Source organism: Vigna unguiculata, chromosome 5, assembly GCF_004118075.2.
Source record: "Vigna unguiculata cultivar IT97K-499-35 chromosome 5, ASM411807v1, whole genome shotgun sequence".
NCBI classification, from domain to species: Eukaryota; Viridiplantae; Streptophyta; class Magnoliopsida; order Fabales; family Fabaceae; genus Vigna; species Vigna unguiculata.
This window is the reverse complement of record NC_040283.1, coordinates 33,388,285-33,460,373: the sequence shown is the minus strand read 5'-3', so window position 1 is coordinate 33,460,373 and position 72,089 is coordinate 33,388,285. Positions and strand designations below refer to the sequence as shown.

The window sequence follows — 72,089 nt, the reverse complement described above, 5'->3', positions numbered from 1 at the left end:
AAAGAGTAAACTTCCGAGAAAAAGAGGTGTGTCTCAATGGACAACTCAAATACCTTATCATTCCTTAGCCAGAATGTTCCCGAACTAGTTTCATAAATTTTCTAACAAAATTCCTCAAACAAAAATTATGATAAAAAGAAATTACCAAATTAAAATAACTAAATAAAATAAATTAAACTAAAATAAATGTTTGAAAAAAATTAAGAAAAATAATATGATAGCGATAAAATAAAATAAAATAAAAATAATAGAATTAAAATAAGAACCAAAATGATAAAAATCATAGTTGTGTTTGTAACACCCTAGGCGGATATTACTTGGTAAAGCAAATATAATTAAAATAAAAGTCAACACCTAATATCATTCCCAAAACGCAGGAAAATTAAAAACATTAACCGTAGATAAAATAATGATACTTCATAAATACTTTATTACAATCCAAAATCCAAAGCCAACTCAAAAGGAAATTACAAAATAGCCAAAATAAATTTCTTAAATAAAATCCCAACAGCTAGCTCTCACTCCATATCTATGCCTCGCAATTATCACCTGGATTATCATTTTCTCCCGTGTGACAAGTCACACGATGATCGCCAAACACAGAGAAATGGTGAGCTCAAACAGTTTAAACATGCATAAATAATAACATAAACACCTCACCCAAAGGAATGTAACTTAATAAGGTTCCCATTCTTCAAGACTTTTACACCACAAAGTACATATACAACCATAGTCTCATAACCTATATGAGATTAGCACATCCAATCATATCATCCACATACTCGACCATGACCTTAGGGATATCATATGCTTCCACGGATCTGCCCGCTCGTGGTCTAACCTCCATGAACCTCCCCGCTCGTAGTCCAACCTCTACGAACCTCCTCGATTGTAGTCCAACACGTGTGAACACATCCAATTACGAACTTCCCCACTCGTAACACCCTCAAGTGTGAGCATGGAACATACAAATCTCCTCGATCGTATCCCTACACAAGAGTACATCCAATACGAACTTCCCCGTTTGTATTAATCACGTTCTAACTCAATTACGAACCTCCCCACTTGTAATACATACAAGCATATCCCAGACCAAAGATTATCACAACTAGGCATGCAAAACACTACAAATGCAAACTTCCACTGCACTATGGCTCGACGCAGCCTAAGCGCCGCCAGGCAAAGGTGCAGCACATACCACATGGCGGTTACAACATATTGTCGGGTTCCACTATCACAAGAGCCCCCTATTTGTAGCTATCGCCTGGCAGTCCAATCTGCACTGCTAGGCACTACACCAATAACGTGCATTTTACTTGTTTAGGCACTGCAGAATAGATTCTATCACACCAATCATCACAAACACACATCCAAAATACCAAATGCACGTTCATATCATTCAACATGACTCAAAATTACACTATCATACTTCATATGCATTAATCCCATATAGGGCTGGGCAAAAATAACTGTACTGTACTGAACTACCAAAAACTGCATTGAACTAAAAAATAGTTCGTATGAACTGCACTGAACTGAAAAACAGTTCAAACAAACTGAACTGAACTGTTTTTCTGAAAAATAAACTGTATTGAACTGCACTGTACTGAACTGCACTGCACTATAATATGAATTGTACTGAACTGTTATAAATTGAACTATTTTATGAACTGCATTATATCAGAACTGAACTGCACTATTTTTTAACTGAACTGCACTATTTTTTACTGAACTGCACTATTCTTGAATTGAACTGCACTAATTTTTAACTTAACTACACTATTTTTAAACCGTTTTTGAATCGAATTGCACTGATTTTGAATAAACTTCATTATTTTTGAACCGAATTGTACTATTTTTGAACCGAATTGCATTGATTTTGAACTGAATTGCATTGTTTTTGAACTGAATTGCACTGTTTTTGAACTGAATTACAATATTTTGAACTGAATTACACTAATTACATATGATTATAATACGCAATAATAATATAAAGTTTATAATTTGAAAGTGCTTAGGAAATAATACTTGAAATAAGCCTCATACTTCAATACACCAAAATCAAAATATTTATACATCTTAATACATAGGTTCTCCAGTAGGTTCTCCCATAAACAACATCAAAATGTTAATACATCTTAATACATCTTCAATCATCTAAATTAATTGCACTTAAAGGTCCCACTTCGTCTTAAGAAGTTATATCTAAAAAAAAAATTATTTTAGGCTTTCATATAAAGTATCAACTAAAAAGTATATAAAGTTTTCATAAAAACTCACCTTGCTCAAATTCATCAAGCTCTTTAGGATCCTCATTAAAAAGTATAGAGAAAGGAGTTCCTCTTAATCAATCTTGTGTGCAAACAAGTACTTCCACTATTTTAGGCGTTAGGCAACTACGATAAGGATTAACCACCCTTCCTCCTGTACTGAATGCACACTCTGATGCTACGATAGAGATGCGAATGGCTAACACCTCTCGAGCCATGTTTGCAAGGATAGGAAATCTAGTTGAGTTGACCTTCCACCAATGTAAAACATCAAACTCAACCGACTTTGTATAAGGTTCAGGATCCTCTCTCAAATATTTATCAAGCTCTAATATATAATCAAATCTATGTCCTGTAGCTCTTAGGTAGAAGTTCATGCCATGAGGATCATCATCTTCATCATCTAGTTGGGATTCTTGTTGACTACTTTGAGAACCCTCCTCAACCCCTTGATATTGATCATAAAGTGTTTTTAAAGATGACAATAATTTTGATTTCAATCCACTGGCCATGCTAGATTCAAATATATAGTCAATGAAGTAATTAACAAAATCCAACTTACTCCTAGGGTCAAGCACAACAGCAATCAATAATAAGGTATTAATTCCATTAGGATTTCCCCAATATTTATCATACTTACCCTTCATCCTCATTACCATCGATCTTATACTCACATCACTACTCTCAGAATATTGTCGAATCTTTTTACCAATTCCAAATACTTCCTTCATATACATATGACTAGTGACGTAAGAAGAACCAGAAATGCGCATGGTAGAGTCATAAAACATCTTTAAGAATGGTAGAACAGACCTCGCATATTCCCAATCCTCTTCTAGTGGCACACCACTACTTTTGGCCATTTCAGCACCAAATTTCTTATCTTGCATATCTAGCAAGACAAAGGCATCTTTGTACTTCAAGCTTGCCTCTAACATTAGATAAGTTGAGTTCCATCTAGTTTCAACATCAAGGCAAACAAGACCTTTATAAGAAATTCCCTCATGTTCAACACAAGCCTTGAATCTAGCAAATCAAGCTGGAGAAGATTTCACATATTTAACTGCACTCCGAATTTTTGAAATTGAATCTCTTATCTCTTTTAACCCATCCTTCACAATCAAACTTAATATATGTGCGCAACAACGCATATGAACATATTCTCCCTTTAAGACAAGACAATTCCATGATAACATCCTTCTTTTGAGGTATTGGACCCCAACATCATTTGATGTAGCATTATCCACAGTGACACTAAGGACTCGCTTCAACTCCCAATTATTCAAACAAGCCTCAACATGTTTAGCAATGAGATTTGATGTAGCATTATCCACAGTGACACTAAGGACTCGCTTCAACTCCCAATTATTCAAACAAGCCTCAACATGTTTAGCAATGAGCTCCCCTGAATGACCTGTTGTTTGAGAAAAATTCAAAATTTTCTTATGCAGCTTCCAATCTTCATCAATAAAGTGAGCTGTTAAACTCATGTAGTTTAGGTTTTGGATTGAAGTCCATGTGTCTGTAGTTAAGCAAACCCTCCCATACTGCTTTGATAGAAAAAATTCCAACTTTGCTTTTTCCTCTTCATAGAGTTCCCACATTTCACGCCTCAATGTAGTGCGGGATGGGACCTCAAACCGTGGCTGCAAGGATCGTACAAAGTCACGAAAGTCTTCATCTTCCACAAATCGAAAAGGAAGCTCGAACTTCACAAACATCTTCACCAACTTCATTCGAGATGCATTTTGATCAAACTTAGAAATAGTTGGTGAAGGGCCAACACTAGCCCCTTCTGTAGTTGATGATGATAATTTTTTCCTTTTGAATGCTTCTCTATTAGGATTTTCCTTGCATCTTATCAAATGATTCCTCATCCCACTTGTTCCAGCCAAATATTTAATCAAATCACCACAGTAATTGCACTTAGCCTTCTTCTTAGAATAAGGATTTTGTTTGGTAAAATGCCCCCACACATCTGACCGACCTTTACTATGTTCAGTTGACGATGTAGCCATACAAGGAGGTAAAGGATCAATCCCAGAAGTAGTTGGTGTGAGAGTTTTGACGGTTTCTGGCAATGTAAAATCCATTTGTTCCTCTTCTTCTTTGTTTCTATACTGTGGGAAAAAAACAGAGCTGAAAGGCTAAACCTGCATGCATTGTTAAAATATGGATCAGACAAAAACCATATCACCCAGTTGAATCATGATGATGATTTGTATCAAGCAAATCACTTACCATAACAAGGTTATAATTTGTTGTCTGGGTGGACCACTGAACTCATCATTGATCCTGTGTTCCAAAATCCATATAACTATCCCAATGAAAAGAAAGAAACATGCAGTCACAATTAAGAGGAGTAAACGACTGCAGGAAAGCCCAACCACCAGAATGTTGGCCCAGGCCCTGTTTTGCAAATACCTAAGTAGAAAAAAAATAATCCAACTTCTCACAAGACTTTTCAAGGTGAAAGCAAGTAGAAAAAAATATATGTAGAACGTTATCCAACATGCCAAGGAAAATTCAGCATGAGTGTTGGAGATTTGAAAAGACAAAGACATAAGCAAAAAAAGATAAGGATAATTTCATTTTTAATTAGTTTAGGAGGTCCCCAAATCCCTGAGATTATTTAAGTAGCATACAGAGGCCCAAAACACATAATATAAAGATTCTCTTCTTCTTTTTTGACGTGGTCCTTTTACTTGAATTATGAATGGCATGTTGACCTTTTCCTTCAGTTTTGGTTAACAGGATTATATTCTATATTGGTAAATTTCACAATAAAGATCCATCAGCACAAAGAAAATTTGGAATATATTAATTTTATGTATTTCAGCAGGGAGAAACAAAATGAATTTTAAAGGAGTTTAAAGTTACTGAGGAAAATTTCTTTCAGTGATTTCTAAGAATTTCATCACCATCATACATGCTTTCTATGTTAAATGATTAGATACTTTGAACACTACTTCATCAATCTGGAACAGAGAAAAGGATGCCAATTAAATATGTTAGTACAATGAATACCTATTTTAAGTTTGGAAAAACATGCCACAAGAAAGGAATTGAAAGGATCTGTGATGAGAAGCTATATACTGGATCTGTAACAACAGTAAGCACACGCTCCAATGATGATCCTTTTTCACTATAAATACAATTTTCAGCATTATCCTGCAGTAGATCATTTAGGTAGTTTATGGGTTCAAGTAAAGCATAGTATAACATAAATATCATACAAAATAACAAAACCAGAAGCAGTCTGATTAGAATTATGACATGGATGGAATATAAGATTCAACTGGTACATTTGATCCACAAGCTAAGAATTTCTCAAATTAATAACACACAAAGGACAATAACGCAAACATATGCAATACACAGCATGGAAGTTTCTTCATACAGATTAATAACTTCCACTAATAATATAAAACAAGCTTTGATCTGAATACAAGAGCACTATGAATTTGATGATCCAATGAAGGACATTATTGCCTCTACAGCACAAGGAAACTTTTTTGTAACAATAATGAAGTTAATCCATAAATAAACTACACTATTGCCCTTGCTAAGTCCCAGCCATTAGAAAATAAAATGTTATCCGCCGTTCAGCTTCTATAAGCTTACTCAATAAGTATCTACTCTGTAAAATCCTAATTGGGAAACAGTAAAATCTCCCAAATTTCCCAGATTTCCCAGTAAAATATGCTCAAACCAGATTTCCCAACTGGTTTCAAGTTGTTGATGAAGAAAACCCTAACATGTTCATCCCAAATAAAAGATTAGAATGATTGAATCGGAGAAAAAAGAAAAAGCGAAATGAAAACCTAAAAATATAAAGAGATAACCTTCGACGGCGACAACCTTCAACGGCGGCGCGACCTTCGTCGGCGGCGCGACCTTCGACGGTGGCACAACCTTCGACAGCGGCGGCGAGGTGACGAAGATAGGGAACTTCGATCTGTCTTGGATGTGTCTTTGTGTGTAATTGCTTGTGGACCGAACACTGCTTGTGCACCGAACGAGAGTCAAGAGAAAGAAAAAATTTACAGTTCAGTGCACTGGGTATCAACAGTTAACTGTTTCCAGTACAGTTTTCCGAACTTTAACCAAAAAATAGTACAATTTAAATTTACTATTAATAATTCAGTTATTTTTGGTTCAAAATAGTACAGTTAACTTAAGTATAGTACAGTTCAGTTATTTTTGTGCAGCCCTAATCCCATATATATTCACATGTATTCACCAACTTAAACCATGCCACACTTAGATTCAACCAAGAATAAGCCATGCTTAGAGAAATTGTAAAACAATAACCAATTCATGCATATATTCGTACAAAGTTCAACACTTCTCTCAAGCAGTAATTACAAAAGCTCCTTTCAACTCATCCCTCATATCACCCAACTTTAACAACCACAATTAGTCATATTTTCACACCTTAGTTTCACAATAATTTCATGAGATCCATTTAATATCAAAGCTTACGCATTACAAAAGATAAATTCCATAAACCAGAACCCACATTATGCATACTACTCATGCCACATTGGACTTACCTCCAAAACAGTTTCTACAACACTCCACTTATTCAAATGCATCATACCAAACCCATAAATTCATCCCTACATGATCATGCACTCCTACATTAACTCTCATTAATAGCAAGTTTTCCATTACACATCAATAACATATGTAGGAAAAAATTTAACCTCTAATAGAACCAAACTCGCTACCAAAACAGCTAACCACAAAGTGTTGCTAAGCATTGGGCTATCGCCTGGCGGCAACTATCTACCACTAGGCAGTGCATCAAATTCTGGGCAGAACCCTCATTTTCTTCCACCTACGAGAAGCCCTAAAACCCCTAAAAACATGATCTAGTCATCCATTTGCACAACAACCACATTAAATCACATTTTCAACATGCATACATATGGAATTAAGCTATACAATTGCAAAATCACCATAATTGAAATATGCACATCATAATTCATATTCATCTATAAACCCTTATTGAACCCTCATGTTGGTGCAATCATCAAATCACCCTGATAACATCAAACAATATCAATTATCAACAATTTATAATAGTAATCACTCCATAAGAACGAACACAATACATTTAGAAGATCATAGTGTTACAGAAATCCACAAAAAAACCCAAAAAATGAACACCGATATTTGCCTCGCTTGGCGGCCACGATTTCCACCAAACGATTTTTGGGCTAAACCCAAAAAGCAGGTTCACACTGTATGAGTCGCTTGGCGGACCAAGAACACCGCTAGGTGGTTTTCGGCAGAAACCCATAAACATGATTTTTTTAGTAAAAACGAAAGAGAAATGGTCATCCAAGCTTTAATACACCACAAAACACATAATACATGAAATGAACACATAGGTACAACTCCCCTTACGTGGAATTCCCGCTCCCAACACAATTCTAGTGATCTTCTTTGCCCTCAAAAGCCTTAACCCTTGACTCTGACTCCAAGAACTCTTGTCAGCCCTCAATCCTCTCTTTAGGTCACGAATTTAATGATATCTTAGGACCCTCTCTACTACCACATGACCAAAACAATTTAAATAAATAAAATTAAAATTAAAATGTTAATGGCCATTTAAGTGCCATTACTTTAGTTCCTACACCATAACTTCCCAACCTCTAACTCTCTGGCTTCTCTGAAAATTACTTGGGTTTCTAGGCTCTCCACAACTTAGCAAAAATAATAAAACGTAAAAAGGAACCATTTAATGCTAGGTAAGGTTCAAACTCTCATCCACCCGATTACCAAGCATATGCATCACCATCAAGCCATCACATGTTTCATGACATTTTATGCAAGCATATGATTATAAAATCACATCACATAATCATGCATACATGAAAAAGTAAAATAAATCATTAACACATAACACTAATGGCACACACAAGATTCAAAACCAAGACCTTTCTAAACCTCCCAACAAACTCAACCACTTAAGCTTCCATTGCTCCTTATCTTAACATAACAAACCAATAGATTTACATTTACTTCCAATCCACAATTATGGTTAATTAAATATTTATTCTTTATTCCCGGGTCTTACAATGTTCCCTGGCAACTCCATCAAATTTGACAGCATTGTCGTTGACGCGATCAAACTAATACCACTAAACCATAGCAACTTCAGTGAAAAATATTAGTATGTGTAAGATAACTCAAATTCATCTACCAATAAACAAGAAATTGATTCTTGACAAATTAGTTCTTATAAAATCTAAACACCAAAAGGTTTATTCAAATACAATAAAAATAAGACAATAAGATAAAGAAAAAATAGAAAGTTTAAATAATAAAAGAAAGAAAGACAAAAAAATTGTGAAAAGATAAAAGAGATAAAAACACTAATAAAGAAAATAGGTTGAATCCACTACTTTTTCAAAGTAAGATTCATCATTGGTTATCTAAATATTATTTTTCATTGTGTTTACACAAATTATTAGAAAAGCAATATCAACTTGAATAAACAGTGGAGTAGCAATAAATGTTAGAATATTTACTTCCATAATCTTTATTATGTTTTATTTCTGTTAAATTTGTAAAAGAAAAAATTTAGGATTTAATCCCATAGAAATGTTCAATCTTTCAAAAATGTTATAAATTGGATTTCGATGATATGGCTTGAATGGTACGATCACGTCATCACCCAAAATGAAAGGAGCGATCTCGTAGTTTTTGGTCTATGAAAATATGTTGTTAGGTGCTTCGTTTTTTCCATTTAGGCCAAACTTAATTATTATCTTATATTTTCAAATTAATCAATGTAAAGTCTCAATTAATTTCTTGGCGTTCTCATTGTCAACCAAAGTACAATCTCAATTAAAAGTGATAACTTTTTATATTATTCAAAGTAAATTCAACCAAAGTACAATCTCAAGTAAATTCTAATATGTTTAATCATGTCTATTCTTTTTCCTCCTTACCAAGTAAAAAGCTAATTAACCAAAGTAAAGTCTTGATTAATTTTAGTTCAAGTAAAGTCTCAATTATTGGTAAAAATTCATTGAATCACATGAAAGTTTCTAAACTAAATAAAAGTATAGTCTCAATTAAATTTAAAAACTCTTAAGCTCATATGATCAGTATGCATATAAATTAAAACACCTCGCTAATTAGCTACAATGTAAAAGACATTCTTTTTTTACTTGATTTGGAAACAAAAGACATAGATAAACGAAAACCACAATAATATTAAAAAGAACAAAGAAATTATTTCATTATAACCTTAGAATGTAGTTAAGAAATTACAATAGAATCATTTCAATGAGCTTAGCACTCCAATGAATGTAAAAATAACATAAAAGTATAAGAGAGTGGAGGGGAGGACATGAGAGATGGTGGATAGGAAGAAATTTAGGTCCCCCAAACAGTTCCTAAGCTCCTTGTATTTTCTTGACAAGAATTTACTATATTTGACCTTATTTTGTAGTTGGGAACAATTTATTTTCACACTTTGAATGAATCAAAATTTAACTTTAGTCACATCAACAAACATTAGAGTATCCAAAAATATTTTATGCCACTAAAAACTAGTTTGTAATTCATTTTTATTTCAAAAGATTTAAAAGCCTAATTGTTGTAAATCCTATTTAAATTAATCTTTTAAGCCTAAAATTCAATTAAAAATCTAAGATTAAAGATTAAATGAGGGCATAAATCCAACTCATCAAACTTCTATCCATTGTTATGCGTATAAACCAACACTTCTTCTTTTTGTTAGAGCTAAGAAGCAGCCCAACAAGTAGAGCAATATGTGAACTCAACCCTACCTCTAAACCACAACATAAACAATTAATCACATGGATTTGATTGATTACATCTCGATTCAAAATATTTAAATGGGATCCTAGATCCCAATTTAATGCAGGGATAGGGAGAGATGGAGTTTGAAAGAAACAAAAGTGAATGTTTTGGGGCCAAGTGTTGGGTAAGAGTGGTTGCAACTTCACATACAATGTTTTGAGGCCAAACAAGTTCTCATATGTTCATTGTCAACATAGATATTCTATGTTACTAACAAGTTAAAAGTCATAACACTTCAAGAAATGAATATCTCATTGAGTACTTCACAATGGTTTAGAATCTAATATGTTATAAGATATTCTTTTGGAAGATGAATATCTTCCTAGACTTTAGAATGAGATCACTATCGTAAGAGTTAGAAGATGTCTTCTAAAAAGGCTTAACAATATATATATATATATATATATATATATATATATATATATATATATATATATATATATATATTCTCAAGAAATATAAATTTCATTCACTCAAGTAATAAAATTGTAGATTCTCGTTGAAGTAGGATTGAAATACATATAAGACATCAATGAAATAAATAAGTCAAGTACATATTTCAAGTCATCATTATATACTAAAGAATCTTGTCTCATAAAAGATCTAGAGTAATGAATATTTTCTAACTAGGTTTATTTATAAGAACAAAAAATAAACCAATTAAAATAATTTAGTTGCACAACCATACAAATGGCATTATATGTAATTGAAAAAAAAAAACATGAAATTACAAAAAAATGAAGTTCACAAAACCTACATTTTTGGCTTTTGTTTGGCTTATTTACTTTTCTCTGTTCTCTACCATTTAAGACTACAAAACAATGAAAAATATAACTTCAATCTCCTTTCTATCTCTCTACCCATGGGATCCCTAAAAAATTCTGACCCAAACCCTAAACAACTCTACTCAAAGAAATTGGAAGAATAAGTAATTTAATAAAGAGGAATTAAAAGCAACCCTATTAAGAAGAAAGTGTGTGCACTACCACAAAGGTTAACTGACTTTGGTTGTGGAAGGTAGGGCCAACGATGATTTTCCACAAGAATCTAAGTTGCCAACAACCAACCCGCCCCAATCTTTTGGCCTCATGCAAGAATAATGGCGTTAGAAACCCTAAACTAAAAGTTTTATTGCAAATTTGGAGAAAATCTTTGACGCCTTCATCACCAATTTAGAGAAGTTAGAGTCACCAATCACAAAAAGAAACAATTAGGCATGAGAAAAGGAGAAAAGGAAAGGTGAATTCAAAAAACCAAATAGGGTAACACAAAGAAATACAACTGGGAAGCTCTTGTGGCAGCGATGACGACAGCAACCCTAGGGAACGACGACGACGCTAATAACACAACCGATGACGACTTCGTAGACCAAGAACATCAAATAGAATAGTTGTATAGAAGAAAATTGTGTGGAAATAAAGAGTACTGCGTTGGGGTGCAAAGGGAGGTAAAGAAAAATTAAACATACTATACATATTACAAGGTCCAGTTGGTATAGTATCTATTTTTGAAATTAAAAAAAAGAAATAAATTTCTATATCGATTCTACATCTAACCGGTATGGAAAGTCTTACAATATTTATAGTTATGCCACTTCACCACATTCTATACCGGTTCTGGGTCCAATTAATATAGAAAATCTCACATTATTTAAAACATTGCCTTTGCGCCACTTTTTATATGTCATGGATTTGAACCATTATAATATGTCGCTATAAAAGGTGCTTTTTGCAGCGTCTGGAACTTGAACCAGATGTGTTAAGTTTGCATGAGCAGTTATGTGCCGAGTAGGATCTTAGAGTTGTACAAGAGGTGCAAGATGAGAAGTGGCGACTTGAAATGGATGATAAGTTAGGTATGAAGAAGGCGTGAGAATTGTCTGATCTTTAAAGAGAGCTCGGCCTATTCAAAGGAACCCGGTTAATGACAAGTCAGCCATAGAGACAATAAAGAACCTAGCAAAGGGTAAGTCAGCCAAGGTTAAGAAGAAATCAGACAAAGAGAAGATCAACTCGTTCAAAGAGAAAAGCAAGTTGGCTATGGAGATAGTGAAGAACTCAACCAACCTTGGAAAGAGTAAGCACATTGACGTTCATTTTCATTTCATCAGGGAAAGAGTGAAGGAAGGAAGTGTAGATCTCGAGCACGTAGGAGGCAAAGAACATATAGATGATATATTCACAAAACCACTACTTACAACATAGTTTCAAGATTCAGAAAATTGTTTTGGATGAGAGAAGGAAAACTTTAAAGCTTATGGGGGAGTTTTGTTAGATAATCTTTAATTAATATTAGGTGGTTTTTATTTGCAATATAATAGGGTAGTTAATTTAATTGTTAGTTGTAGTTATTATCAAACAGATTTAAGTTAGTTTTTGTTTTAGTTAGTTGCAGTTAAGATTTAGTTTGGTTCATTAATATTTGGTCGGAGTGATTATTTGGGTGCACCGTGAGTGGTTATTTCAACGCCTCACGAGTTGAATAAAAATTACGCACGAAAGTTAAAGTTTATATTGTGTGGTGTGTGTCTCATTCTCATCTTCTCGTTCTCATGTGCATGATTTTATTTCAATAGTATAATCACCTTTTTTTCTACCTTCATCTTTTCTTATGATTCAGACCACCTTTCCTTTCACAAATTTTCTTTTTCCAACAACCATTTTAGCTTTTTTCATCGATAAACTAATTATGTCTTTCTTTTCTTCTTTTTTTTTGAATCACATTCTACACCTACACACTTTAAATTAACTAGGCACCATGACCTTCTCATACTCACAAGTTAGGGAATTCGTGGTTTTTTAGGTCTTCTTTAACCTGTAATGTTGGAAAAATAAGAACAGTTGAGATTCAAAGGTTTTGAGGATGAAAATTGCAAGGAACCACAAAGCAAATATTGGAACATTATTGGAAGAATATTTAATTATTGTTTAAAGCCTCTTGTAATAAGTTCTTATTGTATTTAATAGTTTAAGTAAGCTTAGAAACTTCATGAAATTGCATCTACCACTTAGTCTTTCTAGAAACATTTTTATTTCTGCAAAATGCACTGTGATAATCGATTATCACTTATGATAATTGATTATCCTAAGTTTATTCAGTTTTCCAAAAAGCCACTTGAATTATTGAATATCTCAGTGGATAATTGGCTATCAATGAAAAATATTGTTTTCAGAAACTGTTATGGAATAATCGATTATCATAAGTGATAATCAATTATCTTTGGCTATTGGAACTTGTCTTTCTAGTTTCTTGACCACTCTCGGAAACACCTTTCTGAGCATTAGAAATTGAGTGTTGTGATTGCTAAAGAACTATCTAAGTACTTTTAAGAAAGGACCTTTGAAAAACCTAATGTGGATAGAGCGATAATTTTCACCAAATGGGTTCTTGGGGGATTGAGTGTTGTTGTTGTTGCTAGGAAAGTTGGTCATTCTCCGTTTGTTATAGACAAAGTGTTTTTATCTCTTGTGTCTCCAAGAGAGGTGTTATCTAAACCTTTACTCTCTAATCTAATTGTACTGTGTTTATTTTAGTGATTTAGTTAATCTCCTTGTGTAAGAGATTAACATTTGGAGGTAGGGTCTTTTGATCTAATCCAGTATAGATACTTATGTTCATCTTCTCCCTACTCTCTTTATTAAACTACACTTGCTTTAAAAGAACTTAATCTTTCATTTAAACGATAAATTTTCGGAAAATTTTTCAAGTCTTAATTTTTATTAATAAACCAGTTTCCCCTCTTCTTGGTTTTTTTCCAAACACGAATCATTTTGTGCACGATTTCTAACATGTACATGTTTAAATCAACAATAAAGGTCAAATTAGCCGAAAAATTTAGGTGCAATGGCAAAATATTTGGATGAGTCACATTTGGTTAAATGGTTGGAACAAACAAGGCTTAGACCATTTTTAGAGTGTATCCAAGATCAATCAACACCAAAAAGAGTCGATGCAAATTCTGAAATGCAATTATACATCAAGGTTGAAATACTACTTCTCTACCATGCAAAAACTACTTAAATCAATTGGACTAAAATGCCAAAACTACTAACACTCATAACCTCAAATTCAGAATGTAATGATACACTAGAAATTAAAAACTAAAATTAACACAACAATCCTCATGCACATATGTGAAAAGTTAGTAACAAGTAAAATAAAACTACCCAGAAAACTTTTAAAAGACATAAGGACTCAAAATCTACTTACTTCCTCAAACTGAACTCTAAACCAAAATTTCACTCTACAAACCTACTTTTTACCAGTAAATCTAATTAAAAGCAACTCTAATCAAATAAGCAAATAAACTTCTATGAATAATCCTAAGAACTCTTATCTATCAAAATGAAACTACTAAAACAAAGAATAAGCAAAGTAACAAACAAAGCAAAATATCATATCACTATTTATTCCTGCTTAACGAAAACTATTGCAGAATTTTAAAGAATAAGCCTTACTCTATTGTTGAAAGAACAAGAGAAATCTAAGAAAACTAACTACACTACTTAAAATGTCAAAGAAAAACTAAAACTAGTACTAATTACTGAAAACTAGGAAGAAAACGAAAATGCATATGTAATTTAGAAAATTAACTAATAGTAGCAAAAACCTACACATATATAATTGTGAAGACTAACTCTACATTAATTTCTACTTTTATGGCATGTAAAATGCAAGGTATATAGTTGAGCAAATCTAAAATCGTAAAGAAAGATCAAATTCTAAAAATAGTACTTAACTAAGATTTTCACTACTCAAACCTATGATATCTTACTAGAAAAAGCCTAAACCTGATATTGACTCAACATAAGAAAAGGTAAAGAAATTTTATGAACAAGTTTAAAATGGTAAAACGAAAAAAACAACTCAAATGGTAAAAGGAAATTTAAACACTATTTAACAATAACTAGTTCTACTACTATACTACAATGAATCAAAATAGATGCATAAGCTATCTAAATAGAGTAACCATTATCTATGCAAGTTTTCAATGATAAAACAACACTAAAAAACTAGGGTAACTACTACAAATAAGAACAACTGCAAAAAGTCACTACGAAAACCAAACAAACATACTAAACTAAGCTAAAAACTAAAATTGGGTTAACCCATACAAGTTTTAAATGGTAAAAGAAAGCTAAGAATCAACTTAATAGCTACATTTCTGTAAAAAATCAACACCTCACTATTAAGAACCTAGAAATACATTATTTGACATCAAAATATAATATAGTAGCAAGCTAATCCTAGAATAACAGCTAAAAGCTATCCAAACTAGTTTCTATAAATTTAAAATAGTAAAATAAGACTAAAATTAAAGATAAATACTAAAAACTACATAAAATTTGAAATAGCCTACTTGAAACAAACTACCAAAGCAACTATCCTACTCTATATGACTATGCAAAACTAAAATAGCACACCAAACTAAAAAATGTAAAAGAAATAATATATTCAAGTATGAAACAGTGCAACTGAATGCAAAAGAAGTATTATAGTAAAAATAACCTCTAACCTAAAATTTGACTATACAAACCTAGAATTTAATAATATTCTGCAAAATCTTTAAGAAATCCAACCAAATATGAATTCTTATGCTACATCTATCAAAATTATAAGACAACTATGCAAACAAGTCAAAATTCATCAAGACATATTATTGACGCTACTATCAAATTTAAAAAACTAAAAATGCAGAATTTAACAATGCACCTAATTCACTACTATAGTAAAAAAAATAGGTTAACCTATTAAAAACAAAATTATACATCTTAATGAATCTAATTTATCTAAACAAACATAAAAAAACAAGATAAAACTACAATTCAAACAAACTAGCTATTTTCAAGGAAAAATCAAAATAGAACAATTGAAACTAACTACATCTACCTAACACAAAATTTAAAAAGTAGAACAAAAAAAACATGTGTAGAATGGAATTATTTAAAGCAAACCAAAGTGGAACCAAAATGATAGACAATATTCAAGATAATGTGACTAGAAACAACAATTACAGTACTTGGAACACTTAAATTTAGAACAAACTATAACTAGAAAATCAAATTGTTAGTAGTGTTAGCTGAAAATATTCAAAAAATTCCAAAACCACCCCTGACACTTAAATTGCACATTGTCATGTATGTGGCCAGGGAGTCAAACTCAAAATAGAAAAAAAGAAGAGAAAATGACCTAATTACTCCTATACAAATTAAAAAATAAAGAAAACTAACCTACTCTTAAAACTACAAACAAATTAGTTTGGTTCAAATTGACCATGAATCAAAATTTAATTTTTTAATTTTAATAAAAAACAATTTGTATTCTATCATTCTATTATCGGACTAATTGTGATTATATACATACTAGCAAGATTCTGCTAATGTTATTATCCAAAATTTGAATGTATAAACTTAAACACAAAATTCCTCTGATCAACTTTGTCAAATGTGGCATTTCCTTCCATTTCAGAACCAAATTGTTTTTCCATGGAATTTTTATGCAGCTACTACAATAAAGCTGCATCCAAAATCATTCGTCCCTTTAGACGTGCAACAACTTTTTCAAGATAAGCTTTAGGGAAAAAAATCAACTTTAATAAGTGAATTAGCTGCTTTGAGACTAATTAACAAAACTATGAAAACATTAGTTTTAAACTCAAAATTAGAATTTGAAATTTTATCATTAACTTTAGCACCAACTGACTTTTCATTCATTTCATCATGATTAAAAACAGTAATATCCAATTCAACAATTAATTCCTCATCATAAATAGTTTATACATCAAAATTTGTTGTAATAACTAAATCATTCTTTTCAGAATCAGTAGAATTGAAAGTAGAAGGATACGTGTGACTCTTAGAAATATTATCAACTAGTTAAATCAGCATCTAGTGCAGTTGTATAAAACTCATCAAACCAGACTTGGATAGTTTTATAAGGTCCTGTATCACTGATGACTCATGATGATAGGAGTTGGGGCCCACCATCCATAGATGATTCCAACTCTTATTGAGTGTGCTTGGCAATGGCTAGGGAGTATGCCATCATGTATCAATATCCAGAGTAGTTGCACAATCAAAATTAGTTGAATTTGTGTTAGATTTGACATCATCGTGCAAAAAGCAGCTTGTGTTTCACTTTTGGACAACTTTGTTCCTACAAAACAATCACAAATAATTGTCAATGCAAGGTGAATCTCAAAACAAATATAACAAGTATCACCAATGCAAGTACATTCTAAGCTTTTCTCATCATTTAACTTTAAAGGCTCTAGAAATTTACCAAATTCATTTTCAATTTCTAAGTCTAAATTTGTACAAGCATTCTCTTCATTTATTCCTTGCAAATCAACCATATTAAATTTTGAATCATCAAACAATACATGGTTGTTATTTTCAAAATTAGAATCCAATTCCCCATCAAAATTTACTTCAAATCCTGAATAAACATCAACCATGCCATTTGCTACTAAAATATGCAAATGCATAATGGTACATGGTGACACAATGATATTAGAAACAAAGCTAAAGGCAAAAACATTAGTCTCTATAAGTTCAAATTGCACATGCTTAAAAGCATCAAAACTTAGAATCACATAAATTAGTATCAAACTCCATCAAAAAATAGTGCAACACTAAAACATCATTTTTAGCTTTATTAAGCTTGTATTAATGCTCTTTAGAGGTTCTAAATCGGTTTTAGCTTTATAGCTTGAAGAGTATTTTCTAAAACATTAGTAATAGTCCATGACTAAAAGGAAGGCAAACTAAGAAAACAACATTAAAATCAAAACCAAAACAATAATATAGTTGAGACTAATTTTAAAACTATTATATACAAGACACAAATTTGTTCAGATACACATCATCTAAATTTTCCATTTACCTAGCAACGATGTCATTTCATGTACTAAAATTTGTCGTATTATGTTCTTTCATAACCTATTTTCCCCCTAAAATATAATATAAAGGCAATAATCGAATTTGACATCAAACATGAACTAACTATTTCTAACTACAAGCATCAGATAACTCTTCTTTTAATTTCTAATTGTCTAAACTATCTTTATTTACTAACTATAACTCTAATTAATTAACACTAATAACTAACTAAAATGTCATGTAATAAACTAATGTTATGCTACTAAACTAATAGAGAAGCCTAACTAAACTAGAACTTATGCATCTAACACTAGATTACCTGCCCTATTGATGTAGGATTATCTTGTTCCTTTTAGAATATTATTGAGTATGGTGATAATTGATTAAGAAAACCAAGGAAATCCCCACTAGACATTAAGATAGCAAGTTATCTAGATGTGAAGGTTCTTTTCCAGGGTTTTAGAGAAGAGAAGAATGGATTGATTCAAAACAAATAAGAGTGGACAACTCATAAAAAGAGTAAAACCCAAGTCACACATACAAAGGAAGAAGAAAGCATAAAATGGAAAGGAAAGGAATGATAAAAATGTGAAAAGCACGCCACTACAAGGCTAGGCTAGAAGAAGCCATGGCAACCTTGAAGATGAGTGGATGTGTGCCGCCACTTGAATCAAGATTCAAGATAAGGCTTAAAAGAACTCCACTCCTTAAGGAGGAAGACTCTCACAATGGTTGATACAAAGGTGTTTAATTTCTCCAAAATGTTCAACCCTTGTACAAGTGGTAGAGGTCCCCTTAAATAGAAGTGTTTAGGGGCCTCTTAGCAAAAAACAAATAAGCTAAAAAGGATTACAATGCAAATAACAAAACCTAGACTCTAGAAAGTAGGTCAACAAAGGAGCACATGGACACATTCTAGAAGTCTTCTTGGCCAAGGCAAGGTGGATGCTCCTTCTAGATGTTTCTAGACTTCTTAGAGGCTAAGGCATGTGGTCATCCTTTCTAGATGTTTCTAGAAAGCTCTGTTCCTTCTCTTTCCTCCATATGTGCTCTCCAAAAGCCATCTAAATGGCCACTTGTCCTTCCTTGTCCCACCTCTTAATGAACCTACAAAACAAGTTAATTTTGGAATTAGCATGTTGGCTTTAGGTTAAGCTAATCCTTTGAGTCAATAAGTCAACCCAAAGTCAAGGTCAACAAGTCAACTTTAAAATAGTCAACCAAACCAACTTAATGGAATTTTAAACTAAAGAAAATAAAAGCACAGGAAGGGATCAAGGAACTCCCTTTCTTCTAAGCATGTGCCATGGGTCATCATCCTTGGTAAGGATCAATCCTTTATTACCTATCAAAAATTTAAGTACAAAATCCAATTATTGCAAAACTAAACTGCTAAAACTAAAGACAACTTATACAATCCTAAAAGAGAATTTAGCAAACTAGAAGAATCTAGTCTAAAAGAAACTAATTAACTAAAATAAATGCAAAGAAGACACTATTAACTAGTAAAAAAAACAAAAATATATATGTACTTAAAAAGGATTCCTTGAGCCAAAGCCTATTGTGTGATCATTGGCTTCAAAAGAACCTCTAAAGTTGGAAAATGAAACAAATAAAACTAAAAAATGAAAATGTTGGTTCGTTCTCCCCATGTTGCCTTTTTTACGCTTTACTACCTAATTACCTAATAACTACAAATAACAATCTAAAAAAGTCATTCTACTGCCGAGTACAAGTCATGCTTAGTTGCAATCTTGTTTCAGCCAACGCACCCTTGACTAGCTATTACAAGTGGCATTCCAACTAGCTCATGTTACATATATAATTTCAACTCCAATGATACATTCCAACTGTGCATGCATGGCAGCAGCTCCAACAATTCTAGCTTTGAGAGCAACGTGTCATTCAGATTTGGGCTACCTTTAACATGACAATTTATTTTATTTTACATTATTGCATCATTAGTGTGGTTCAGGTCAAACTCTTAGCCAACACCTACATATGCTTGGACAAACCATATTTTCCATTGCATAATCCAATATTACCATAAAATTAGAACAAATAACTTGGATATTAAATATGAAACAACAAAGTCTACAAAGATGTAATCCAAAGAACAAGTTAAAACTACCTTAAGCAAAATTTAAAAATCCTATGATGAAATTAGTGACTAACTATATTAGTAATATGTGAACCAAACTTAAAATGAAGATCAAAGCAATCTAGGATACTACTTAGCTAATCTAATAAAATATAACAATTTAAGAAACTACCCTAAAAATGGTCTAAAAAAAACAATTAACACAAATTAAGAGAAACTAAGAATTTGACACTCTAAACTAAATCTACTCTAAAAGCTAGGATTTAATAGTAAAACTAACCTAGACATAAATTGGAGCTTTTATAGTGGATAATGGTATTGGGATTTGAGCTTATATTCTTTTTGGGTTACCTTGATCAAATTGGGTGCACAACTTTAACTAGATTACAAGTGCAATACTTTTCCTTTAGTTTTAAGAATTGGTACAAGTTATGTATGGAAGAGAAATTGGTATAAGTGTTTTGCGAGTGTTAACGGTTTCGGAGATCAAGTAAAGTGTTAGTTGGGAGGTTAGTAATTTGTCTTATGTATTTTGGAGTACTTGGATGTTTGAAAAAGATCTTTTGTGCATGAAAATCATTTTATCATATTTTTGCATAACGTGGGATGTTGAGCACTAACTCTCTAGCATTAAGTGATAGGTTTACGAAGGTTTGGACGCTGACCACTAGTTCTGCCGGTAAGTAGTGGAGTTACGAGAGGTTTGGTGCTAAGCGCTACCTTTCTACCGTTAGGCGATAGGTTTTAGAAGACGAATGATGGACCGCTAGCATTGAGCGTCAGGATGCTTGTTTTGTTTGTTTCTGTTTATTTTGAATGGAATTGCATGACTTGAAGTGATAATTCAGGTATGGTATGGTATGGTTGTTGTGATATTTTATGATGAATATGTATGATAGGATGATGTATGGTTGATAATATGATGATGAGTCATGATATGCACGTATGTATGTATGTGATGGTGTATGGATTTTCTTGTAACCATAAAGCCAGATTGGTTCGTTTACCCAAAGGGCTTTAGTGAGTCAGGTAAAAGAGTTTCTTTCAGCCATAAGGCTTTGTCATGAGCTTAGCAAAAGTCTATTTACCTAAGGCTTTAGTAAGTAGGTAGAGTTGTTGCTTCTAAGTTTTATGAAAAGCAAGGGAAAGGCCTTGTTAGCACTCAAATTTTCACAATAAAATCATATTATCAAATCTTCAAATTACCAAGAATTTCTAACACGCCAAAAGGTAAACAATTATATTCCATACAACCGTTCACCTCTACTTTTCTAACACTAATTTCAGCCCATCAAATACTTAAAAAAACCAATCAACTTACATCCAAACGCCCTACACTTCACAAAATATTTCCATGGCCAAATTCAAGAACTCATTGTCAAATGATGCTTATTTCCAAGTCATAATTAACATTCCGAAAAAAAAAATCATTCACACCCATTGCTCTACTCAGAAATAAAAACACATGATAACTAGACAAAGTTCAATTATCCCCAACTACACCAATGATTCATCCATTAAAAAAGAATTATTGAGTTCAACACCTTAACCCACCATCTTCAACGAATTCTCCATCCATAATAAGAACATAAAAAGAAACTTTGCCCCCCTTACAATTCCATGTTTGCAAAAGTACACAATCTCCAACATAACTACAAAACCAAATAAGAACACCACAAAATTCTGCTTATTCTCCTACCAAACTCACGTTTTCACATCTTATCCAAACTCTGTTCTATATCCCACTAAACTCAAATTTCATGATCAATCTACCTCAACTTTTCACCTTCCTAAGGGCACCACAAAATTACCAAAAAGAAAACTAATATTTCTCTGTCTTTTCACTCTAGCCAAGGTTTAAACTCACCACCTCCACTATCAAAACCAACACTCCAAACCACATCAACTATCCCATTTTTCTTGTCAATCACACATACAAAACAAACAATAACATCCACACATTTAATGCATTCAAGAGAAAAAATAATAAACATGCCAATTATATTATGAATAATAAAAAAATATAATTCCCATCCAAGGCACACTCAAACACCTCCAAAACAATTATAAAAAAATATTTAAATATAAATACTCCAAATGCACACATCAAGAATCAAACCCTTAACCATTGATGAGTCATTAATTTCCCTTATTCCATTGCCTTTTTTGATGTGTCATTATTTTCCCTTATTCCACTGTCAAATCATGTAACTTCTCACTTGATCAAGCTAGGGAGGAAAGTAAGCTACAATTGAACGAGTTAGATGAAATTCGTTTGGAAGCATATCAGAACTCTATGTTCTACAAAGAGAAGACCAAGAGATTCCATGATAGCTCCATAGCTAGAAAGGAGTTTGTGGTCAGTCAGCAAGTGTTATTGTACAACTCCACACTTGGTCTCATGGGTGGTAAGTTGCGGTCAAAGTGGATTGGTCCTTTTGTGGTGACTAATGTTTATCCTTATGGTGTAGTTGAGATCAAGAGAAAATCCACCGATAAGAGCTTCAAAGTGAATGGGCATCATCTGAAGCCATTCCTCAGCAACCCTGCCTTGATGGATACTATTGTACAAGATACTTCCCTGCTTGACCCCACTTCTGTTTGACCATGATTCAGGGAGTTTTCTTTCTCCTTCCTTACTTTTATTGCACTTGTATAGGCCCATCTTTTGATGTTTGATTGTTTGATATTGTGCTTGAGTCAGATTGAGACAATATGTAGTTTAAGTGTGGGGGAGTCAGTTATTTGTTTCATTTTTTGTTAATTTGTGTTATGTTTTTGTTTCTTGTTTGGGACACTCACTTCACTTTTGGAGGATGATTTGTTGGTTGTTATGTGGACTGATATCCTTGCTTTCTCTTTGCATGTCAAGTTTATTTTGAATTATTTTACCCTATGTGAGAATTTGAGCCACTCTTTGTTCTTTCTTGTGTGATATATGCCTCCTTAATGCTTGCACAATGGTCTTGGCTTCACTCTTTCTTATGCTTTTCTGATTCACATGCATATTTGGACATGATTTAGCCAATTTTTTTCTGATGATCCTACAACCAGATGAGCCTACCTTGGACTATTTTTGTTGATAGCCCTTTTTGAGCCTACATACCCTTTCATTGTTCTACAGATCATTACAAGCCCTTAACCTGAAAACCATGATTCATCTTGCCTTAGGAAATTTGGAGATTTGGAATTGTTTTGGGAATATGTGTCTGGTTATGCACAATAAGTGTGGTTGTGCACACACATGTTTTGTTCACGGATTTCTCATTTGCACATTTTATGTCGGACTTGAAAACTGTTGTTTCTCTACTCAAAAATGAAAAGAAATGAGAAGAGAAAAAAAATTGAAAAGAAAAAAAAAGAGAAAGAAAAGAGATTAGGGTTTGACCATTGTGTGAGAATTGAATTTGGAAGTGTTGGAGTTTGGAATTGCTTTAATGCTTGATTTTGACGTATTTCCTCATTGCTCCTCTATTTACTTTGGTTCTTTTTAGCCACTTATTCATATATTCCACACATTGTCCTCAACCCCATTACAACCTTGAAAAGTCCTTCTGGTCTTGATTTGCATGTGTTTTAGTTTGGTTGTTGGTTCTAGAGGCATTCCAAGTTTGTTTGATGTTCGTTTATCAGGGGTGCTTTGAGAGTAAACAGTAGCCTAGAGATTTGGGTGATATAGTGCATATTTTGTGAGGTTATGTAGCTTTCAATTCTCTCTTTGAGTTGAATTGAGTACTTGACATGTTTTGAATTGCTAGGATGATATCCATAGATTTCTTGCAACTTTGACTCCTTTTGAGTTAGGTGTGTTTCCATTTTTTCCATTTCGTGTTTGTTTTTCTGTGTCGCATCTCTTCATCTCTCTCTCTCTCTCTCTCTTTCTCTTTATTTTTTCTGTGTTGTCCTTTCTTTGCTTCGCTATGCCTTTTTGTTTTTGCCCAAGAGTGCAAAAGGGTAAGTATGAGTGATTTTTATGAGTCATTATTTTCCCTTATTCCATTGCCTTTTTTGTGCCATTCTTGAGGGTTGTTTAGTGCTTAATGTCTTATGTTAGTGCATTTTCCTCAATTGGATTTCATTGGGCCATTATTCTGAATTTTGAGTAATTTGGCATTAATGGTCTAATTATTGTTTGTAATTGTTTTTAGCTATTATGTGAAGCAAATTTTGAAGCTTGGACATTTATCTTAAGGTCAAGAGAGAGTTTCCATGTAATTTCCACATCATTGCCACGTTTGTGCCATGTCAGTTAGCTTGTCCACATCATTGGGCCAGCATTTTCAGCCCATAGTGGCATTTTTTGTAATTCTGAGTGGCAGAATAGCATTTTTGTAAATATGCGGGTCTGTAGTGATGTGACCACGAGATTTTTAGGTCTTCTTGTGTGGCAGCCGACCTTCATCTTCTCAATTCTCCATTTTCACGTTTTGAAGCTTTGGTGGGTGACCATGGAGGTGCCTTCTTTCGTTTGTCACACTTTAGCACTTGTTTTTACCGTTTTTATGCACATTTGACAGCACTGAATGTGGGTTTTACGTTTTGAACTCATTTGCTAGCTTGGGCATCTCATTTTGTGAATTGTATTGACTTGGAACAACATCCATGTTTGGGGTTTTCGGTTTTTATATCACAATAGTGATTTTCGTTCCATTAAAGCTTCAAAATTCTCTTTTGCTCTTGAATTTGAGTTTGAATAATACCCAAGTTAAGGTTTGATGTTCTGTTTTTGTGAATTCTGTTTTGAAGTGTTTAATTGCCCTATTTCCATGTCTAGCTAAATTAGGGTATTGACTCCTTGATGAAAAAATGCAATAAAGCTTTGAGGTTGTGCTTGTTTTGTGAAATATGCCATGTATTTGTCCTGAATTTGGGGAATTCATGTGGTTCATCTGTTTATGCTTAATTTACAGATTAATTTCATATGTTTGGGTTAGGTTATCTTCATGCTTAATGTATGTAGCATGGCTGTCATGAATTCATGGATGTGTGCATTGTTTAATTGCATAATGAAGTTGGATTGTAACTTTCGCTTAGTGGGTTATTATCTAGTGGATTGAGAGAAGGCAGAGGTCTTAATTTAGTGGCCTATGATAAATGAAATTGTGTTTGAATCAGAATGTCAATATGTTTTTAATCACTGTTGCATTTAATTTAATTTGTTGATTAGCATTGTGAATCTGCCACCCCCCTTTTTGTGTTGAACTACAATCTGGAACCTTTGAGTGAAAACAATGGTCACTGGGAGACGACGTTGGGTTAATTCCTAAGTATTGCATTTAAATGTTTTATTTGGTCGGGTACGACCTTGATCAACCACCAACCCATGACAAGGCTATAACCAATTGTGCTACTTTTCACTTTGACAAAATTATTTATTTATTTAAATTATACCTCACACCCCAAAAACCTCCTTTGAATAAATAATTTTTTTTCATGTGCCTTATAGTTCCTCACTCCACTACTATGGGAAAACATTTGTTGATGTAAGGTGGCTCTAGAAGAGGGACATGAATAGAGCCTGTAAAGAAATTCAATAACTATATGCGCAAGTATACAATTATAAACAAATAAAATAAAAATATTAAGAGTGTAGGGATAAAGAAAATGCACACAATAGACTTATGCGGTTCACCTCCATCAGAGGCTATGTCTAGTCTCTTAAGCAATCTACTTAAGTAGCCATGCGAAATTGGTGAGACTTCCATGGAGAATGATGAAGGTGTGAATGCAAGAAGATATGGTGCAGAGAAGGTATGGAAATGGTGTTTGGAGGGAGCTCTCAAGTGAGGTTAGGCTAACATTCAATGAAGGAGGCTAGAGGAACCCACTAAGGGGAATTCTAGCCTTTGTTGATTCATAAAAGGAGAGGTGTCTAGAGTCATCTCAATAGAGTTACTCTATTATGCATAAACCCACAATGTACACGTATTGCAAAATTTTAAAAAATAATCTTTTCAATATGTCCGATAAGACAATTCAAGATTTAATACAAACAACTAAAGTTTAAATCTGAAACAGGAACTAAGGTTCACTCAATGTCGCACTACATCTAAAATTACAATAAATTCCCAAATAATAATTTATAAATTAATAAAGCATTTAATAAATATAAATAAAATTATATAAACATTCAACATCTAATAAATATAAAATTAATTAAATATTTATTCATAAACTAAAAATTCAATTTAATCAAACATGTAATAAATCTTGAAATAAAATAAAAAATATTTATTATCTAAATATTCACATATAATAAAATGAACAAAAAAAAACCAATTTTAATATACACTACAAATATTGTAAAAATTTAAACAAAACACAAAATGCCAAAAAAGCAACTAAAACAAGTTTCTTAAACAATCTTCTACTAAATCCTTCCTCAACGTTACAAAACTATTGGAAATGACAAAATTATGCAAATGCAAAGTGCAATCAACAAGAGAAAGGGGATTTTGAAGCAATGGCAACTAAAACTAACCTTAATGTAAAAAATAATCCCAGAGAACAAACCCTTTAGAGAAAACACACAATAGGAGTGGAGATACCAACATTTTGGAACCAAAATGGAGCCACACCACTGTTAAGTACATAATATGTGGTGTTTTTACTAGTTAATAATGATTTTCTTAGAACTAATTCTAGTTAATTAGCTTATATTTGACTGTGAAAGTATGTCTGACTTCATGATAAAATCACTTTTGGCTCTAGCTTACCCTTCTGTTGTTTGTGGTGTGTTTTGTATGTGTGGTTCTCTCTTTTGCGATGATCATCAACTTGTTGATGCGAGGAACACCTGTGGTCATCAGGGAGGTGATGGTTTCGCTGCTTAGTCATCTGGATCTTCTACTTTGGGTTTTCTTTTTGGGTTGTGGCCCATGTACCAGCTTAACTCTTAATTTCCTATTTTTGTTCCTGTTGAACTTTGTATCGGTTTAGTTTTGGCATCGTGGTGTACCTTGGATAACTGGAAGGATTCAAGTTTAAACTCCGGGACTGCGCTATTATATCTTATTTGTGTGACGCTTTATTTTAATTATATTTATTAATTAAATAGGGTGTTACATTTATGGTATCAGAGCGGTCATTCCTTAGGTCTGTGGACTTGGATGTCCGTTTAGCTTTCTTTGTGTCTTCTTAGTGTTCTTAGTTAAATTCTTGTCTTATCAAGCCTAACCAAGTGTTTTTCTGTGTGCCGGTGAACTATGGCACCTCATCGTAGGACCTCTCAATCCTCTCAAGGTGATGCACCTGATATCGCCAGAGCTTTAGAAGTAATGGTAGTTGTCATGACTCAACAAAGCACAGCTATGATGCAGCAGTAAGAAGCATCTATGTAGCGATAGGCAGCGTCGCTTAAGCAGCAGTAGTTGGTGATGTAGCAGATGGAGGCTACAAGAGTGGCTACTGAGGATGCTCATAGGCAGCATATGGAAGCCCTCCACTAGCTGGAGGAGAACAGGTACCTGGAATTCTCTATTGACCTAGTACCTGGAACGGGTCTGGTATCGATTGCCCCATACCGCATGGCTCCAATAGAACTGGTAGAGCTAAAGAGTCAGATTGAGGAGCTACTGGGGAAACAGTTTATCCGACCCAGTACTTCGCCTTGGGGAGCATCAATACTGTTGGTGAAGAAGAAGGATAGGAGTTCACATCTATGTGTGGACTACAGGCAGTTGAACAAGATGACGATCAAGAATAAGTACCCTCTCCCGAGAATTGATGACTTGATGGACCAGCTGCATGGATCATCGGTATTCTCGAAGATAGATCTGTGGTCGGGATACCATCAGATATTGGTAAAGGCTGATGATGTGCAAAAGACGGCCTTCTGGTCTCGATATGGACATTATGAGTACGTGGTTATGCCTTTTGGTGTGACCAATGCTTCGGTAGTGTTCATGGACTATATAAACAGGATTTTCATACCGTTCTTAGATAAGTTCGTCGTGGTCTTCATAGAAGACATCCTTATCTATTCCAGGACTCAGGAGGAGCATGCAAAAAATCTGAGGTTGGTGCTTAGTGTTCTAAGGGAGAAGCAATTGTATGCCAAGTTGTCCAAATGCGAGTTCTGGATGGATGAAGTTCAGTTTTTGGGGCACGTGATATCTGCACAAGGCATTGCAGTGGATCTAGCGAAGGTTGAGGCAGTGGTTAAGTGGGAAAGTCCCAAGTCTGCAACAGAGATAAGAAGCTTTGTGGGTCTATCTGGCTACTATAGGAGATTCATAGAGGGATTCTCCAAGATAGTGGCGCCTGTGACACAACTCACACAGAAGGACCAGCCTTTCACATTGACGGATAAGTGTGAGGAGAGTTTTCAAGAGCTAAAACGGAGGTTGACGAGTGCTCCTATATTAGTTATCCAGACGTGAGTAAACCTTTTGAAATTTATTGCAACGCCTCTCATTTGGGACTTGGTTGTGTTTTGATGCAAGAAAAGAAGGCGGTAGCGTATGCTTCAAGACAACTTAAGATGCATGAGCGTAACTACCCTACTCATAACCTAGAGTTGGCAGCCATAGTGTTTGCCTTGAAGATCTAGAGGCATTATCTCTATGGCGCCCAGTTTTGTGTGTTCAGCGATCATAAGAGTCTCAAGTATTTGTTCGATCAGAAGGAGCTGAACATGAAGCAGAGGAGGTGGATGGAATTTCTAAAGGACTATGAATTCGAACTGCTATATCATTCGGGGAAGGCAAACGTGTTAGCAGATGCCTTGAGCAAGAAGACGGTGCATACTGCACACCTAATGATTAAGGAAGTGGAGCTGCTAGAGCAGTTCAGGGATATGAAGCTGCAGGAGGAGTTGGGATCTGAGTTCATTAGATGTAGTACCCTAACTATATCTAGTGAGTTCTTGAGCTCAGTTAGGGAGAGGCAGTTGTTGAATGGCAGTCTGAACAGAGTCAGAGAACAGCTTGGGTTAGATGAGGCTAGAGTCTTTGCTTTGGGTGATGATGGCATACTGAGGTTCTAGGGTCGGGTGTGTGTGCCTGATGATGTTGAGGTGAAAAAGCTAATTCTGGAGGAAGGACACAAGAGTCGTCTTAGTCTGCATCCTGGCATGACTAAGATGTACTAGGATCTTAAGGAGACCTTCTGGTGGCAGGGGATGAAGAGGGATGTTGCTTAGTTTGTATCGGCCTATTTGACATGTCAAAAGGCGAAGGTTGAGCATCAGAGACCCGATAGGATTCTATAACCTCTAGAGATACCGGTGTGGAAATGGGATAGCATCTCCATGGATTTTGTGACCCATTTGCCACGAACTTTTAGAGGGCACGACACCATCTGGGTTATAGTGGACCGATTGACCAATAGTGCCCATTTCTTGGTGATGAACTTGAGGATGTCCATGGCAAAGTTGGCCCAACTGTACATCAAGAAAATTATAAGACTGCATGGGGTACCTTCGAGCATTGTATCAGACAGGGATCCACGGTTTATGTCATAGTTTTGGCAAACCCTACAGGATGCTTTGGGAACCAAGTTGACCATGAGTTCAGCTTATCATCCCCAAACCGATGGACAGTCCGAGAGGACGATTCAATCTCCCAAGAACTTATTGAGGACATGTATACTGGACCATCTGGGTGCTTGGGATGAAGTTTTGCCATTGATAGAATTCACCTACAACAACAGCTTTCATGCGAGCATGGGCATGGCACCATACGAGGCTCTATACGGTAGGAAGTGTAGAACTCCCCTATGTTGGTATCAGGATAGGGAACCAGTGCTTGTCGGGCCAGAGTTATTGGAGCAGACTACTGAGAAGGTAAGGATGGTGAGGGACAGAATGCAGGCTTCTTAGAGTAGACAGAAGGCCTATGCGGATCGTAGGAGGAGACCCTTGGAGTTCGCGGCAGGGGACCATGTGTTCTTAAGGGTGACCCGAACCACTGGTGTGGGAAGGGCTCTCCGCTCAAAGAAGCTCTTTCCTAAGTTTCTTGGTCCCTATCAAATCACGAGAAGGATTGGGCCGATGGCTTATGAGATAGCTTTACCCCCTCAGTTGGCAAACCTCCACCCGATGTTCCACGTTTCACAGCTGAGGAAGTATGTGTTTGACCCAGCTCATGTGTTGGAAGCCGAGGATATACAGATCAAAGAGGACCTCACCGTGGAAGTGCCACCTATTGCTCTGGAGGATAGCAAAGTTGAGGAACGCAGAGGAAAAATAGTCAGCCTTGTCAAAGTCATATGGGATCGGAGGACAAGTGACTCCACGTGGGAGTTGGAAGATGATATGAGGAAGTCACGCCCGCATCTTTTTACCTGGTAAGTTTCATTTTCGAGGTCGAAAATTTTTCTTGTTAGGGAGAATGTAAGGCCCAATTTTATTTCTCTGCCTAATGTTTAAGGGTTGGCCTTAATCTGTTGGGCCTAAAGGCCGGCCCATAAGGGGCTAAGGCCCTCAAGCTGCTAGGGTTTCCCTTTCAGCCTCACTCTTGCAAACTGATCAAAAACGCTGCCTTTCTTCCTTTTAGAGCTTTGCTAGGGTTAGCCGTCAACTCTCTCCAAGCGAACTCTGACTCTTCCACTCCATCTACTTATTTTGTTCCTAGAGTTGCTGCGCTCTTCGATTCAGTGTCGAGGTTGCGTCGGGATAGTCTACTAACTTATTTCTAGGTAAGGGAAGCTAGGACTTATGTATTTACTTCGATTTGTTGGGTTTTCCTTGTCACTGTTCCATGATTTATTCCTAATGTGTTGTGATTGAACTGTGAAATACTTGGTTTGTTGGTTGGGTGCGAATGTGTGGCTGTTGCAGGATGAACAGTGGCGAGACCTGTTATTCTCGCCCAAGCGACCCTATCTCACCTAGGCGAGACTTGCAGAGGACAAACCCTAGCTCGCGCTTGAGCTCTCGCTCAGGCGAAGGGTCTTAGTTTGAGCGAGGTACTATCTCGCTCAGGCGAGAGACGCTCGCCTAAGCGAGAACGCGTGGGAGCTCGAGGTGTGTCGCTGTAGTGCAGCCTAAGTGAGGGACCTCACCTTTGGGCGAGGAGTGGGCTTGCTCAGGCGAGGGAGGGCTCGCCTAAGCAAGTGTGCGAAAACCTCCCAGGGCCTCTATCGCGATCTCGCCTAAGCGAGAGCTTGTCGCTTAAGCGAGGGAACTCCTCTCGCCTGAGCGAGGGCTTTTGGCTTGAGCGAGATGCGTTGTGGGCCGCGCTGTTTTCTCCACTTGGGTGCTATAAATTGTTTGGTTGATTGATTGATGTGTTTTAAGTATGAGGTATGAGAAATAGCATGGAATATATGTGGTATGAATTGAATTGATAATATTGGTGTGACCTTAGCATGTAAAGTGAATGAGATGGATGTTATTGAAATGGCAATGGTATTAGTATGAGATGAGACTCTATACTCATGAAATTGGTGAATGAGATGGCATGGTTCAAAATGGAATACGAATGGGATGTGGTTACAAATGTTGACATGAGGTTCGAATGCATGATTATTGTTACTTGGTTGTATGAATATATTTAGTATGTGTCAGTGCATAATTCCTTGTAGTCTCTAGGTGAGACTTCAGGGTCGTGCTTCAGTGGTCAGGACGTAATTCCATGGCCCCTGTTAGTAGGTGCCCATGGTGGTGCCCCATCTATATAATTTGGTAAGGATTCAAGGTAAGGATTGCATCCTAACACTCTAAAGAGTCAGTTAGTCTCACCTAGAGCGGATTGACTCTTGTGGTGAGAGTAGCAAGAGGCCCGAAACCCATTAAGGGCTAACCTTGTGCGTGGGGGAATTGATTCATTGTAATTCTTGTAACACATAGCTCGGGAGTGAGCAGCTCAGGGTGAGCAGAGGTATCCACCACAAGTGCAAACATCCGCTGAATCCGACCAGATTATATGTATTCGGATGAGTCGAGTCGTAGTGTATTGATGGAATGTTCATAACATGCTTGGATGATGTATGTGTTGTTGACTGTGAAAGTATGTCTGACTTCATGATAAAATCACTTTTGACTCTAGCTTACCCTTCTGTTGTTGTTGTGTGTTTTGTATGTGTGGTTCTCTCTTTTTGCGATGATTATCAATTTGTCGATGTGAGCAGATGCGAGGAACACCCGTGGTCATCAAGGAGGTGATGGTTCTGCTGCTTAGTCATCTGGATCTTCTACTTTGGGTTTTCTTTTTGGGTTGTGACCCATGTACCAGCTTAACTCTTAATTTCCTATTTTTGTTCTTGTTGAACTTTGTATCGGTTTAGTTTTGGCATCATGGTGTGCCTTGGATAACTGTAAGGAGTCAAGTTTAAACTCTGGGACTGCGTTGTTATATCTTATTTGTGTGACGCTTTATTTTAATTATAATTATTAATTAAATGGGGCGTTACAATTTTAAGTAGATTTCAATTTTATTTTGTTGTTTTAGAATTGTAAAGATGTTAATTAAGATTTCTTTGATAATTTCATAAGTCGATTTTGACTTTGTACTATTTTAGAACTCTGTTTTCAATAAAGATACACCATGCCTACAATAAAGTTAAAAAAGAGCTAGCATTGAGGAATGACTAATTGTGAACACATAACAAAGTAGTTAACTTATTGTTGAAATACCATATTTTGAAAAAAAACATATTAACAAAAAAATAAGGATAAAAATATTAGTACACATAGGCGGCATGAGCTTCAATTAACTAAATTTGTCAAAACTTCCAAAAATAACTCTAGAATACAAGAAAACAAGGAGAGACAAGGAGTGGAGTAGTAGATGAGAAGTCATAGAGAGATAAAAGAAGAAAATAGAAATCAAAATTGATTGTAAAAGAATAAAAATAACTAATATTTTTTTAAAAACAAAATTATAATTTATTCAAAAAAGGTTTTAACTCATTAAATATCATTTTAAATTTACTAATAAAAATTACCATACACAAACAATAATTTATTTTATTTTTTCTAAGACATAAAGTTATAATTAATTCAATAAAATTATATTAATACTTAAAAAAATGTTAAAAACTTTTTTTTAAACATCATTTTATAATTAATTTAATATAGATGTATTAGTCCTAAAAAATATTTTTGAAGTCTTTTAGTTAATAAACATAATTTTATACTTAATTTAATAAGGAAATATTAGTACTACAGAAAAACAATTAAGACATTTTCTTATATATAAAACAAGTGTTTTACTTTATTTTCCTTTCGGCCAACCTTGGATGGGCCAATGTGATATGTTTTTTACAAACCAAATATATAGTAAGTTAAAATAGTTGATGTTGTCATCCTCACTTTTATATATATATATATATATATATATATATATATATATATATATATATATATATATATATATATATATATAGTTAATAAATTATTTGGTAGTTATTGAAATTTAAAAGGTTGCATTTGGCCAGTATTTATTTTTTCATATTTATAAGACCTTATAGTTGGGCACGATGAAGACTTGTTCCAGAACAAAATAAAAATATGATTGCAAACAATGTAAACGGTGGTTCAAAACCAACTTTATTTTATCACATCAATTTCATTCCATAAATATATAATACGAATTTGGTGCTTATTAATATCTCGTCACTTTGGTACGTGGAATCTTTATTAAAAAATTACAACTCAAGATGTATCCTTTCCAACTATAGCAATGCCCTCCAAGGCATCCCAAGGCATACCAAAAAATTGAAGTTGTAAAATAAAAAGAAGGATTAAATATGTTTAACTGATAAAATTTGATGTCAAATTGAAATTTCTCATTACTTAAAATTTTGATATATTTTGATTCTCGAATTTTAATATATTTTCATTATCTAAATTTAATATCATATAGTTATTTTAATCAAATTACATTAAATTATTTTAATTCATCGAATACGTTTTACGATAATATTTAAGTTATTTATTTTTTTTCAATATCTACTAAAAATATATGTTTAATATAACAAAATAATCAACGTAATTAAATTAAATATATATATATATATATATATATATATATATATATATTTAAAGTTTGAAGGTCATAATTATCAAATTTTTAAACAAAAATAAATTTTAATTTTATATTAAAATTTAGAAACTAAAAACCAATTTACCTAAAAAGTATCTCATAAATATATGGTAGATAACTTCTCTTGTGAATTCCAAATGGTTGAATTCTAATAGTTTTTGTTTCATTAATTATTTAAGTCTTTTACACAAAACAAACTAATAGCGAATGAATAAACCACATAAAGAGAGAATACATGTAAGTGCAATTTTTTTCTCAAAGTAATATTTTTCTAAAGAATCTTTTTTAAATAAAATTATTTCTCCAAACAGACATATTATATTCCAAACGGACCTATTTGATTTTGTTTCTATAATGGAGAGAAAAAAACAAAAACAAAAAAAAATCATGAACAAATAATTTAAAATAAATAATTAAAAATTAGTTTTAAATTTTAATTAATTTAAACAAAAACTAAACAAATAATAATTTATTATTTTTTTTTCACGGAACTAAGTACACTTATATTTGTTGCATATAAATGAAAAATGATAGATATGTTTTTTGCCCCTTAAAAGAAAAAACTAAAATTAGTCCTTATTCAAAATTTTGGTTTATTTCAGCTCTAGAAATTTATAAATTTAATCCTTTTAACCAAATATTTTTAAGTTTATTTAACGTTTCAAATATGTTTTAGGATAATATTTGAGTTTTTTTTACACTGTTTGTTGACACATTTCTAAAATACTATTTGCGCTTCAATGTTAGTTAACAAATGTGTTTGAAACAAAATAAATTTAACAAAAGTTGGATAAAAGAATTAAATCCACGTATTTCTAAATATGGGGACTAAATTGGTCTAAAATTTTAAAGACAAACTAATTACAATTTTACTCAAAATTAAGGGACAAAAACATATTTAATTCTAAATTAAAATTTGTATTTATAGTCCTTTTAAACCAATGTTCAGATAAAAGCTTTTAAGAATTAAATATAAGAAAGAGATTCTCCAAATTAACAAATTTACAACTTAAAACAATGATTAAAAACAACTTTTACAAATTAATTTATGTATAAATTAAATTTCAAATTTTCTTTATATTTTCTCTTTTTTCAAGTGTTTAAAACTAATCTTAATATATTGTTATTTTCCCATAATTTATGTATGTAGTTTGTGAAAATTTAACGTGTGTTTGGGAAGATGATGTAAGTGTGTCTATTCTTTCATTTCCACCTAAAAACACTTATTGAAAAAATAAACTAAAATGGAATCAATTCTCCAATATTGAAGCAATAATTAGTTACTTTTCATTCAATGTAAATTTTTTACTCTTAATTGATTTTAGACACTAAAATCAAACACGTAATGATTTTACATTAAAAAATCAATTATAATCAATTTTACATTTTCAGAATCAAACGCACATGTAATGACTTTAGAAAATTCGCATCACCGTTATATCAAAAACAATTTCTAACACACGTTATTATATGCATTAAAAACAGAAGAAAAAAAATATTGTATTACTTACAAAAATAATTTTTTAACAGTTAAATTTTGATTTTTCCCTATAATATGTGGTGATATATTTTAAATAGTTTTTTTTATTTTCTATATTTTAAAATTATTTAAAAAATACCTAGGACTAGAAAATTATCAAAATTTAGTTATAAAAATATTACTTTTCCCGTTAATTATCACACCTACACTTTTTATCATGATTTTCTTTATCTTTCTTGATAACTATTTAATTTTTGAACTCACTGTAACAGTGGATTTGTGTTAAATATAAACTTGATTAAGAAAAAGGAAATTTAAACTTTTAAAATAATAATAAAAAGAAGAACAAAATTCCCTCCAATTGATTGGGTAGGTGAAAGCAGGGTTACTCTACTCTACTCCGCCCCCCACACCTCTCTGCCCCGCCAAAAGGAATGCATTTGTGACGAATGACGATTCCATGTCTGCAAAATGCGCACTTTCTCTCTCTCCTTCTCCTTTTTTATATAAATCCTTCCGTTTACCTCTTCCCTTTTCAGAAGAAACCTCAATTCTCTCTTCTATTTCTCTCTCCGCAAATTGCTTAACCTCTTCAACGAAGAAGAAGAACAAGAAGCATTTGTACTTGCTAGAACTTCGCGTCATTCAGGTCAGATTTATCTCACTCTCTCTCTCTCTCTACATGAAGCTTTCTCTGTGATATGATTTCCAGGTGTTTGAATCGGATAGTTGATCCGACGAGCGCCTGAGACTGTTGCGTTTCTTAATTTTCGCGTTCTAGTTTCTTTATGACGATCTTGCTCTGCTATACTCTCTGTGACTTGAACGAATTCAGAACAAGATTTTGTTTCTGTTTCGCTAACGAGAAAATTTGAAAACAAAAATGGGAAAACGAAAACGACTTCGTTTCGTTTGCCGTATCTCTGTTTTTTGCATGCGTTTTTTAGTTTGATTTTATTAGTGGAATGAAATGCAATTTTCATTCGTGCCGAATTTTGTGCGAGAAAATTGTAAGTTTGTTGTTTAGGTCATTCGTGCCGAATTTTTTGTGAACTAAGTAATCCGTTATCCCGTGCATTAGAATCACTTCATAGTTAGCATGACATATTCCAATGCAAAAGTAAACTCTTCGGTTGGTGGCATCGTTGACGCGTTATTTAAGCCTTTGTGAAGTGAAGGATGAAAAATCCAGAACTAGTTATGGTCAAATTGCGTGGAATTGTTTATAGGAGCTTCTCCCGGTAGATATTTTGGTAGAGATATAGGAACAAGAGTACCAGAGGTGACATCATGTTAGCGACTTTGTGGTCCCCTACGGTGTTTGTTAGTTTGTTTCTTTGGACTCGGAGCGTCTCCGAGAAAAATCGCCCACTTGGTTCTTGAAATGCCCTTTGCGACCTTGTAGTTTACGATGTGAAGCTTCTTTCTAGAGTGTTTTGGCTTTCCTTTGTGTGTGTGGGTAGAGGACGGAATGGGAACTTAAAAGAGAAAAGAAACATCGTATTATGATACTATAATGCGGAAAAGAAGCGGTAGAAATGAATCGGGGCCATGGCTTCTGAGGATAGGCCTTTAAGTTAAAGATGACTCTTGTTTCTCTGTAGATCAAGCAGCACATGTGACTCACTCAGGCACCCATGTGGTAGCGTTTGTGGATGCCAGGAATGATGGACCCTGCAAAAGTTCAGGTTTCTACCGTTTTCTAATAAGATAGATTAGTTAGAAATACTTTTCTCTCAAGGTTCAACACCCGCCTTCATGGTCAAATTATATGTGTGCACAATGCATAATCTGCACATCTATTGTTCGTGGTAATGGAAGTGCTGTTTTTTTTTTTATATAGAAAATACTTATTATTAGTAGCTTGTCCGTGTTTCGGTAGAAGTTTTGAACATGTTTTAGAGAGTTTCAATAGATGTTTCTTGGATTACAAGATAAAAGATGACCAAGGAAAAGATTGTTGGTTGCCAGTAAAACTTTTTTTACATCTTACCTGGGCTTAACTCCACTTAGTAACTTCAGCTTCACTTAACTAGAATGAGAATTCAACTTGGGTGATTACGGCTAGTATGAGACTAGTCCTGCACAAAACACCCAATCAGGAAGGCTATGTTATGCCTGCGGCTTCGCATCTTAGGAGAGCAAGCTATCGTTCGAGGGAAAGTTATGCGTATAAATAGCCATCTTTATTCAATTGCAATGACCTATGTGTTTGCTACTGGGAAGTGTTTTGATTCCTCAAGGTCTATAGATTTTAGTTCCTCCCCTTCAGATTGTACGTACGTAGAGACTAACTTTCCCGTTTTTTCTTTTGCCTTTCACTGGTCTCAGTTTCGTACTTTTCTTTCTTTTCCTTACCCTCCGTACCAAAAAGGCTGTTCCGTTTCATTTCATACACACACTTTGATAGGGCATTGTGGTGAACCACACTATTGGAGAGAATAAAAATCTTGAGAGTCAATTATCCAATGGATCTTTTAGACCAGTACTGAGAGCAGATACACAAGCAAGTTGACTGCCACTGCCTCAGAAAAAAAAAGTATAAACTGATGAATTAATATAGTATCTCTTGGTTCAGGAGCTGCGGTGTAAGGTATTGCCTGTCCACTCATGAAAAGGACATGAGCTGGGTGTAACGATTAACAGTATATATACGAAATTTTATACAATTAAATTAACTGTATTAATACCTTTATTCTCTTTCATTTTTCAATTTTTGCCGTCCACTTCAACTTTTTGTTGTTGAATTTATTCTCATTATTTTTCTCGATCCTGTTATTACTGAGTATTTAATAAAAAGCATATCTTAGCACTTAATTAACCAACGTAAAATTACATAATTAAAATAGTAAAAACATCAAATTTATTAAAAATAAAGTATGAAATTTGTTAAATAGAAAAATTAGGGGGATAACAAATGAGGATATGCTACAACTAGCTAGGAAGAGAAAAATATATTATATTACTTTATCATGTATGCGGGTATATTTAATCACTCTCTAAATACCAAATACCAGGAACAATATTTTTTTAGATTTTTTGTTTTTTATCAAAGTAGTTGTCCTTGTAATTTTTCTAAACTATTTTTCAACAATGTTTTTATATATAACTAAGAACAATTAATATAAAACCATTTACATTGAAAAAGAAATATATAAGATTTGTTGATTCGTTTTTTAATTTTATTAATAAGTTTATAACAACATTAAATGATCGATGTTTTGGAAAGAAGGAAGGGAGTACATAATCTTTTTCGTAATTGGTTCGATTTAGTATGCTCCAATAGGGGTAAACATTTTTCGCTGCTGGAATCGAACTCGAGTATGAGGTAAACTCTCTTGTTGTCCTTAGTAGTCTTCACGGTTATTGGGTCCCACATTAACTTCAATTTTTTGTCTAAATTTTTGTTAATTATTTGTTTATTTTTAATATTTAAAATAACATTTTTCTCGTTGTTCTTAGTTTTAATATTAAGTACAATTTCTTTTAACACAAAAGAAGATAAAAATGGACAAATTAAAAATAGTTTTTCTCTTTCTAGCAAATAAGAAAAGAATATTTGAACTTTCATTGTCGGCAGCATATTCAAATTTTAATAATAATAATAATAATAATTTTTTATTATTAGTAATAATATTTACCTATATATATATATATATATATATATATATATATATGTAAAGAATTCTTCTTTTTAGTCTAAATTTGCTTTTTAATTTTATCCTTTAAAAATATTTAAATAAAAATAATTATTTTAGTAATATTATCTTTTTATGCCATATGTTTAAATTTAACAATTTTTTTGGTTGATTTTTATTTTAAACTTACCTATTTTTTAATTGAAAAATTATTTACAACATAAATAAAAGTTACTATAATAAAATTATAAAAGTTGTTTATATTTAATTTTATAATAATAATAATAATAATATTTTTTACTATATAAAAAGAGATTAATCTATAAAGCAGATTAATTTTTTATATACAGATTGAATAAGTGCTAAAATTTTGAAACTTTCAACTTATTTTTTCCTAACTCAATTTTCTCTCTCTCATTGATAGTTTCAAATTCTTTTGATATTAAATTTAAATAACTTAAACAATATCTTAAATTTAACTAAAGTCATGCATTAAATAAATAAATTATATAAATAAACATGTATTGAAAATATATTAATATAAAAATAACAAGTTTTTTAACAACAATTAAAGTTTAATTTGATAAACTAAAATAGTATGATGAAAATGCATGATACATATAATAAAATTGGTTTTTGAAAAATGTGTGAATTTCTGTTTTGTTTTCGTAAGCATATTGAACTATTTGAGGATCGCATATACTCATGAATATTCGGATATTCAATGTTAGTCTATATCATAATAAAATAGAAGGGAAATAAAAGATAATTTGAAAAGTAACTTGATGTATTGAATGCGAGTTAAATTGTTAATTGATGAGTTATTGTAATCTTGTATTCAATCTTTTTTTATCTCATTTTCATTAATTTGTTTTTTATTCTCTCTCCACCCCCTCTCCTCAAAATGAGGAGGGACTCAATTATCTTACTTATTTATTTGACAAAATGAATTTGATAATTTAACATAGATCCGTTTGCTCCCTCATCATATATACTCACCGTTTTGTTTTGCTATGTCTCTTTTCTCTCTCAATTACATCACTTATCCTTCTCTAATATGATTTTTTCTTTCTGCCGCCTCGGTCCTCCCTTTTTTCATATCAATCTACCTCAAAATACAATAGATCTCTATCAAAGTAGGTTATCGATAAAGGAAGTAATTGTCTAAAACATTCCTATGTCTTGCTACTTCGTTTTCCTGTTATCGCGCGGTACTATCTGTCGAATCTACATTCCTCTTCTCTCTTTTTCTTGAGGTGTCTACTAGCCAGAGAATATTTTTCTTTTCAAAAAATAGAAAGGAAGAACTTTCTTTTTCTTGGTCATCATATAGTGCAACTTTCTGCATTCCACTATTGTGCTTAAAACTGTCATTTTACTTCAGATGCTACGACTAATTATTCTCAGTATTTCTTAAGGAAGTCAAGCCAACTTTTCCTGAGGATGCTATTGCATCCCTTTTCAGCTCATTCTTTCTCATTTTATCTTAATACCTGAAATTCTCTTTAGAAATCCGCGGTAAAGAACCGTGGCTGGGTTATTATCCAAAATATTAAGGAATATAAGGTTAAGTGATCAAGTTGGAAAAGAAAAATGAGGAGAGTTCAACTCGTTTCATTAACATTTAGAGATACTTGGTTTTGAGAGTTTAGAAGAGAGGGATATAAAATTTGTTTTTCCATTAACACCATGGATAAATAAAAATCCAAAATATTAATGGGATTAGAACGGTTTTTCCATTATGAAATGTCCTTTCCATGATAAAAGTGCACTTCTGTTAAGCTTGTTGAAGTGCTTTATACGGCTCTTACCAAAAATGGAAATGCTTAAACGGCTCGTTCGTTTCATTGTTTAAGAAAGATATCCCCTATAGTTTGGGTCTTGTCACACCCCTTCTATAATTGGGATACATATAGACATGTTAGTAGATATGTTTTTGTTATTTTGTTTGAAAGTGGGACATGCTACAGTTGCTAGAGGGAATTCATTCAAGGGTACTGATATTTTATTCAAGTATATAAACTGGTCAGAAATCTATTCAAGATTCTATGTTTTACGCATTCCGAGTCGAATATTGGAAAAATCTAATTGTGATTTGAAGTTGAGGGAAAAGTGTGTAAACAGGAAAAATATAAAAGAAGTCTTTGTTTGGATTGAATAATGAGAGTAAAATAGGAAAAGAAAAAGAATGAGAAGTTAAATTAATTGGATTAAGGAAAAATGACGGGCCAATGAAAGATAAATATTGGGAGGGGATTTGAAAGTTTTAATTTTGTACTCTATTTTCTTTATCAACTCATATTTTCTCTTCAATCCAAATAAATTCTTTTAGGAGAATACACCTTTTTTAGAAATTATCATAGGATAAAATATTTAAGAAATTTCATTAATATTTAAATTTCAAATAAGTTTTTTTGTTTTCAAAATTAGTTTTTGTGTTCTTGTAATAAAAGAACTTAAAAAATTGCAAACTAACATAGAGAATAACTAGGATAGCATTATCTAAATCTTAAAAGTTAGAGATTATTGAGATCACTAAGTAACATACTTGAAATCTAATCTAAGTCTATAACTAGACTCAAACAAACCTTTCTCCTCTATGAAAAAACCATGTATTCAATTTACATTTGAATTAAAGCAAACTCTTAAACCATGATCAAGTTTTAATGACTTGGTTATTACATGTGCAATTTGTTTGTGGGCATGAAAGTGGATTAATTTTACACTTTCGTCCCTTGTGAGCTTAAGAAGAAATAATATGACATCTATATTGTTAGAATATAATTAGTTGTTACATGGAAATCAACTGTTACATAATTCTGAAAATTAGTATGATTGGTGTCTAATTATTAGGTGTCTTTATTGTAATTTTTCTATTCAATAGTATAAATACATATTGTGTGGTCTGCATTAGACACAAATACATCCAGAACATATACAATTCTATATATATATTTGTTATGACCATGAAGAACAAGATTCATTGAGAGCTTAATAGCTCAACAATTGTATAGTAGAAAATAGTTGTGCCTTTACTAAGACCATGACTAAAATATATTAAAATTCTACCTGTCCAAATAGCTTGGCAAACACAAGAAGTGACAACTACAAAATCAACTTCAGTGGTAAACAAAGTGACTATTAGTTGTTTCTTAGAAGACTAATAAACAATAGAAAGACATAGCCTAAAGTACTCTTTCCATTATCCAAATCTCTAGCATAATCAGTGTTTATAACCAACCAGCTCCTCAGCTTCCTTTTTCTAGAACATCCAAAATCTGAGTCTCTTATATCTCTATACTTTCTTGGCAGCCTGGAGATGCTTTTTTTTGGACGCTCATATATATGCTTGAAAGACTAATAACAAACTTGATATTAGAGCGAGTAGTTGTTAAGTACATCAAAATGCCAATTAGCTGCTTGTATTGAGTGTTGTCCACTATAATTCCATTCTCATCCCTCATGAGTTTGCATCCTGTAACAATTGGATTATGGACTCGATTGTACTTATTCATATCAAACCTTTCTAACACTTCTTAGATATTTCTTTTGAAAGATAAAAGTACCTTCGTAACTTTGCAAAGTATCTCATTTGTTCAAGATTTTGCATATCAAACTCATGCATCATGGAATATTTAAATTCTTCATTGCCAGTAAAAATAAGATCGTCAACATAGTGACATTGTCAAGATTTTACCTCCATCTCCTACTTAGACAAACAAGGTATGCTCGTAAGGACATCGTTTAAATGTGTTTTTTTGTGCAGTGTTTTTAGTTTAATAGTGGCATCATGAACTAGGTTAAAGGGCTTGATCTTACCAAAACTAGTAGAGAAAATATGACAAGTGAGAATGGATTTGTGCAACTAGCGATTCCAAAATTTGATGGTATTATGATCATCGGTGTATGTTCATGGAAATTTTCTTGCAATCAAAAGAATATTGGAGTCTCGTAGAATATGGGATACCTGCACAGCAGAAGGAGCTAAAGTTAGTGAAGCACAAAGGAAAGTCACTGATGATGCAAAGTTAAAAGATGTGAAGGCAAATAATTATCCTTTTCAGGTCATCGATAGATCAATTTCGGAAACCATTTTAAATAAAGATATGGCTGAAAGCATCTCAGATTCTTTGAAACAAAAGTGTCAAGGGTCAACAAAAGTGTAGCGAGCACAATAGCAAGCATTCCAGGCACTCCAGAAGGAGTTTGAGATGCTCATCATGAAAGAGGGAGAATATGTCGATGAATAGTTTTCAAACACTCTTACCATCATCAACAAGCTACAAGTCAATAAGGCAAAGATGTATTGGGCAAACTTAAATGTTAGTAACTGCATTTAATAGCGTTGGTAGAAGTGTCTTAGAAAAATGCAGAAATCAGGAGTGCATCTAGTAATTACTATAGCATGCACTAGAGTTCATTAATTATAATTTATGATTTAGGTAGTGGTTGTATTGAATACGTATAGCTGAAGGACCATATCTTAAGACCTATAAATTAATCATGTACTGCTCATTGTAAAATATAATAAGTTATAATATATAAGAGTGTTTATCCAGAGACTTGTTTATCAACAAGATGTATGATATTGAAGTCATTGAGAAGACATTGAGATCCACGATACCCAAGTTCAATTACATGGTGTGGTCTATTGATGAATAAAAAGATTTGGATGCACTTACTATTGATGAGTTACAAAACAGTCTTGTAGTTCATGAATAGTGGATGAAAAAGAGTAAGCTTTGAAGGTTACCTTTGGTGAATCTTCAAGAAGTTTTGATAAATCTACCATTGAGTGTTACTATTGTCATAAACTTGGACACTTTTAATATGAATGCCCTGTAAAGGAATCAAATTCAGCAAGTTATGTTGTGGGTGATAAAGAATTATTGTTGATGGCATGTGAAGGATGAAGAAGTTATCATGGAAGAATTGTAATTTTCAGACTCTGGATGTATCAATCACGTGTTGCAATCAAGATTCTTTTTTGCTGATCTTGATGACAGCTTAAAAAAAATGTGACATTGGGAGACAATTTAAGCTTGGTGATGAGAAAGGGCCGTGTTATTGTACAGGAGAAAATATGAAGTTTGTTTAGACTTGTAAAGCTTAGATGGTCAGATGTGGAGTGTCAAAGTCGGACTAGATCTCTCGTAAGAGTTTCGAAACAACATTTGAACAAAAGATTAAAACATGTTTTCTTCTTTAAATTATAGGACTAATTCGATTGCACTACACTTTTCACCTCCCATCAACCAACTATACCCATAATGTCCCAGGAATTACTAGCAACTAGTATGTGTTAACATTAGCCCCATATTGGATTGTTGAGATTACGATCTCACTAGGTATGATATTTCAGGCCATACTGTCGATGTCTTCTGTACGGAGCCATAAAATTTGTGGTACCTACCTACCTGCACTGCATGTTTGACAAATCTATGGTTTATTGGAATTCCCTTGTCATCGTGTATTGCTTTTACGGGTGGCCATTCCTTTTAAAAGTTGGATCTCTCGTATCTGCCTGCAACAATTTAATATTGCGAACTCCCATTGCCTTCACTTGGCAGAGAAAACTTTAGAAAACGCTGCAAATCTTCGTTAATAATTACTACTCTTGTCGTTTTTCCTTGGACCAACATGCAATTTGTTTATTATCGTAGTTTTCATACTCCTTATCTTTCTAAATTTCTAATTTTATTTCTTCTTGTTTACTGTAGACAGTTCTAGTATTTACGATATAAGACAAGGCTGCATTCAATATTAGAAACTAGATGGGCATGCATTTCTAATAGAATATAAAAAAAAAATTTATATTTTCAATAGAATATTTTAGTATTCTAATCTACTTACACGATATTTACATAAAATAATCTTAATTTAATTTCAGTTTCGTACAATTTTAATACAGATCACTAAATATCACTAGTTACCTAACCAAATTAAAAATTAATAAAAAAGAAACTCGCACCTCTTCCCTCTTCATCCTTTCCTTCTCCACAGCCCTCTCACCCTTACACCCGTGACCCTACTCAATCTTGTGAACCAGTCATCAATCTCCTATCCCTTCCAAACGGTTCCAGAATCTCCGCTGTGCTGCCATCAGTGATGACTCTGGTTCTCGTTACTCAGTTAGTGGCTGCTAGGAATTCAAAATAAATTTAAAAAAACATACAATGAATAAAAATGACTAAAATATATTAATAGAAGTATCTATAGATATTATCTAATTTAAGATTTTAAGATAAAAATGATGTCCTTCTCTCATTATTTTCACGAGTCATTTGTACCGAGTTTCTCATTGTCTTGTCTCGAAAAAACCTCAGTTGACGTGGACGATTCCACTTTCTCCTCTGAGCCTTCAAAGGCGCGTCTAAGTGAAAAGCCATCTCAGGGAAGCAATACAATGAAGTTCCAACCCGGTTCACATCATCAACCTTTTGGGCACTGAACAAGAAGTCGACTTTCCCATCCTCAGTTTTACTCATATATATACCTCTTTGGACAAAAACAAAAAAAGGTCCAAGGGAGAGTCCTACCACACTTCATCTCAAATTATGGTTGCCAATTGTACTTCAACCATTGCATGGCCCTCTATGTCCAATGGAAGCTGAAGTAAAATGTAGTCATACACCTCTGATGACACTTTTTGTGGTGTTTGCAATGCTTGCTTGATTTTAGAAATGGAACATGATATTTGAACATTATTATATTTTTATACTTCAATTTTAATGCCTCTAAATATTATTATTTTAAAATCATTTTATATATTTTATTAGTTAAAAAAAATAATAGAAAAGAAATAAATGTCAAATGATATTTTTTTAAATATAAAGAATTACTTACTAAATTATTTATTAAAATATTATTTACAGATAATAAAACATTACTAGTTATTTACAGATTATAAAAAATGAGGTATGTCCATAAATATATTTTTATCTAATTTGATATAATTACCATTAATTTTTTTATCACAAATATGACAATAAATTTAAGACTCTGAATTTTAAATAAAACTTAAATTATTTTTTATGTTAAAAGTAATTTAAGAAAGTCTTATAAGAATTTTATATTAAAGAAAGAATAGATACAAAATACTACGAATATTTACAAATTTCAAATTAAATCTCTATGTTATAACCATACATGCCTGACAAAATTCAGTTGAAAGCTAAATCAATATCAACCATCGTATTTGGAATATTAGTTGGAGATAAAAATCTACTTTGACGGATATCAAGTACCATTGGTGAATTTTATTATTATTTTGGTTTTATTATTAATGGCGTAACATTTTTAATTTATAATATTTTGTTAAAATAATATTAAAACACTTATTCTTTGCTGGTTTCTTTACTCCAAAAGATTTCGGCATAGTGAGGAAAGGACTTGCAGTATTTTTTCTGTTTAATATATAAAAATACCCTTATCGGAAACATACAGTTTACATTTTTGATAAATTATTTTTAAAGTGTAAATTTCTAAAGAAACAAAAGTGTTATTTCTGACGATGTTATTTTTCAATATGTAAACGGGATGTTAAAATTATACTTTCCTGTTATATATCTTTTAGAAACTAAAAATTTTTTTGGTGAACCCTCCGTGACTTTGAGAGTTGGGAGCATGGGTTGGTTCTGGAACGATTTTCACCCTGATTAACTTATCCAATTTTTGTGTAAATATTTTCATTCTTTGCTTACAAACTCATTTCATAAAATTATTGTTTAAGATAAATTCTATGTAGTTGTAATATCATATTAAAACTCAATATTACAAAATAATTTATAAATAAAATTTACGTTATTTATATACTTTGAATTTATGTACGTAATATTGGGATATACAGTATACGGGTCAATTTATATACCATTCGGAGTAAAATATTTTCTTTCTGTTTTCAACACAATCTTGGGTGTCACCTGCATGGCAGTGAGGCTATATGTGCCTTAAAAAGCTAACACGAGGATTCTACCGCTTTCTCTCTTTTCTTTTTGTTGTTTTCTCCCCTCTCTGTTAATTCTTTACCATTTGATTCTGCAGATTGCCCACTCCCTACGTAGCCACATTATCTGACTTAAACCCTTTGGCCCTAACCCAGCTGGAAAATTGACTCATTAAGCCAGACGTCTTTGTTTGCTTTCAGCGTCCGCTGATTTCCGAGGCGTCTCCTGAGCTGGCCTTTTGAACTCGTTTCTGTAATTTTCACTATTCTATTACTTCATTAAGTTCTCTCATCAGATGGACAGCTCTTACTTCTTGAGTATTTCCAATATTGCATCCGTGCAATATATTTGTCATTTTTATATTAAAAAAACTACCCGGTATTTCGACTGCCTCCTCTGTTTCCATTGCTCTGCTTTGTTTGTATCTTATTTCCATGAATGTATCAAGCGCAGAGAGATGCGGGTATTCCATTTGCATAAATAAGCTAACCAATGTGAAATTTCCAACTTAAATGCCCACCCTGTTCATCCCTTCTTGCTGCCTTCTGTAATTTCGTGAATACTGTTTTCTTCTTATGGCCTATATTTCGTTTTACTTTTCATTGTTAGAAAATTTTCATTTGGCACTGGAACAACTGTTGTATTTAGATGTTTAATTTCTTTCACTTCTGTTATAATCTATTCTGTTAGAGGCTGAATTGGGGATGTTTCGTAATTTTTGTTTGTAAACGAAATGCAGGGTAGGAAGTTTTACTACTTAATATACTGATATTCAACGTCAATGGTTGGATTCCACAGTGACCATAAGGCCGGGAACAAGTTCAATGGTAATTCTAATATTATTCCGGATCGTGTTGAACGTCTTATGAGACGAAGAGAGCTTTTTAAAAGCAGCAAGGCATCTCTTTTGAATGAGGCTCCTGATAGTAATAATAATAATAATAATGTGATTACTGAATATTTTGAGCATGACCCGCGCTTAAGGGAAGATAATAACTCTGCTGCTTCCTATGAACGATTACTGGAAGGAGTAGCGGCGGCAGTACGGGGCGAGAGGGAAGATGGGAGACCTTTCAAACAAAGGCTTTTGGTGGTGGCCAATAGGCTGCCAGTCTCGGCAATTAGGAAAGGCGAGGATTCGTGGTCTTTGGAGATAAGTGCTGGTGGCCTGGTGAGCGCACTCTTAGGTATGTGGAATGTTTGTTCCTTTTCTTTACCCTTTTAGTTTGTTATATTTCAAGGTATACTGTATCTGCTCTGAAATTTCCATATGATTTTTAAACTATAATTGGATTTAGAAAGTGGTTTCCAAAGTATGCAATTCTTATATTTTTGCGCTGAACTTGGTCCACTAATTTACAACGAATAGTCTAACACCTCAAGTTCTTTACAAAGGTGTGAAGGCTTTGGAGGCAAGGTGGATAGGTTGGGCTGGAGTTAATGTGCCAGATGAGATTGGACAAAAGGCACTTACTAAAGCTTTGGCTGAAAAGGTACTGCAGTTTATCCATTATGATGTTTGGAACTTTTGGCATTTACATTTGTGCTTTTCATCAGTAATTTCCAATATTTTAAGTTTAATCTTTCTCTTACTTGTTACCTGTGGTGCAGAGGTGTATCCCAGTATTTCTTGATGAAGAGATTGTTCATCAATATTATAATGGCTATTGCAACAATATTCTATGGCCCCTTTTTCATTACCTTGGACTTCCACAAGAAGACCGCCTTGCTACCACACGTAGTTTCCAGTCTCAATTTGAAGCATACCAGAAGGCAAATCAAATGTTTGCCGATGTTGTAAACAAGCACTATGAAGAGGGTGATGTTGTTTGGTGCCATGATTACCATCTTATGTTTCTTCCACAATGCTTAAAGAATTATAACCCTAAAATGAAAGTTGGCTGGTTTCTTCATACCCCATTTCCATCTTCTGAGATTCACAGGACATTGCCTTCTCGTTCAGAGCTTCTGCATGCTGTTCTTGCAGCCGATTTGGTTGGGTAAATTGCAGTTTTATCTTCATAATAGTTAATAATGTATTTGTCAATAAGTATGAAATGTTTACCTGTACTGAATTCACGCTTAGGACAAGATAAATCACTCGTTATGCATCTGGGGTAGCTGTCAACCATCCGACTTGAGCATTTACTTTGGGGACCAAACTGCATTTGATTGAAAATCAAGTTTTTCTGAACATGCTTTGGCTACGACCACGTTACATTTTGTGAACATGAAAAAATCCAAACCCATAACTATGCTTCATGAAATTATTATGAACAATTTATAAAATATTACAGTAAAACAGAATTTCATTTAAGCTAACATTTTAAGATCTGACCTTGTCTCCAGTCAATTTCAATAAAATTGAAACAGGAGCTTCCAAGAGCCATGGTGATACATACAGCATTGTTTCATTATTAGTTTCCTTTGACTAATCAACAGGTGTAAATAATAATTGCAGTCAAAATAATAATGTGTGTGTGTTTTGGTGATAATGTTCAAACAAATGTGGTGAAATTACAGTATATTGCCTTCATAGCTCCATAGGTTCTAATATTTGCAGTTTAGTTTGACATTCTTTCTTCAAGCATTAAACTTTGTGATTCTTTTTATTGATCATTTTCTAGTTTATTCATTTTCATTTTATTAAGTTGCAACTGCTTTTGACGTGGATAAGTTTAATTTTTGTTGATTAGTTTTCACACCTACGACTATGCACGACATTTTGTCAGTGCATGTACCCGCATACTTGGACTTGAGGGAACGCCTGAAGGTGTTGAGAATCAAGGGAAGCTGACTCGAGTAGCAGCAGTATGTTTTCCCAAAATTCGTCCTTATGTACATTTAAAATTGTGTAATAAAAGTTATACTACAAACTTTCATAAAACACTTTGATTGAAACTATTTTTCTTTAGCCTTAACCAATTCCATGCTAAACTTGAAAATTTGATTTATTTAATTTTGTTTTACCATTGTATGTCAGTTTCCAATAGGTATCGACTCAGAACGATTCATACGTGCACTTGACCTTCCTCAGGTGAAAGGTCACATTAAAGAATTACAAGAGAGATTTAAAGGGAGAAAGGTGCATCTCTTACTTTGTAGTAACTGCATTTCTTAGTCACATTGTATTCTAAATGTTGATCCTATTAATTGAGGATGACTCTGATTTGTAATTTTTTTTTTCTATTATAGATTACTGATTATATAGAGTAATCAAAGTGTAGGACAAATTAAATACTATGAAATTATAGATATGGAGTTCCGCTATGCTTTGTACAGGAGTTAATTTTTTTTCCTTTGAAATAAATAGATAAAAAAGAAACACAAAAAGACACCTAGGGGGTTAGCTACTACGGGCCAATGGCCATATAGAACCATCCTCCTTATAATTAATTCTTGTAGCAAAATGGGAAATGCGGAATGACCTTAGTACCAAGTGCTTAACTTGGTTCCTTATCATTTGACTATTACTAATCCGTTTCATGGCTTGACAGGTTATGTTAGGTGTTGATCGTCTTGATATGATCAAAGGAATCCCTCAAAAAATTCTGGCATTTGAAAAATTTTTGGAAGAGAATCCTGATTGGCGTGATAAAGTTGTTCTGCTTCAAATTGCCGTTCCAACAAGGACAGATGTTCCTGAGTGTATGACATTTAAATATTTCATTTATATATATGTGTGTGTGTGTGTGCGTGTTGAAGAATTGGATGATCAAAAGGACAATCTAGTGCTGTTCCTTCGTAGTTTATATTATGTTCTGATATTTATTTGAGGAAACAAGTCCTTTTATACAAATGGAGAAAAGAAAAGTAAGAAGAAACAAACCGTTTGAGTTTTCTTGTATTGTACAATAGTATATATGCTTAGTGACTTCCATATTGTATTTTCACATTCATGTTTAAATAATTTTATTAACGAGAAATTGTTGAATGAAAAGTGGGCACACAAAATAATTATGCCTTTTTATTTACTCTACATTCTATGTATTTTGTGATTTTAGCTGTGTGATTGGCCAAGTTCTGTTAGGCTGTAATGCTCGTGTTAACTATTTATTAGGTAGCTATACTTTATGATGTGATAGTTTTATATGAGGTGTGGCAGACCTGCAGGAAGTAGTTAAGGAATTACTTTGTTGCTTCAAGAGTTTTGAAGGAGAAAAATTTGTTGTTACGGGAAACCTATGTAGTTTAGTTATTGTTCTTCCAACATAGTCTATAAACTGATGATTCTAGTAAAAAAAACAATTTGTGTTGTCAATTCTCGTCCAACATTTGGGGTGTTTAGTTGTACAATTTTCTCCCCTTGTTTTGATAGCATGTGTTAAACACTTGCTCTCTTTAAGGCTTGAGCAATTTGGTGGTGGAAAGGATCAAACTCTTGACCACTTGGTCATAAAGGTCATGTACCATGCTAAAGATTAAGGCTCCTAAAAGCTTAAGCTATTAGGTAGAGCTTTAAACTGGTTTTGTATTCCTTATAGTTTGGTATAGTTTTGCTCTAGGAATATGCTTAGCTGGTGAATGCACCAACTTTACAAAACTATTAAGCAGTTTCGGTGGAAGACTAAGAAAGTTTTATATATCTTCAGCAACCATCATTTGACCATAATTTTTTTTATATCTTGCATATGAACAGATCAAAAGCTTACAAGCCAGGTCCATGAAATTGTTGGTCGCATTAATGGCAGATTCGGAACACTTGCTACTGTTCCCATACATCACTTGGTGCGTTTTTAATACAATGATCATATGATGGTTCACTAAAAACATGCTGATACAATGTCCAATACAATGCAAGATTCATTTTTTCTGTGAATGTTATATCTTGTTAGATTTTCTATTTGGACATATAAACTGTAACAAACAAACCTTCATTGAATTCACATAAATTGGAAAGCTGAAAATGAGTAAAAATGAATTTCAAGTTGGTCTGAAGATCTTAGCTATATGTCAAATCCTCTGTTGATTAGTGCATAATTCAATTTATCAATTTTACCTTTATTCTCTCGGTCTTGTATGTGTGTATCTGTTGTTTTGTACCAGACACCCAGCATAGGTGTTTCTTTCAATGTTATTTTGAACTATCACGGTAACGGGCAAACATGTTTTAGTTAAAGTATTTTACTTTGCTTCATTTGTTCTTATTATAACTGGGCAACCTACGGTTGCAATAATTTCTTTGCACATTAGAAGAATGATATCTTTTCAGATTTGGATGTGGTATATATGTACTTAAAACAAATGTGGTGCTTAATTTTCAAGGGCAACACGGGAAATTAATCCAAGTGGGTTGATAATCAGCTGTAGACAACAGGACTGATTGCAAAGTTGTCCTTTTCTCTCTATTGAATAAAAAATTGACTTCAATTAAATTGTTGGACTTTACACAATTGATGTATTAAAGTAACAAGGACCAAGGATAGAGGTTTAATTCACAGTAAAGGTTGTAAACTTGTTCAAGCTTGTGTCTTGTATTTAAAAGTGCCAAATTTAAAGCTTAGGCATGATTTGTTCGAGTATGAAGTTTTAGTTTCCCTTGTTTGGTTTGTTTTTACTTTTTGATTATTTTTTAAGTTTATTTGTTCTATATTTAGCTGACAATTTTATGCCAGTCTATAAGATAAGAGAGCAAAAGACTGAGTGAATATTTAGATTTAGAAAAGTAGTAGATAGTAATAAATAAGATTACAATTCACTAAATAGAAATATAATTTACCAAGTAATACAATACATAACTTGTCTAAAATTACAGGTTTTGAAGTTGAATATGTAGATAGGGAGAAAACTTTGAATGGTAAGCTTGAATTTACATTTTTTGTTAAGCAAACAAGTTTGATTTATCATTTAACAAGTCAAACTCAAGTCCTGGAAACTCAATTAATTTACACCCACATTCATAGCTATGTACCTTTATTGTTCGATAAGTCATGACATCAGATGTAAATAAAATTTGACATTTTTTACGCCTATTCTGATGATCAATACATCCCATATTAATTATTATTCACATTAAAATGCTACAGCTTAATGAATTTGCTATGCTTGCAGGATTGCTCTCTTGATTTTCATAAACTGTGTGCTTTGTACGCTGTTACGGGTACACTTTATCTGCTTTAAGATTTATTTTCTTCTTTGCCAAAGTCCATTGAATAACTTCTAATGTCAAGTCAATTTGCCTTTAATCAATTGTCAGCATGTTTTACTACGATAGCTTCATACATTTGTAAATTCATACTTGTTTATCTGAAATATAATGTGATTGTTTCAGTTTGAACATCATAATTATTGTCATGTATTAGACATCACCTTTCCTCTAAATCTCTTCATTGCAAATGTTATTTAAATGTATAAAGTGTTAGAAACTGCTTAAGAATGTGTTAGTATATAAGGAGATAGGAGAAATTTATTATGATTGTTAGAAAATTAATGATTTATTTAGTTGGGCAGAGCGGTTAGTTTGATATAAATAGCGGAAGAAGATAGGAGAGATTGTTATTGTAAAGGTTTTCCCCTTTCGAACATCTGAAATTCCCAACAGTGTGAAATGAAGTTAGGCTTAAAATATTACATTTTGGGACAACATATATTGGGAAAAGATGGAAGTACGCCACCAAATAGGTCTAGAGCACTGGCCTATTTATTATATGTTAGATGTCCCACATCGATTAGAGATGAGGCAATTTCATAGTATATAAGTGAGGTGCAAACCTACCTTACAAGCCAATTTTGTGGGTTTTGAGTTAGGCTTAAAACCCACTTCTAATGTGGTATCAGAGCCATTATTTAAAAAAAAAAAGCCCACCCATTAATTTCTAGTCCTACGACTAGAGATAAGGCAATTTCATAGTATATAAGTGAGGTGTAAACCTCACCTTACAAGCCGATTTTGTGGGATTGAGTTAGGCTTAAAACCCACTTCTAATATTATACATTTACCTAAATTCTTAGTTGTCTTGAAGGATTAAGGGTTATTTGCTAATGATATTCACTTTTTTATTTAAATTTTCTGCTAATACTGTGTACATATTCCCTGTCTCTTGCCCAGATGTAGCACTTGTCACCTCTTTAAGGGATGGGATGAATCTTGTAAGTTACGAATTTGTGGCCTGCCAAGATAAAAAGAAAGGGGTTCTCATTCTCAGCGAAGTAACTACTAGAACTTTATCGTGTATTTGTGATTTCTTTTAATTTATCAATGTGTGCTCTATGTTAGTGTTCAATAATTATGAAATATAGTCTATGGCTTTAGGTAATTGTACCTGTTAGAAAATGAGGCGTAGTAAGTTAAATCCTTAGCAATTGAGCAACTCACCTCCCTTATAAACCTATCAGTATTTTAAAAATCTGGTCTTAAATTCGTACTAGTGGTCTCGGCTCTTATCTTAAACTTTTACAATTTAAAGTAATTTGGACAAATTAGATACAAAGTTTCATCGCTTATTCCTGTAGATTATAGGTCTCTATTTATAGAGGGCTCACAATGCCTCTGATTTATGGTTTGTTAAACGTAGCTTTTGCATATCTTTCTTTCTTTCTCTTAACTTGATATCTATGTTCAGCTAGATGTTAAAGTATCCTCTTGATCTAACATTTGGTATTCTCTATGTAGTTTGCGGGTGCTGCACAGTCACTTGGCGCTGGGGCAATTCTGGTCAACCCTTGGAACATCACAGAAGTTGCTGCTGCAATTGACAAGGCTCTGAATATGAAATCCGAAGAACGAGAGAAGAGACATAAGCATAACTTTAAACATGTAACAACCCACACTGCTCAGGAATGGGCAGAAACTTTTGTGAGGTATGCATGTGCATAGAGTATTCACGATATCTAATCTTATAAATCATAACTTTGTGATTTACAATGAGGGTGGTGCAGAGCACAATTAACCTAAATAAAGAAAGATTATCAAATAGTATAACCATACAAAAGATAAGGAAGGCTGTACAAACTAATGGATTTGATAATCTTCCTTTATTTTGGTTGATTGTGCTCTGCCTCTTTCTTTAGTCTGCTCTTCTGTCTCTTAAATATCCTGTACTGTTTTTCTTAAAGAAATAAATAAAACATGATTTTATTTTCTTGATTTTCTTAATTAATTATAATCTTCCTTTATTTTGGTTCATTGTGCTCTGCCTCTTTTTCTTTACTCTGCACTACTGTTTCTTAAATATCCTGTACAGTTTTTCTTAAAGAAATAAATAAAACATAGATTTTATTTTCTTGATTTTCTTAATTAATTATACTTACCACAAATATGATGGTTATTTACTAGTGATGCTGTAATTTTAGGAGTAGGAGAAAGATGTACAGATACCTGATTGTTTAGAACTAGATTCCCAGTACCGCAGTAATCCTTATCTTTTGAATTTTGCAGTGAACTAAATGATACTATTGATGAGGCACAACTAAGGACAAAACAAGTTCCACCACGGCTCCCGATGGAGACTGCAGTTGAACGTTATTTGCAGTCAAATAATCGGTTGATTATTTTGGTAGGCTGTCTTATCATGAATCTTATGACTTCTTTGAAAACTGACCTTTAAGGTCCCTGACAAACCTTTATGTTTTGTCCAAGTTCTAATGTTCCCTTTTAGCTACTTTAGAAAGACAAAAAACACTAGGTAGTTTTATAGATGATGGTTCAGATTTGGTGAAAATGAATCAGACTTAGTTCATAGATGAAAACAAGGAAGACTTAGTTCATAGAGGAAAATGAATCAGATTTGGTTATAGTGTTTACTGGAATGAGTCATCTGTTGGAAAGGGGAAAAACTACAAGTAATTACTCATTTTCTCACGAAATCAACAACCTGTATGTTCTTTTTCAGTCTTTTGAACCAAAGCAAACTCTAAGTATGGGATAAGATGAATAAATATTAAAAATAACTCCATTGTAAAATGTGGACGTATTTAGCTTGAAGATAACAAAATTTATTAGACATCGAACATTTTATCTCTTTAGGAAAGTCTAATGGGGAATTTTTCTAGAACCTGGAAGAATTTATGGCACATTGTTATTATCTGAAAAATCATAATAGACTTGGCATGATGTCGTTGTTTGTGGAATGATGAACAAAATTCCTAAACCCTAATTAGGGAAGATAGTCGTTGTAGTATTTCAACTAAATAACTTGTGAACGAATACATCATTCTTAGATGTAAAAGTAGTCAAAGAATCAAGGGAAGTCAAGAAATTGTTAGGATAGAGCGCTTACTACTAGATCAAAAACTATAGCCGTTAGTTAGGACGTGTTGAGAATAAAGAAAATAGGGATTGAGATTAATCTCCCTTGTGTATAAATCACACATAGGGTAATCTATTTATAATAGAGAGAAGTACAAGTAAAAAGAGTAACTGAAAATAAAAAGATTAAATAGAAGATGTTGTTTGATATTGTGGTTATCAATATCTAACAATATCTTAATAATATAAAACAATATCTAACTGGACGCAACTCTCTTTACTTAAGGGTGTAACAGCCCAAGCGCCACGATTCGATTGTGACCCGGTCTACTTGGCCTCTGCCACAGGACAATTGATGTCACCTGCAACAGAAATGATGTCATTTTAACGGTATTTATCCAGACCTGGTTAACCGTGGGAACTATGTTTTCAAGATATCAAATGTATGTTAAGTGTGTGCATTTATGTGGATACTATGAATCTAATTCTAAAGTTGCGTTTCCTGTATTGTGTGAAGCCCCTGAATAAAACTTCTCCATTCAAATACTCGCATATATTTTGTTAATTTCAGTGCTTCACTAATATTAAACCATGAACACTTTGTCATAATTTTTAACACTTTCCCTTCACATTGGTGATACGCACTGCAGGGTTTCAATGGAACTCTAACTGTACCAGTTGAGAGAAAAGGTGATCAGTATCAAGAAACGGAACTCACAGTGCATCCAGAACTGAAACAACCCTTGGCAGAACTTTGCAGTGACCCAAAGACCACAGTTGTTGTGCTTAGTGGAAGTGGTAGACCAGTTCTAGATCAAGTAATTCTTGGTACATTACTTTCTTCTTTATGAACTACTAGATCCAATTCTAACTCATCGCTATTACAGAACTTCAAAGAGTATGACATCTGGCTAGCAGCGGAGAATGGGATGTTTTTAAACCCTTCTAAGGGAGAATGGATGACAACAATGCCAGAGCAACTAAATATGGAATGGGTTGACAGCGTGAAGGTGCTTATTTGAAGTTTCAATGATTTTGATTGTCTTTCTCCTTCACAATATTGACTTACATTGATGATCCCTTGGTTGCAGCATGTTTTTGACTACTTCACAGATAGAACACCTCGATCACATTTTGAAGAAAGGGAAGCTTCACTTGTATGGAGTTACAGACATTCAGGTGCTTGAATTCTGTTTTGGTAAACCTCTTTTGTATTTTTCCTGCTGTATTTCAAATTATTCATCCCATCACCTTGATATAGATGTTGAGTTTGGAAGACTACAAGCAAGGGACATGTTGCAGCATCTCTGGACAGGGCCAATTTCTAATGCTTCAGTTGAAGTTGTTCAAGGGAGCCGGTCTGTTGAGGTGCGAGCTGCTAATGTTACAAAGGTAATGTCTTAATTTATTTTTCTCAGTTCTTTTTCATCTGAAAATGTTTAGAATTAATATATATACACTTATCTTTCATTTAATCAGGGAGCAGCCATTGACCGTATTCTAGGGGAGATAGTCCATAGTAAATCCATGACAACACCAATTGATTACGTTTTGTGTATAGGACATTTTCTAACAAAGGTGAGTTAAATTTTAATTTGATCTCTGAGAATTACTTTTGTTATATGTTGTTTTTCTCTGTAGGGAGAAATTGTGTTTGTTTTAATGCCCTGTTGAGCGTGCATCATGTGACAATTTTAGTCTGGTCATATCATATCCTTGAACTTTTTACCTGATTAAGCCTTAATAATGCCTTCTACCGTAGCATTTTAGGCTAGTGAATCTAACGTTATCTGATGCAGCAGGATGAAGATATATATGCGTTTTTTGAGCCAGAGTTACCTTCTATTGGTGTGGGTCTTCCACGAAGTAAGGTAACAGAAGGAGTTAAGTTTCCTGCGGAGAGGATATCATCGTTGAAGATTCCAGCTAGTAAAAATGGAGCAGCAAAATCATCCCAAAATAAGGGACAACGTGTTGTGCCAAATTCTGAGAGGAAAACAAATAATCATGTGTGCCGTGCGCCACGTCGTCCAGCTCCTGAAAAGATATCTTGGAATGTCCTTGACCTGAAGAAGGAGAATTACTTTTCTTGTGCTGTTGGAAGAACACAAACCAATGCTCGGTATACGCTTGGATCACCCGATGAAGTTGTTTCATTTCTGAACGAACTAGTCAACGCATCTCCGTACTCTTATGTCTAGAGTTAACAATTACATACTTCCCATATCAATCCCATTTCCTTCAACTGCTAATATTTCAAGAGAAAGTTGGCCTTTTTGTCTCAATATTAATTCTTCATGATTCATCGGGTTTCATTTAGTCGAATTTGCTTTTCATTTTCACCCCTCCTAATAATATGCTAAGTTTGCCTTCCATTCTTTTTACACTTTATTTTTGTCTACGGTCATAATTTGTTAAATTTACAGTCCAATCTTTCTAGATTTTGCAGTAAACAAATACCCAGAAATGTATTTCCCCTGCTTTAGGAGTTGTGGATTCACATTCAAACAGAAACTTAAGTAAAAACTTAAAACAATCGAAATATGCTTTTTCATTTATATCAAAAATTACCTTTGAATGGTAATTAAATTAATTATGGTATTGTTAGAGCGAGACAAATTCAGTTGAAACTTGAGTGAAGTATAAAGTATAAATCATTAAATTGAGGTGTAAAAGACACTAGGCATCTCTAGGAAATAGTAAAATTTGGGACATGAATCGAGGATGACTACCTCAATATATATTCGAAAATATCCAACTACCTGGAGGAAAATTAATTTGAGACGAATTTAAAGCTTACTTCAAATTATACTCAAAGAAAATCTAATTGTCTTTAGGAAAATCGTTTTGAGGAATTAAATGTAAATATTGAGGAAGCAGTCATTGAGAGGATGTAATTAAAAAGATGACAACGTTTCTCAGGGATTTATGATAAATATTCATGACAATTCTCAATTTTTAGGTGTGACATGTTAACCGTCATCTTTTACATCTTAAACAGGATGTAGTAAGCAACATTTTGGATACCTTGAATATATTTGTAAAACATTCTTTTCTATAAAAGCATTCTAACAAAATGATTATCAATAGAATTATTTGTCATGTATCTTGTCAACTTTCTATGCCTTCCCTTTTATTTGAGGTTCTTCATTTCTCCTTTTAAAGAGTTTAAACTTTCGTACCAAGTCACATCAATCAAATTGTATTTTTTGGATTGTTATATTTTTAACTAAAAAGAGTTGTGCCCTAATTATAATCTATAGCTTTTAGTACAATGATAAATATTCAATGAAACAATTGATAATAGTGCCAATGTCACAAGTTTGATTTCCAAATGAGCAATCGATAAGTGGGAATTGAGCCTATCTTTTTAAACTCTTTGTCCAAATCCAGAGTAGATTTATGACTATTGACATCCAAAACTCATTAGAAATATGGGGTCTCAATGGCCCAAAAGTAGCAATGAAAGATTTGGATGGAGTAGAGGTAGAAGCCATAGATGAATTTGAAGAATATGAGAGTCATTAAAGAATTTTTGAGAGAGTCAAAACAGAAAGCTAACCAAAGCATATAAAGGTTAAGTGAATGTAAAAGTATTTTTACACCATGGTGCCTCTTATATACCTTCTCATATATAACAAGTGAAATAGTTTAAGAATATTTTGATTTCAAAATATTTTTAAATTTTCAAAAATGGAGAACATAATATTCATTATTTGTTTTTATTTTAAAGTAAACATTATAAGCATCAGATATCAATAGTTGTAAGCGAATCATTTAACCAAACAAACAGATGATTTTTAAATAGAAAGCTCTAGGTCTTGTAAATTCATTCATGAACTTATTAGAGTTATGTTGTAGAAAGGCTTTCACATACTCTTTTTGTGAATCAAATTATGCTAAAGCTCCCCTTAGTGGTTTCCTCTAGCCTCCTTCCTTAAGTGTTGGACAAACCTCACTTGAGAGTGTTGGCACAAGCAAGCTTGGAGCAAAGATTTGATAAAGCCAAGTGCATGAAGGTCATATGTGGTTGATGAAGATTGATGAAGATCCACTTGAAGATCATGTTTCAAATGTATTAAATCTATAATTGATGTATTAGATGTAATGATTACTTGTTATATCATGTTGGTAGGCTATATGACATAGGTTAGACGTCTTATTAGTCTTAGTGTGTCCTTTTTAGTCTTTTAAAAAGGGTTTTAATAAGTTAAAAGGCTTGATGTATATAGTTTCTGGTATGAATGTATTCAATAAGTTGAATTATTTTTCAATCGACTGATTTCACTTAAGTCAAGTGAAATCAACTGATTGTACGAAAAATTCAACTGATTGATTTCACTTAAACTAGACTATATAAGTTGTGTTTTCGAGAGCAGAGACACAATTTTAAATTTTTGACCGTGAAAACTTATCGTTCATCACTAGAAAACTCTCTCTCTCTTTCTTTCTCTCTCTCTCCCTCTCTTTGCATTACACAACTGTAAAGTGTTGATTGAAGATCTTGGAGGCATTTTGGCTTGAGATTAACTTGAGAACTCGTGTATGTTTGGCTAGGGAGAGCCACCATTAGGTTTTGTAGTTCTTGTGCCTCTGGTATTTTACCTTATGTGGTTTAAGGTCTGTGACTGTGATTCTTACAGGGTGTTAGGCTAGATTTTTGTGAGTCAAAAATCTTGTGTGTTCTTTGTTCAAAAGTGTAATCTTGGTGATTGATTTGTAAAACTTTTGAATATAGTGGAAACCAGGCTCAGGTTGTCCTGGTAAACTGGATGTAGCTCTATGATTGAGTGAACCAGTATAAAAACAATTGTGTCATTCTCCTCCCTTCATCTCACTCACTTTAAATCACTTTAAAAACTCAAGAAAACCAAGTAATTCATTCTTTTTTTGAGCTTTAATACATTTCTATGTAATTTGATGTTGCATACTTGTTAGAAATATTGATTGGAACAAGTCTTGTGTGTAAAATTTTGATATTTGAGTTAAATCTGCTAATTCAACATTCAGCATAAATTTCCAGGTTTTTAGCCGATTGATTTGAAATTTTAATCAACTATTTGATAGGCTCAAGAACAAATTAGTCTACTGTTTTATTATTTGATTATTGAAAGTGTACAGTTCTACAACTTTTGCATTCGAATTTCGTTGTCTATTTGATTCAATCAAAAGGGGTTTTAAGCTTTCGAAAAAGTTTTAAATAGCCAATTCACCTCCTCCCTTATTGACTTAAATCACCATTTCAAACTAACAAAGAGTACCTATACTCCACCAAATTTGAACCTCATCCTCTCCTTTCTAGCTTGCTTCTACCCCCTCTCGTTCCATGGAGTTCTCCATGACTATTTCAAGGACTCAAAGCTTGGAAATGGACTCATCGTGTGGTATCATGAGCCTTGGTTGAACAAGCTTCAATAGATAAGTCCTTGTTGTTGTTTTCTTCAATTCAATGTTTCCTTCTATCATTTTCAAGTAAAATATGCCCAACCTCCATTGATATAATATCATATAAAACTTTATCATCATAATTTGTAATGCATATAGGTATACTCACTTGTTCCTTCACTACTATCCATTCATCCTTTTATATCCATTGAAGTTTGTAAGGCTTTGGGTTATGAGTAGTATTTAGAGCCAATTTTTCCACTAATCTAGAGCTACAATAAGAACCACTATCCACAATCATTGATATGTGATTTCAAAAACTTTACATCTAGTATGGAATAGATTTTGCTATAGTGATTGTTCTAACTCATGTTGGTTTCAAATAAGTTTTCTCATCATTAAGAGTTCACCTTCACCTTCACAACAAGGTAATCATCTTCTTCAGAAACTGAAGTGCTAGCTTCACTAGATGATGTAGACCCCTCAATTTGACTCTTATTATCTAGAATGTATGTGGACCTTTTGTTATGACATTTAGAAGTATATAGTCCTTTTTAATTACATCTAAACACCAAGACTCTTTACCTCTAGTTTCTTTGGAAGGCTCTCTAGGTTGATATTTTACTTTTGGAATCTTTCCTAGGGTAAGATGTGGTGGGGTAATCCTTCCTAGTGGTAGTCTCTCTCTTTAATTGTTGTTCTACACCCTCACACATAGTTGAACTAAATCACTTAGGTCATTATAAGGCAAGAGTTCTACCTTATCTGTAATATCATAGTTCAAGCTTTGAAGTTCTGTTAGTCAAAGAGGGATGTTGGTAAGTCTGTTGGTATGGGGGTCTATTAGAAGGTCCAGCTTGGCCCAAGTTCTGTTGAGGTCTCCATCCTTGATTATAATTCCCTAGTCGACCTTGATTGCCCATATAACTAACTTCCTCTTGAGATATGCCTTGTATTGCACATTGTCCATTGGTATGGTTTCCTCCACACAACTCACAACTTTGCACTTGTTGGAGTTGAGCTATAGAGGCACATTGAAGCTCTTGGGGAAGTTGTGACAATTTCTTCATGAGGGTCTCCAACTGCTGAGTCATGATCTTGTTCTGAGCCAATAGGGCATCTTGAGATTGAAGCTCTAGAATACCCTTCTTTTGAGAATGGTCTCTCTTAGTATAGGCTTTATTATCATTAGCCACCATATTCTCTATCAACTCATAAGCTTCCTCTGGTATCTTCCATTTGATACTTCCTCCGGGCGAGGCATCCAACATCAGCTTTGACTGAGATTTAAGGCCTACCAAGAAAAGAGTAAGCTGTGTAGGTTGATCAAACCCATGAATCGGAGTTTTCCTTAGCAGTCTTTTGAATTTATCCCATGCTTGGCCTAGGACTCATCCATATCTTGCTGGAATGATGAGATTTCCCATTTTCCCTTATTGACCTTGGACTAGGGAAAATATTTGCTCAAGAACTTTGCAACCACGTCATCCCAATTAGTGAGGCTATTCTCAGGGAAGGAATTCAGTCAGGCTTTAGCAAAACCTACTAGTGAGAAAGGGAAGAGACTCAAGCATATGGCTTCATCAGGAACTTGATGGATCTTACAGTATTGCATATCTCTAAGAATGTGGCCAGATAAGTGTATGGATTTTCATGAGACAGGTCGTTGAATTGATTACTCTAAACCAGGTGAATAAGAGCCGACTTCATCTCCATATTGGTGGCATTAATTGTTGGCCGAGCAATACTACTGAAGTTGATATGGCTTGTGAACGCTACATAGTCTTCCAAAGTGCATCTTTCTTGACCTCTACCATCACCATAAGGATTTTTAGCAATTTATTCCTTTGAAAATGAATCAAGATTCTAAGAAGTACACTAAAGAGTGTCTGAAGTAGAAGAGTGAGGGCAACTTGTTGTGCTTGAGCTCGACGTCGCCTTGTGGCACTATTGTTTCTACGGGCAATTTTCTCTATCTCAGGATCAACAAAGGGTTGTTTTGAAGACACAATCCTCCTTGTACGAATCCTACCCTGCATACACTAGAGAACAACAACAAAGACAAACTCGAACTACAAGTTAACCCAAATAACATGCGTATATAACTAAACAAAAGCAGTAGATCTGAACAAAAGAATTAAGTCTAAATGAGTCAAAAATCACACAATAGTCTAGTGTTAGACACGGGTCCTCGACAACGGCGCTAAAAACTTGTTATCAAGAGTTAATGCCTTGAACTCTTTACAAACAAACCTGCATTATGAACTAGGGTTTAAGACAACCAATAGGTCAACCTCCATTAGGTATCTTGTGCCATTTCTAGGTTTCAAAAGATATTTTACAATACCCAATGAACCAAGTATCATGCAATGGGTGATCAAACCAAGCAAGCATTAAGCAAGGAAACAAGAATACTAACATTTAATGGAATAAGCATATAATATATTCAAAGCATTTGCAAAATACAAGAGATTTTAGTGGTTACATCTACCCCCAACAAAATGGGTTTAGCTCTCCATTATCATGAAGAGCCCAAACTTACAAAATGGAAGATGGAAGAAGATGAAGATACAAGGAGGAGGAAGGGATAGTTCCCACAAGCCCTAGCACACCTCCAAGCTCTCCAAGAGTGAAAAATTTTGTCCCAAAGTGCCAAAGATGTATTCCCCCCGAGCAAACTAGAAGAAATAGGTTAAAATTGCTACATCAGCCTAGGTGTCGCTCAGTGTCGTCCCCGCATTGCTCAACGTCCAAAATATGTGAGCCAATCAACGCTCAATACTGGCTTCTAGCGCTAAGCGTTGGAAAATGCGAGAGGAATGTGGGGCTCAACCTTGAATTATGGCGCTCAGCCTTGAAATGGTAAGTTCATATCTTCAAATTTGGCTTTCTTTTCTTCTTTCATCTTTGGTTGACCACTTCTTTGGCTTGAGACAAAAAGCTTCCTATCATTAAATTGGACACAAAAATGAGGATTAGTGGTATATATAACCTAAATTGTATTTATTCACAAAAGCAAAGTAAAAGTAAGGATTAAGTGGGTTAAAAGCTCGAGAGGAGTTGATTTTGTTAGCAAAAGATAGCTAAGATAATGGTAAAAATCTACATTATCAACTTAGAAACAAGAGATTTGCAAATTTGCATAGTTTCTCCATATAAATTCCAAGTTGATTTTACATGGTTGAGCACTCCTATTTATAGGTTTAAGAACTGATCAAAGAGAGGGAGAACATTCAAAATTCAAACAAAATTGGTTCCAAACTAGACATGTTTCAGGTGTGTCATCTTGGCAAGTTCATGCTTTCACACTAAAATGGCTAAAATACATAGTCCAAAAAAAAAATGTAAGTTTGGCCAAGTGATGAGTTCAAATTTTTGCCCTCATTTAGTGTTTAAATTTAGGGATTTCATAGAATTATTATGCTTAAGGATTGATTTAATCAAGATTTGTGATTATTGGATTTATTGAGTTCATAAGTTAAAAATGGCATAAAAAGTGATTTTAGTTGCATAAAATATTATTGGATATTCTAACGTTTGTTGATGCAGCTGAAGTTTAATTTGGGTCATTAAAAGTGTCGATTTGGAAATGTTCCATGTTACAAATTAAGTCCAAAATCAATAAATTCTAGAAAGAAATAATTTAGAAGCTAAATGCACCCCTGATTTTTACTTATACACCACCATTCTCAAAATTCCATACAAACTCTAGCCTACACTTCCTATTTCTACTAACTTTCACCACCTTATACTACTTAAACTTCACTCAACTAGATCATGCCATGTGACAATCCTCCACTAATTCAGCTGACCAACCAGAACATGACACGTGTCTAAATCTAAACACTCATAAACCAACCAATTAAAGCTTGTCACATCATCTCCTTCCCATCTCCCAAATAGAAACCTTAGGTCCTTCTCCTCTCCCACCATTACCATGCCAACAACCACCGTCCTCCATGCCTACACCCCATCAAACAACATCGTCGTTGGCCACTATGGAAGCACCACCACCACCACCACACGACCTTCATCTTTCTCACACCTGCAGGAAACAAGATACCAGCGTACCATTTCCACATCCACGAACCACCGTAGATCTGCACTACGTTCAACTATAGTCAATCATTTATGCAGGCCACCACGAGCCATGAGCGAGCCACGAGCCATATCTGGTTCTTTTTCACTTGTACAGAGCGCGCAACAGCCATAAAAACTTCATTCATGCATCCATGGCAGTAACAAGCAATGACGACCACAACCTCCACGATGCAATAGCCGAACCTCCATTTTCGAGCAGCTCCTCCATCACAACTGCAACCTTTTTCTGCCACACGAATCCAGAAAATGCACCTGTAGATCTGCATCACCATCAAACACCAACGCCGACACTACAAGATCGGAGAAGCAGTTGTGCAAGAACCGATAAATTTATATAAATAATAATTAATAAATTACAAATAATGGTGGGTTGGAGGTACCCCTAAGAGAATTTCTTGGCAAGCAAGGAACAATACTAGCTCAAGTGGTTAAGAGCACTTGGCTATTATGAAAGGATTTGGGTTTAAATTATGTGTATGCCAATGGTGTGATATTTTTAATTGTGTTTTATTTTACATATATATTGTGAATGAAAAAGCATGGTTTAAGATTATATGTGTGCATGAAATTGATGTGAAACATGAGTTGGTGTGATGGATGTGCATATTCATGATGATTTGGGAAGGATATGAGTTCGAACCTTGGCTAAGGTGAGTAGGCTCTTTTTATGTTTCAACGCTTTTGCCAAGTAGTGGAAAAATCTAGGAACTGTAGAAATCCCTGAGAAACCAGAAAGGTTGTAGTTGAGGTGCAATAATCAAAAGTAATAGCCATTAAACCTTAATTTTAAATTAATTTCGTTTTTTTATTATTTTATTTATTTTGCTTGTATTTGTGAGAGAGAAGAGAGTGAGTGAGGAAGTAGAGAGCCATAGTGAACCATCAGAAAGGAGAGTGAGGGAGACTGAGAAACTATGATTTTAGGATGGTAGTTGAGTGTTGGGAGGAAGTGGAATGGAGACAAGGGTTGAAGCTTTGAGAACAAGGAAGAATCATTAGGATTGTGTTTGGAGCAAGGAAACCAGGTAAGGGGAGCTGTACATACCTGTTTTAATTTCGAGTAAACCATTCTGAATGTTTTCATGGTTTGACTGCTTGAATGCCTTTTCAATTTTCGCTATTTCTCGTAAATTCTGGGTTTTGACCCAGAAACCGCTTGGCGACTACGAAGGCTCGCCAAGCGACGCAACCATTGTTCATGATTTTTCTGGGTTCTGTGATGAACTGCCTAGCAGCAAGGAAGAACCGCTAGGCGACGCGAACTAGAATCACATGTTTTTCGTATGTTTTTGGTGTTTTTGAGGTGTGTTGGGTGTTCTACAGTTTATCGGACTCTCTGATATGTTTCTTGAGATAATTGGTTGATAGTATTTGCTTTTTTCTCTAATTCAATGATTGGGGGTTGATGAACATGAGGGTTCTTAAGGTTGCAAAATTAATGCGAGATTGTGATATGTCCTTGTCGAATTTGCTTATGATGAGATTATTTGCATTAACTGAATATAAGTGCTTGGTGACTATGTGATTGGATGCAATCTATTGATACTAGGAGGTCAAATCACATTTTGGGGGATTAGGTTTTTTTTTTCTGCATGTGCAAGGAATTCTGGAATCTCCAAAGTCTTGATGCACTGCCTAGTGATATTGACGTGCCGCTAGGCGATGAACTGTGGCCAACGACTTGTTTGGCTTGTTAGGTGGAAAACTGATATTGGGGTCATTGGGGACGATTTTAGTATAAAATTTGGTATGATTGTATGATAACTACAGGTTCAATTGGTATGAGTTGATGCATAAGTAAAGTCATGGGTTTATATGAAATTTGTATTGGTTTGAGTTGTGGGAATGAAGGAATAGATGGGTTCTATTGGTGATGGTAGATTGCTTGCATGTTTTAAAATTATAGGAGCTAGCTGTTTGGAAGCATTCCACTTACATATATGATCTACTAACTTGATCAAATAATTGTTAAGGTGCATCTAGGTATGTGTTAGTTGTCCTTGGGCTATATGAATCTTGAAATGAGGGGTGGTTCATTTGGATGCAAGAGTAGCATTGGGGTCATTATTGTATTGCTGGACCTAAGTTCATATGCTTCATATATATGTTTGACTACTTCCAAGTGATGGCAATTCTCCAAGTTTAAATGTATGAATGCTTACTTTGATTGATGTTTGGAAATTATGGTGAGGCAATTTGTGGTATGTTTAGTTGTGATAAACTGTAAGTGGCATTTTGGATGTGCAAAAATGATGCTTGATGTGTTACATTTCAGTTGTGTAGTGCTTAAACTAGTAAAAAATCCGCTTTACTGGTGTGGCGCCTAGCAGTGTGTATGATTATGCTAGGCAATAGCCACAAACCAGAGGGTTCTGGAATGGGTGGCGCCTAGCGGCGTGGGATGCCCGCTAGGCGGTTTGGAGCATAGTTTCGCCTAGTGGTGCTTAGGCAACGCCAGACGATAGTGCAAGGGCAAGGGTCCTTTGCAAGGGGTTTTGCATAGATGGATTTGATGGTTTGGTCTGGGATATGCTGGATTAAATTACGAGCGGGGAGGTTCATAATGGAGTTGGAGATACGTGATTGATGCGGGCAAGGAGGTCTGTATTCGTTGTACTCTTGTGTGGGGATACGAGCAGGGAGATTCATATGTTCCATGCTCACACTTGAGACTACTATGAGTAGGGAGGTTCATAGTAGGTGTTCACGTATGTTGGACTACGAGTAGATAGGTTCGTAGAGTTGAACTACAGGCGAGGAGGTCCGTAGAGTTGGACCACGAGCGGGCAGGTTAGTGGAAGCATGATAATCCCTAAAGATCAAGGTTGTGTATGGATCTTTCTCATATAGGTTATGAGATTATGGTGATTTGGTATGAAGGAGTCAATGAATTAAGAATTGGCTAAGATAATTTGGATGGGTGTTAATTTTTATTAATTATCAAATATGATTGTTTTTCTTTCTCAACTCACCCATTTTTGTTTGTGTTTGGCGATGATCGCGTGACTTGTCATACGGGAGCATATGTGAATCTAGGTGAGAACGTCGATGCTTAGAGGCGGAGCGGGGCAGACCACGAGGGATTTTCTATATAAGTTATTTATAAACATTTTTTAATAAGCCTTAATTATGTTTTTTTTCTCTATTATGGATTTGTAATAAGGATGGTTACATGTATTTGAACTTCCGCGATATAAGTTTTATACGTTTCCCGCGCTTGGGAACTTTCTATATATTATTTTAAATCCATAATTTATATTTAATTGCTTTATCAAGTAATATCCGCCTAGGGTGTTACAAGTTGCTTCGAACCTCCACTGCAAACATCACACCAACATATCACACTTCTCCAGCACTAGAATGCAGTACGCGTAGTAACACAATGGAGCAACATCAATGTCGTTCCATCACATACTTGTAGAAAATGAAGAATACAAGACAAACCACCACACCTTCGTGAACCATGGATTCCACTATTCACGTAGATTCGGACCACTACAGACACAAGCCTCCATTCATGCCGCAACCAAGCCTTCATGATGTTCAAATGTTGAAACCATTTGCAACCCTAACGGAAACCCTAATTCTGAAGAGGGAGAGAGTGTGTGTCACGTGGCAGCCTCTAATGGTCAGTCAAATAGGTCAAACTCTGGTCAAGCATTCAAAGGTTGGTCAAACATTGTATATTTTGGTCAAAGATGGTCAAATAGTAAAATAAAAGGGATAGAACTCGAGATTGGATAGAAATTAAGTTGCTGAATAATTAATTAAAAATTTTAAATTAATTATCTTTGATATATCTCAAATAATTAATTAAAGATTTTAAATTAATTAAGTTGCTGAATAATTAATTATTTTCATCTATGTGTTTTGGTTCTTAATCTAGTAAAAGTAACAATTTTTACATTATAGCAAGTTAACATAGAATTTCATTGAATTTCTGAACAAAACTTAACTTGATTTCATTGATAAGAAATGGTTCAACTTATATAGGAGCTTTAACCATTAGGATTACTAAAAGACCATTAATTGTCATTATATCCCACTAGTAATTGTCATTATATCCCAATCAAGCTAATAATTGTCCACTACCTAATGGCTGATTATAACTGAAATTGGGGCAACTAAAAAGTCATCCAAAAGTATTCAGCAAGGTCTTCTTAGTCTTCCAAGGCTGGTTCTTAAAATTTCTACCTTTGTTAGCTTGCCTTGCATTGCTTTCGTTTTTCTTTTCAATTTGACCCCTTACTTGCTCATGTAACTTCTTCACATAGTCAGCTTTAGCCTGTGCTTCTTTATGCTTAAACATGGAAATGTTAGGCATAGGTAGCAAATCAAGAGGAGTTAAAGGGTTAAATCCATATACAATCTCAAAAGGTGAATAATTAGTTGTGCTATGGATAACCCTATTATAAGCAAACTCAACCTAAGGCAAACATGCTTCCCAAGAATTAAGATTTTTCTTTATAACAGTCCTAAGTAATGTGCCTAAAGTTCTATTGACTACCTCAATTTGACCATCAGTTTGTGGGTGACAAGTAGTAGAAAATAACAATTTAGTACCAATCTTATCCCACAACGTCCTCCAAAAGTGACTAAGGAATTTTGTACCCCTATCACTCACAATGCTCCTTGGTAGACCATGAAGTCTTACTATTTCCTTGAAAAACAAGTCAGCCACATGACAAGCATCATCCACCTTCTTGCAAGGTATGAAATGTGCCATTTTAGAAAATCTGTCAACAACAACAAAGACAAAATCCTTTCCATTCTTTGTTTTAGGCAGCCCCATAACAAAGTCCATAGAAATGTCAGTCCAAGGATATTCAGGAACAGGTAAAGGAGTATATAATCAATGAGGCTTCACCTTAGATTTAGCTTTTTTAAACACAATGCAGTGATCACAAAACTTATGTACATCACGTTTCATATGAGGCCAAAAGAAATGCTCTTGCAAAATTTCCAAAGTCTTTTGAACCACAAAATGACACATCAAACCTCCTTCATGTGATTCAGTCACAAGCAACTCTCTAATGGAACACTTAGGCACACACAATTTATTTGATTTAAATAAGAATCCATTATGCCTATAGTAACCATTTTCAGAAAACTTTTCACATGCAACATATATTTCAGCAAAATCCACATCATCTTTGTACATGTCTTTCAAAGATTCAAGACCAAACAATTTAGTTTCAAGCATAGAAAGCAAAGCATGCCTCCTAGAAAGTGCATCAGCCACTATATTTCCTTTTCCCTTTTTATACTTGATTACGTATGGAAATTGCTCCAAAAACTCTACCCATTTAGCATGCCTCTTATTAAGCTTACCTTGTCCTTTCAAGTATTTCAAGGACTCATGATCACTGTGAATGACAAATGCTTTGGGTAACAAATAGTGTTGCCAAGTATTTAAAGCTCTAACCAAAGCATATAATTCCTTATCATAAGTAGAATAGTTAAGGGCAGCCCCACTTCACTGACAGTCTTAGGTGTAGGCCATTCTTGGATGGCCTTGACCTTTTCCGCATCAACTTGTACACCTTTAGCACTCACAACAAAACCCAAAAACACCACATGATCATAATAAAAGATGCATTTTTCCAAATTGGCATAGAATTTTTCTTTTCTAAGAACAACAAAAACAGATTGCAAATGCTCAACATGCAACTCAAGACTGGTGCTATAGATCAGAATATCATCAAAGTACACCACAACAAATTTACTAATAAACTCTCTTAAAACATGGTTCATTAACCTCATAAAAGTACTAGGTGCATTTGTCAAACAAAAAGGTCATAACCAACCACTCATACAATCCATATGTAGTTTTAAAGGCAGTTTTCCATTCATCACCTTCTCTAATCCTAATCTGATTATAGCCACTTTTAAGATCAATTTTAGAAAACACACATGCACCATAAAGTTCATCAAGAAGATCATCTAACCTTGGAATTGGATGCCTATACTTGATGGTGATGTTGTTTATTCCTCTACAATCAGAACACATCCTCCATGAGCCATCCTTTTTGGGCACCAAAATCACAGGTACAACATATGGACTCATACTATCCTTCACCTAACTTTTACTTACGAGTTCAGTAAGTTGTTTTTCAATCTCTTTGGTCTCTTGTGGGTTGCTCCTATAAGTTGGCCTATTGGGCAAAACAACTCTTGGAATGAGATCAATGTGATGCTCAACTCCTCTCAAAGGTGGCAAACCATCAGGGACACTTGCTGGAAACACATCTTTATAATCCTACAAAAG

At 33.8% G+C, this 72,089-nt stretch overlaps 1 protein-coding gene across 8 annotated transcripts; it reads left to right on the top strand.

Annotated features, from left to right (window-relative positions):
- The first annotated feature begins 35,997 nt into the window (after positions 1 to 35,997).
- On the top strand, positions 35,998 to 58,708 carry LOC114185194 (alpha,alpha-trehalose-phosphate synthase [UDP-forming] 1). Of its 8 annotated transcripts, none has more exons than XM_028072774.1 (19): positions 36,005 to 36,213; positions 47,246 to 47,400; positions 47,888 to 48,335; positions 48,544 to 48,641; positions 48,760 to 49,148; positions 49,845 to 49,959; positions 50,132 to 50,233; positions 50,646 to 50,796; positions 51,788 to 51,876; positions 53,200 to 53,248; positions 54,197 to 54,297; positions 54,761 to 54,948; positions 55,526 to 55,643; positions 56,986 to 57,153; positions 57,223 to 57,345; positions 57,427 to 57,514; positions 57,597 to 57,727; positions 57,815 to 57,913; positions 58,135 to 58,708. In XM_028072774.1, exons 3-19 carry the CDS (start codon positions 47,930 to 47,932, stop codon positions 58,534 to 58,536), a joined length of 2,817 nt encoding a protein of 938 aa, XP_027928575.1. In that variant the 5' UTR covers positions 36,005 to 36,213; positions 47,246 to 47,400; positions 47,888 to 47,929; the 3' UTR covers positions 58,537 to 58,708. The 8 variants fall into 8 exon arrangements, with proteins under 8 accessions (XP_027928574.1, XP_027928579.1, XP_027928575.1 ...); XM_028072780.1 differs by lacking the exon at positions 47,246 to 47,400 and having other exon boundaries at positions 36,007 to 36,213; positions 47,888 to 47,975; positions 48,183 to 48,335; XM_028072779.1 differs by lacking the exon at positions 47,246 to 47,400 and having other exon boundaries at positions 36,007 to 36,213; positions 47,888 to 47,975; positions 48,177 to 48,335.
- Positions 58,709 to 72,089: the final 13,381 nt, after the last annotated feature.

What these genes read in the sequence shown, in the direction of transcription:
- LOC114185194 (XM_028072773.1), top strand. Translation starts at nt 47,930, where the DNA reads ATGGTTGGATTCCACAGTGACCATAAGGCCGGGAACAAGTTCAATGGT. An exon ending in AAGGACAGATGTTCCTGAGT is followed by an intron (nt 50,797 to 51,787) that starts GTATGACATTTA and finishes GCATATGAACAG; the next exon opens with ATCAAAAGCTTACAAGCCAG. An exon ending in TGGGCAGAAACTTTTGTGAG is followed by an intron (nt 54,949 to 55,525) that starts GTATGCATGTGC and finishes TGAATTTTGCAG; the next exon opens with TGAACTAAATGATACTATTG.